The sequence below is a fragment of the Dreissena polymorpha genome, chromosome 12 (genome assembly GCF_020536995.1).
Source record: "Dreissena polymorpha isolate Duluth1 chromosome 12, UMN_Dpol_1.0, whole genome shotgun sequence".
Classification (NCBI taxonomy): Eukaryota; Metazoa; Mollusca; class Bivalvia; order Myida; family Dreissenidae; genus Dreissena; species Dreissena polymorpha.
Genome location: NC_068366.1, coordinates 25,652,070 through 25,724,158, shown reverse-complemented (window position 1 = coordinate 25,724,158; position 72,089 = coordinate 25,652,070). Strand labels below are relative to the sequence as shown.

Genomic DNA, 72,089 nt, shown 5'->3' with positions numbered 1-72,089 from the left:
AGATTCACCAATCTAGCAATTGGAATAACGAATAATCAGAACTGAATACATTTCGTTTACATTTTGTCAGCTGAAAAGTTTTGTACCACACTCAGACAGATGTTTTGTTCGTTTCGAAATCAATCAAAGAATAGAACGGATATAGATGTGAGTTCAAGTACATAGACAACTACAATTTTCACATAATAATATAGTGCATTTCATCTTAAGATACATTTGTATGTAGATTATGTGAGGAATGGTGTCTGTTAGTGAGCTATCTACGCCAAGTCAGGACAGTTTTCACACCACAGTTGAATGTATTGAAATACAACAAAAGCAGTTCCGGTAATAGCAGCGATAAAATCTACAGATGCCCATGCAAACAATTTTCAACAAACTGCCCGAGAGGGATTTGTTAAAGTTCGAATAATTCACAGAAAGGAGGATTCACTCCACACTTAGATAATATGTTTGAGACAGAAATTTATATGTTTATAAGACTTTTTTTTCTAATATACCTGGATTTTTTTTACAAATCCGATGACAATTGTACTAGTGTTCAACATGAAATCTTTTCAAACTGCATACTTATATATAGTTTGTTAAAGCACAAGTAACCTGTTCGTTGTTCTTTTGAGATTTACCTAATATCTTGACAATGTGGATATTGATTTGAATGATAATATGTGTCGGATGTTTCGTTTTGAAAGAGACGCATTTTTGGTTTCCTCTAATTAAATTCTAACGTGTTGACTGTTGAAAGGATGCGTGTTGTACTGTTCCCATTTAAGTTCAATATGTGGTTTAAATTGAAACAAGTTAAATGTTTGCTTGGTATACTTTTATGCTGGAGTTCACTGTGGACAGTACCATACTTAACGGAAATGTTAAGGGGCGTGTTAATAAGAAGGGACGAAAGCGCTTGACTAGTATGCGAACTTTTCACTATTTCTTAATGAGGTTTGGATCTTTATTGAAAACATTTACTATGTTTTACTACCGCATGCCGTTGTTCTTATATTTCGATTTGCAAAGCATACAACAGAAATATTAAACAAGACATCGAACCAGAATGCAATTGACAAGAAAAGGCTAGAGCAGAGAAAATTAACAATCATATTGATAGCTACATCTATCACGTTTGTTGTACTTCATATAGCTTATTGTTGGCTCTAATATGGTATTCGCTTTACACAGACACAGCAGTTATACTAGCCAACAGTCATCTTGACTTCATTAACTTTTACATCTACACCCAACTAGCATTTGAATTTACGGATATTCAGAACTATATCATTTTTTTCGTTTTCATGTTGTCTGCTAAAACGTTTCGTACCACACCCAGACACATGTTTCATTCATGTCGAAATCACTTGAAAACTAGTGCGGATATCGATGTTAGATCAAGAACACAGACAACTTCAATCATCACAAAAGTTTACTCTTACGTAAGCAGGCTGATATAGAATGTGTTGTATGTTACGATACATTATCTGTGTAGTTGATGTGAATGATACACAGACATTACATTCGTGTTAAAGGAGGTAAACGGTGGCATTCTGTGAATGGATGTATTATGTTGTGCATGAAATTTGTGTTTGTTTACATATGAATAACAGTTTCCCAGTGTACTTTTTTTCATGTCGGATTAGAACCATCTGGGACCGGAGAAGCCGTTGGTTTCCCCTCTTCAATCTTAGGATTAAAAGGCGAGTTTCAAGGTCAGGGATGATCCAGGCGACCGAACCTCTTGTAGAGTCGGGGTGTGGAGATCCCCGGGCACACTGGAAGTCTTTGGCAACATTGAAGACCGGGAAGGTGCTGTTGTTTGACTCCTTCGGCCTTGGCAGGTCTGGACGCGGCTTCTCTGGGTCTGACTCCTCCCGGATGCTGGCATAAACTTTTACTATAGCTTTTATGTACCATTTGAAACAACTCAACATGCTTGTGTTTTTGTGAGGTAGCTGCCGATCAGTTTCTTTCAAATCTGATTTGCGGGGATAATTGCTTTCTTAAGACATTTTTCTTTGTGTCCATATTCATTGTCAGACTTGTACCTTATTTTTCTTATTGCAGCTCTTAAACTCAGGTCAAGATCAGCAACTGCAGCGCAATTTTTATTCTTATTAAGTTATCTTTAATTTATCTTTAATATATTGCTATGATCTTAACTGTCTTAAATATTATTTGTACCACATGCCATAGTTCTTTCGTTTTAACATGTTAAAATAATCATGATTATTGTATTGCAAGTTAATTTAATTTAATAATTTATTTATTTTAATTGATCTTAACTCAAGGATGAAAATGTTTGTTTATATTATGTTAATTACATGTAAAGTTCAATTGTCTATTCGTAATATGTATGTTGTTATATTTTGTCGGTCAATAGCGATACGTCGCTAATGTAATACTTGTTTTGTACAAACCGACTTTAAATACAATTTGTATTGTATTAATTGTATTGTATTCATTTATATGCACACTAAGAACTAATGATTAGGTTTGGTTGAATCATTGTCATCCTGGAACGAAAGCACATTCAGTCTTGTTCAATGCACCATTGATCCCCACAAAAAAACTTTAAGACACAAATGCCTATAAAATACATTAATATGTGTTAATAAATAATCAATTTAAAGCTATACAATTATAATGTATCAAAACGTAAATGATTACTTATTTGCTTTGCGTTTGTTTTCGTTTAAATGCGTGTAAATTCGTGAAACATATTCATTTGCTTTAATGGGCATAATGCACTATCTGTGAAGATGGCTTGAAGATAAAGGCAACACCTTTTTAAAACGGCCGACCCCGTACACCATCCTTTTTCCCTTAAATACGTACGATGTGGTATTTTGTGTCCCCTACCGGTGAAACCGGAGTGGACTTTTCGTTTGCGCTCCATCTGTAAGTAGGTCAGTCTGTCTGTCTGTCCGTCACACCTTTCTGGATTCTGCGATAACTTTAAAAGTTCTTCATATTTTTTCATAAAACTTAAAACATGGAAAGATTGCAATATGGATATTATGCACGTTATTTCATTTTGTTCCTACGTCAAGAATTCTGATTGCTGTGGCAACAATTTTTTTTTACTGACAATGGTTGAGTTTAACTGGTAGGGGACAATATTGCTTGGCAATTTCTTGTTACTTCCAAAAATATGTAAAATATGTAAAAAGAAGTGTTTAAATAGCAATACAAGAAATGATCAAATTACCAAAAGGCCATCGGGCCGTTATTCCTGAGTATATATATTTATACAATATATATGCAATTCACATTTGAAGTCATTTATGTAAACTTGTAAACTTCATCCTAGCTTGAGTTATTTCCCTTTTCATTTATCAATTTAGGCATTTCTCGGCCATACGTAATTGTGTTTTCTTATTGATATTTTTACACTTATCTTTTGAGGTAATATATGAAAAGCTGGATGACCTTCTGCTTAATATATATTCACATGTAAAATATGTTATCTAACGATTGTCTTTAAATGTAAGCATTTAAGTTTTCATGATTGTAAACAAAATTTTCATCATGGCGATCAGTGACATAGTCCACTACAAAGACATACCGTTCTTTAATTACAGAATTGTGTATGACCACACAAGAAGTATTATATGTAACTGCAGTGGACAAGCCAATTTTATAATGGAAAATTGCGAATTTTTCGTTCGATGATTCTGCTCAACAAGCGTTTAAAACACATTGTATCCCTTTTGACTTTGCAATGCATATCTTACGAAAGGAGTCATCATTATATGGTGAGCAAAGAAACCCAGAGTCGCTAAAAATGAAGCCATTATGCGATCATTTTTATTAATTTAAAATGGTATTCATAATTACGGTCAATGTATAGACCTAGCGATTTTGAAGACAATGGTCAAGGTCACAGGGGGTTTTTACTATCAAAAGCGTTTGTGTAAGATATCTTAAGAAACAATAAATCTAAACAAATTTGTTAAGTGGTAACTTAAAAAAAATGTGACTACGCCTAATAATTCTACTGTCAACAGTTCAAAGATCGATTCCATAAAGTTCTTATTTTTGGCAAAACGACATAGCATGCGATAATATTTATTGTTATAGATACATTTAAAGACAAAAGAACGATTTGTGATTTTCAGATTAACGAATCAAAGGTAAAGCTAAAATGAGCTTGAAAGAAGAAGTTGAATTTTCTGCGATTTCTGTGAATCGGGCGGGGTGCTTTGGGGTGGGGGCATACATGTTTAACAAACAGCAATTGCTATACCGCACAATGTAGGACGTATTTGACTTATATAAAACACATATTAAACAAAGTACGTAATAGTCTTCTCATTTATATAGCTTTGAAATAAAATGATCCAAATTAAATGTGGTTTACAGAATGAAGATCTAAAAAATACAGTACATGCGAATAAATGAAGACGTCAAATAAACAGTATCAAACTTGAACTAAAAGTGTGTGACATAAGCTACATCTTTAAGGCAACCTTCCTTCGGCTAAATGCTGTAGTATCATACAATAAATAAAATAAATACGGTGTTGCAAACTAATGTATTAAAACAAGTGCGTTCATCATTTGTTTCTACGACTTGACATGAAATTATTGATGATCATGACTACAGATATTGTTTATGAAACAAATACGACCAGTCCTACCCCTCTCAAAAAGTATGCAACCGTTTTATTTCATTTGATAGTTTTCTGAAGGTCATTTAGGAAAAACACGAACAACTCACCGGCAATAGACTGAAATCGGGCTTTAAGAGTTTTACAAATTATCTCAATGTGGATAATTTATATATCGGCGAGTTGGTTGACCAATTGCTCTTTCAACTCATCGGCATCTTCGTAAAACCGACGATTGACTGACCGGAATAGTGTAACTAAGACGAACTGAAATGAGTAAGTGACTATAGCACGAAAGCAAACACCCAGCTCATGCATCGGAAAAAGAGGATGACTGCTCAGCATTCCAAAGATTCGGTAACCATATTAAATATGGCCATTTAAGTTGCAAACAAAATCGGTGATGTCAATATAATTCCATCTCTGACAAACCGTCAGACAGGGGAGTTTGCGATCTTTTACGAGGTACATTTTCTACATTTTTGAATGTGTAAAATATCATAGTGCGATTGTTTATATCACGCTCGGATCTGAAGAAAATTCTTTATTCGTAAAAGAGGTTTATAAATGTGTGTAGGAACTTAAAAATATTGCTTATTCCAAAGTCTCAAAAAAGCCTTCAAAGAGTTGATGATTACAGGCTCCGATATGAGGTTTTCATTGATTTTAAATGTGAATATGTATTAAAATTCCGCGATAAGTAAAATGAGTCAAGATAATGTACGTAATAAAGAATAATGCGACTTTTGTGAGCATCGTTTTAAAACATGGTACATTGTTTGAGGTGTTGGCGACAATACAATTGCTGGGTTTTATAACAATTGCTGCACAATATCATGAGCTATTCACCAGCGTTATGTTTACATACATAAATCATGAAAGGTACGTTAAACGTAGCATTTTACCAAATCATGTTGGTATTATTAATACAGTAAAAACACGTGTCATCAAGTCTCATTTGTAGACTAGTAAAGTGACATACCATACCTAACATTTGCAGCCATAACTAACGCTGTCAATGCAGTTTGATATCTAAACAACATAGGTAACTTACCGTTACTACACGTGTGCAGCTAACGAGCTTATGCACAGATTTACATTATGTGATATAATCTTAGTAGTTCACGGTAAGGCAGTAAGTTTCAAGTGCTCTTAATCAAGAAATCCGTTAATTTATAATAGCTACTAGAGACACCATTAAGCTTTTTTAGTTAATGGAAACACAATTTATGTGCAGAGTTGTGCACTCTGGTCAGTATCTTTCATTTCAAGTGTATTATCTTAATTTCGCCATCGAGTCTAAATCCGTTAATGATGTGCAAACATTCTCTATCTTAACATTTAAAACAAACGGCTGCAGCTTCAGCTTAGTCTTCTAGGTGACTTCAGATAAGGGTTTTAAATTATCACACACAATATTTTTGCATTATTTGAACTGCCTTTGGGTAATTTCTGTGATGAATAATGTCTACTGCATGACTTTGCAGATGATTTTTTTCTTGTAATGATCTTAAAGAAAATATCTTATTATTTCAAACATATAAACATAACATGTTTTATCACATGGTATACCTTGTTTCCGTCTGGGCGCTTACATCGCTCATCAATTGTCAACAAAACATTCTTAGATTCAAATCCTAAGTCAGTAACCTTCTGTTTAATGATATCAAGAGTGTAGCCGCTTTTCCATTATTCGAAGCCTCTCCTAGAAGAGAGAAACACGCGGCAGGTGATTCGAAAACTGTAAGTATGCAAAAATGCTAATACATTTAAGGTTCTTATTATGGAATAGTTGTTATTCTTATCTCTGTGAAAATTAATTTGTCCGCTAGTTTACTTGATGTGGATTCACACAAAAGACCTAATACTGCGCAATCGATTAACTTAACGTGATCTTCATATCGAATGTGATTTAAATTAGCGAATAGTCATGCGACATAATTTCATATAACCTTAAAAAGTTAAGTGTACCTTGATATTATTTCTGACAAGGTCCCTTGAAAATTACTTTATTGTTATATCTTGACTTTAAAGTTACGACAAACGTTATTTTAATTATTTAATATTGTCATAGGCAATGATCCCCGTTTAAATAATTGTCTGTTTATTATTTTTCTTTTACAAAAGTAGAAGATAGTAACCGATATAGCACTCCTTGTAGATCTTCTGGTATCAAATTGTTTTCTTGGTGAAATACGAAAACATTTGTATTTGTGTTATGTGTATAAAATCGGATGTATCCCTTAAATATCTTCAATATAGTCACATGTTAGTCTTCATAGGCTGGAAGCAGAACAAAAACTTGTTGCAATGTTGATGAAACACGTTAAAAATCTTTGTTACATCTAGTTTGTTAGAAAATGTTCTAAAATATATATCGTAGCTTATAGTTAAATATCTTTTATATATGAGCTTTATGTTATGTGTATACTATTCACTTTAAAACAAGTCTCCTAACTGTGTTCATACATTTTCGATACTTACGACAGGAAAAGTGTGTGTGATGTATTTGATTCATGCGGCAGAGTTTGGTATGTAATCTTTATTTTGAGAACATTTACCAAGATCACTGGTCTGGAACCGATGATTGATTTCGCAAGTCCGATTCAAGATTGTTGTGTTTCAAACAGCTCTGTGACAACCCGTTTTGCAATAAACCCGTTTTGCAATAAATTAATTGCAAAATGGGTTGGAGTGTCTTATTGCAATTGGATTTTTTTACAACAACCCATTTTGCAATAAACCCGTTTTGCAATAAATTTATTGCAAAACGGGTTGAAGTGTCTTATTAATTAAAATGGATTGGAAGAGTTAAAACGGAGTTTCAAGTGTTGTATTTAAATAAAACAGTTATACAAATAGATAAAACTGTGAGCTAAGACTTAAATGCATGGAAGATGATGCATTTCGATGTTTAATACTTATTTCATATTGTGTCATATTGATGTTAAACGGTATAACGGACGTTATTAAGTCGTCTCTAACGTAAATTTGATAAAACAAGGCTGAATGTTTATAAAAAGTGATGTTCACCAATTTGAGAATTAAGTGAAGAATACACAGAAGTGCATAATTTTATTGCAAAACGGGTTGCAGTGTTTTATTGCAATGTGCATTTTTTTATAACAACCCGTTGTGCACTAAACTCTTTTTGCAATACAATCAATACACATGCACTAATTGATTCAAATAGATTTGAAACGCTTAAAAGAAAGATTCAAATGTCGTATATATGGAGTTTGTATACATATAATAAGACAGAGGTGTCAGATTCGACAAAAAATTAACAGACATTGAAAGTGACCAATTCCATGAGTAAATGTGATAAACAAACACAGAATGTAAATAAACAACGATCTTAACACTTTCATGATTAAGCGAATTTAACCCAGAAATCCAATAATGTTATTGCAAAACGGGTTGCAGTGTCTTATTGCGATGTAAATGGAGAAATAAAAGCCCGTTTTGCTATAAACTCGTTTTTCACTAATACATCACACATGTACTAATTGACTCCAATTGATTGGGCACTTTTCGAAGAAAGTCTCAAATGTTGTTTACAAGGATTTTTTTCAAAATAAGATAGAGGTGTAAGATTCGACCAACAAATAAAAGGCAGGTAAAGTGAACAATTTCATGAGTAAATGTGGTCCAACAACACCAAATTGTTGTAGAAAGTGATTCTAACCAATGCAATACTAATTTGAAGAAAACTGAGAAATGCAATAATTTTATTGCAAAACGGGTTAGAGTGTCTTATTGCAATTTGAAATTTTTATCACAACCCGTTTTGAAATAAACCCGTTTTGAAATAAATTTATTGCAAAACTGGTTGGAGTGTCTTATAGCAATTTGATTTTTTTTACAACAACCCGTTTTGCAATAAACCCGTTTTGCAATAAAGTCATCATTCTTGTATTAATTAATTCAAATGGATTGGAAGAGTTAAAAGGGAGTATCTTACGTGCTTTTTATATAATTCTATGTTCATTGTGGTTTTCATTATTTCCATCTAATATAATGGGAAACGGGATCTTCATTTACATACGATAAATTATTTAGTTCTTAATAATTAACAGTTCTGTTCATTCTTCGATTTACGGTCTTAACGAATGTTGTTTCTATAGTATTTCAATTTCAATAAGCATTAAATGCTACCAATATTTGACATATGCGAATTAGCGTTAAGCGCTAATATTCTTTGATCCATAATAGATGTAAATAATTAAAGAAGTCGATAGTATAAACAGCCCATTTCATTCTCTGAAAGAATATCCAGAAAATACAGTGTTAATTTATTAAAACAAGATAAATATTTGCATGCACAAATACATGTATGATATATACGTACATATGTAACGATATTGATTCTTATTATATATTAATAAATCACACAGAATATTATTCAATTTCACTTACAGTTTTCAGGCATTAACATTGATTTATCAAATCATAAAACAAAGAAATTATTTATTTATGAGAAAACAGTACAATTAGTTTTACTAATATGATACTTATAAAATAGCAATTATCATAAATACACAATATATATTTATTCTGATATTGTGCAGCCAAACAACCTTATCAAATAATCTACATTGCATGTAACTGAAACAAATTAAAGTAGCAAACAATAATTTCAGTATGAATATATTTATTTGCAGCAAATAATAATTTAGGTTTGAAAATAAATAAGTAATAACATCTCACCTGAAAGAATATCCAGAAAATACAGTGCTTGAATCGTGCACAGCATTCTCTTTAATATTCTTCCACTGGCAGCTTTTTGAAATTTTATCGGACTTTCCCAAATACGTATCTCACGTGATCCCACGTGGTCTCACGTGATACGCTGATTCACCTACTTTTTTATATTTGTTCGTGTCAAAACTTTTAACCCTTAGTCATAGAACTTTCTCGAAGCTTCGGCTGTGCACTTTAATGTTCCAAATTGGAAAACAATTTAGATTGGAATGTGCCACTCACTCTCTTAGCTTACTAAGCTGTTTTTTCTATGGTTCATCGAGGTAGTTTTCAACATGTAAAAATTTGTAGCTCACCTAGCACAAAAGTATACCTATGTAGTTTTGTGACACTGAGGCTTAATGCGTGATATTGGACTGCACAATTCCTTAAGCATTTCTAACAATATGCAATAGTTATTTTAAACAATATACAATAGTTATTTTAAACAATATGCAATAGTTATTTTAAACAATATGCAATAGTTATTTTAAAATTTTGTTAATTGAAATTAATTAAAACTTTATAAATAAGAATTAATAAAAATAATTAAATAAGTTAAAATGAAAATTTAGATATTACAAATATTTCATAAGATTATGATTTTAATTGGATTTCAGGAGTTTAAAGTGTTGAATTTATATAAAATTGTTATAAAAAATAGACAAGATTGTGAGTGTAGACTTAAAATGCATGGAATGTGATGCATTTCGAGATTTAATACGATAAAACAACACAGAATGTGTATCGAAAGAGATTTCAAACAATTTAATACTGAAGATAAGATAACGCAAAATGCAATAATTTATGGAAAAACGTGTTGAACTGTCTTGTTGCAATGTGAATTTTGTGTAACAACCCGTTTCGCAATAAAATCATCACATATATACTCATTGTTTCATATTGATTCGTCTCTAACGTAAATATGATAAAACAAGGCTGAATGATATTATGAAGTGATGTTCACCAATTTGGGAAGTAAGTGAAGAATACAAAGACGTGCATAATTGTATTGCCAAACGGGTTGCAGTGTTTTATTACAATGTGCTTTTTTATAACAACCCGTTGTGCACTAAACTATTTTTGCATAGACTCAAACACACATGAACTTATTGATTCAAATTGATTTGAAACGCTGAAAAGAAAGATTCACATGTCGTATATATGGAGTTTGTATACATATAATAAGGGAGAGGTGTAAGATTCGACCAAAAATTAACAGACATTGAAGGTGACCAATTTCATGAGAAAATGTGATAAACAAACACAGAATGTATATAAACAGTGATCTTAACACTTTCATGATTAAGCGAGTTAAACCCACAATTCCAATAATGTTATTGCAAAACGGGTTGCAGTGTGTTATTGCGATGTAAAACAATATAATAAAATCCCGTTTACAATAAACTCATTTTGCGCTAATGCATCACACATGTACTAATTGATTCCAATTGATTGGACACTTTTCGAAGAAAGTCTCAATGCTGTTTATAAGGATTTTTTTCAAAATAAGACAGAGGTGTAATATTCGACTAACAAATAAAAGGCAGTTAATGTGATCAATTTCATGAGTACATGTGATACTACAACACCGAATTGTTGTAGAAAGTGATTTTAATCAATGCCAGACTTATTTGAAGAAAACCGAGAAATGCAATAATTTTATTGCAAAACGGGTTAGAGTGTCTTATTGCAATTTGAAATTTTCATCACAACCCGTTTTGCAATAAACCCGTTTTGCAATAAATTTATTGCAAAACGGATTGGAGAGTCTTATTGCAATTTGATTTTTTTACAACAAACCGTTTTGCAATAAACCCGTTTTGCAATAAAGTGATCACTCTTGTACAAATTAATTCAACTGGATTGGAAGAGTGAATAGGGAGTTTCACGTGTTGTATTTAAATAAAATTGTTATACAAAATAGACAAAAATGTGAGTTAAGACTTAAAATGCATGGAATGTGATGCATTTCGAGATTTAATACGATAAAACAACACAAAATGTATATCGGAAGTGATTTCAAACAATTTAGTTCTAAAGTTTAGATAACGCAAAACACAATAATTTATGGAAAAACGTGTTGAACTGTCTTATTGCAATGTAAAAAAAAGTATAAAATCCCGTTTCACAATAAACTCATTTTGCACTAATACATCACACATGTACTAATTGATTACAGTTGATTGGACACTTTTCGAAAAAGGTCTCAATGTTGTTTATAAGGATTTCTTTCAAAATAAGACAGAAGTGTAAGATTCGACCGACAAAAAAAAGGCAGTTAAAGTGATCAATTTCATGAGTTTATGTGATACAACAACACTTAATTGGTGTAGAAAGTGATTTCAACCAATGCAATACTTATTTAAAGAAAACCGAGAAATGCAATAACTTTATTGCAAAACGTGTTAGAGTGTTTTATTGCAACTTGAAATGTGCATAATAACCCCTTTTGCAATAGACCCGTTTTGCAATAATTTTATTGCAAAACGGGGTAGAGTGTCTTATTGCAATTTGATATTTTGAAACAACCCGTTTTGCTATAAACCCGATTTACAATTATTTTATTGCAAAACGGATTGGAGTGTCTTATTGCAATTTAAAATTTTCATAACAATCCGCTTTGGAATAAACCCGTATTGCAATCAAATCATCGCAAATTTATTTGCAATAATTTTATTGCAAAATGGGTAAGAGTGTTGTATTGCAATTTGATATGTGTATAACAACCCGTTTTGCAATAAACCCGATTTGCAATAATTTTATTACAAAACGGGTTAGAGTGCCTTATTACAATTTGAAATTTTCATAACAACCCGCTTTGCAATAAATCCGTTTTGCAATAAAATAATTACACAAGTATTAATTTATTCAAATGAATTGGACACATTAACAAGGAAATTTGAAATCTGGTATTGAAATAATAGTATATCCAAATATAGACAAAACTGTTAATTTCTACTAAAAATTAATAACATTGATGGCGATGAATTTCGAGATTTAGTACGATAAAACAACACATAATGTATATAGAAAGTGATATCAACCAATTTGGAGCTTAAGTCAAGATGGTTTGTAACAAACCGTTTTGCAATAAAATCATCACATATATACTAATTGTTTCATATTGATTTGAAACGGTAACAAGGAAGTTTCAAATGTCGTCTCTAACGTTAATATGATAAAACAATGCTGAATGTATATATGAAGTGATGTTCAGCAATTTGGGAAATAAGTGGAGAATACACAGGAGTGCATATTTTTCTTGCAAAATGGGTTGGAGTAACTTATTGCAATTTTTTTTTCAACATCCCGCTTTGCAATAAACCCGTTTTGCAATAAGATCATCGCACTTTTATTTGCAATAATTTTATTGCAAAACGGGTAAGAGTGTCTTATTGCAATTTGATATTTTTTATAACAACCCGTTTTGAAATAAACCCGATTTGCAATAATTTTATTGCAAAACGGGTTGGACTGTCTTATTGCAATTTGAAATTTTCCAAACAATCCGCTTTGCAATAAACCCGTTTTGCAATAAAATTATTACACATGTATTAATTTATTCAAATGGATTGGACACAATAACGAAGAAATTTGAAATCACGTATTGAAATAATATTTTTTCCAAATATAGACAAAACTGTTAATTTCTACTTAAAATTAATAACATTGATGGCGATGCATTTCGAGATTTTGTACGATAAAACAACACATATTGTATATAGAAAGTGATATCAACCACTTTGAAGCTTAAGTCAAGATGGTTTGTAACAAACCGTTTTGCAATAAAATCATCACATGTATACTAATTGTTTCATATTGATTTGAAACGGTAACAAGGAAGTTTCAAATGTCATCTTTTACGTTCATATGATAAAACAAGGCTGAATGTATAAAGGAAGTGATGTTCAGCAATTTGGGAATTAAGTGGAGAATACACAGGAGTGCATATTTTCTTGCAAAACGGGTTGGAGTGTCTTATTGCAATTTGTTTTTTACAACAACCCGCTTTGCAATAAACCCGTTTTGCAATAAAATCATCACACTTTTATTTGCAATAATTTTATTGTAACACGTTAGAGTGTCTTATTGCAATTTGATATTTTTATAACAACCCGTTTTGCAATAAACCCGATTTGCAATAATTTTATTGCAAAACGGGTTGGACTGTCTCATTGCAATTTGAAATTTTCCAAACAATCCGCTTTGCAATAAACCCGTTTTGCAATAAAATAATTAAACATGTTTTAATTTATTCGAATGGATTGGAAACATTAAAAAGGAAATTTGAAATCTCGTATTGAAATAATAGTATTTCCGAATATAGACAAAACTGTTAATTTCTACTTAAAATTAAAAGCATTGAAGGCGATGCATTTCGAGATCTAGTACGATAAAACAACACATAATGTATATAGAACGTGATATTAACCAATTTGGAGCTGAAGTCAAGATTGTGTGTAACAAACCGTTTCGCGATAAAACTATGCACTTCTGGGTATTCTTCACTTAATTCCCAAATTGGTGAACATCACTTTATATAAACATTCAACCTTGTTTTATCATATTTTACGTTAGAGACGACTTTAAAACTTCCGTTATACCGTTTCAGATCAATATGAAACAATTAGTATTAAATCTCGAAATGCATCATCTTCCATACATTTTAAGTCTTAGCTCACAGTTTTGTCTATTTTTATAACAATTTTATTTAAATGGAACACTTTAAACTCCCTTTTAACTCGTCCAATCAATTTTAAATAATAAGACACTCCAACCCGTTTTGCAATAAATTTATTGCAAAACGGGTTATTGTAAAAAAAATCAAATTGCAATAAGACACTCCAACCCGTTTTGCAATAAATTTATTGCAAAACGGGTTTATTGCAAAACGGGTTGTTACACAGCTCGAATGCTGTCATTTTAAATTCATAACATCGTAGACGAAAAGTTCAACATTTGAAATATTTGACTAGTAAGTGACTCCGGTTTTGACCTCAACTCAATATTTGAACTTTGCAAAGAAGAAAACATATTTGTTTTAAGATTCGAACCGAGAACGCATTGTTCGACATCATTTGAACCAGAATCGAGCTTTGTTTAGATTTTTTAACGATAAGGTTTCGAACAATCTTTCATCATGTTTGAGTCATACAAGAGTAATGCCATGATTTTTTTTGTCAGGCTTTGCTCTGGTTACCTTATGTTTAACTGCAATCGATCAAGGTTTGACATTTCTCCACATATTGTCAATTTAAACGTGCTGACCAAGTTTCATGAGAAAATTTTGTCCGCTATAGCTATAAGAAGTAAACACATTTTGAAGGTTATTATAATATTTGACCTTTCACCTCGCCATTGACCCGATATTACCAATATGATTCGTACCAGGATGCTCTTACAACCAGCCAAATATCCACCTGCAGATTACAAAGCTTAGAGCGTTCGATCAGCACCCAAGGGAATTTGATACACAATTCAATGTGTACAATATGACAAACAATGACACTTAAAAAAGCATGTCATTTTATGGAACAGAACACCTTAGGTAAGGTTTTTTTCTATTCTTTATCGAAACTTCAAGAACAAGACTACAATCGGATATTTTCTAAGTACGAGTCAAAACTGTGCAACAATCCCCTGTGTAAGTGTTCAATTTCATGCCTTGTTCGTTATTTAGTTGAGCATAACCTTAGCCCGAAGTCGTCTTCTAACCCTCACATGAAATGTCTAGTTCTAAGTTTATAGTGTGTGCTCATTGAAATACAATTATAAAATACTCACAAAAACAACATTTGATTTTCATAGACACGCGCACTCACGCACGCACATGAACGAAACTCGCAAACAAAACAAACACATATGTGTATATGCATCTAAATCTATATTAATTAATAATGCATTCCGTACAATTCATAAATGAGTTAAGGAACGTAAGCATATTTGTATAATCAAAAGCTGCATACGTCATCATTTATGTGTCGATATACATCAATCGATTTCTCTCATTGCGATATAAAAGAGAATGCATGCCAATGTCTTAACAATTCTCTACGGAATAAGGTGAGGGATACATTATTCGGTGAGTCTTTTATTATATATTAAAAAATAAATTAAGAAAAAATGATCTGTTTAATAGTTCTTAAAAAAACTTAATATTAATGTTAATATTGGGAGTTCTTTGATTTTGAAGTTGAACTTACTCTTATTCGACGTAAATTGTAATTTATTGTGTCAAACGCATAGTCGGAATATTTTTATTAATCTAATGCTTTAAACAGATTAAAAAAACACGCTGAATAAGCACATTACCTTTCACCAGTAACCGAAAGAATGACTGCAATTGTGTTTAATGTTTATATTAAAATACAGTTAATAGCTGGCAAAATTATTTATAGATTATTTAAATTAGATCAACCAATTATTATATATTTTAACATAAAATTAGCAACAATAACAACACCATATCTAGTCATTTATTTATTTATTATACACAACATTTTACATTTTGTCGAAGGCATACTGTGTAAATGATTCTTATTTGTAAATTATTACATAAGGGTTTCACAAATGCTGACAAATACTGACTGGCAGGCGAGTAGAAGTGGCCCCCTGCGATCGTTTTTGTCGAAACCTTTAAAATAATTGTCCTCTTGCACTCGAAAGCACAGCCCTTTAAGAGTTTTTAAAACCCTGTATTGTATGTGTCTGTAGTTTGGTAGACACACATAACGTGTTTTGTTTACAATATACAATTAAATTAAGTAAAAAAAACAGTATTAATTGATATAAATAGATGATTATCATAATGGGTGATTGAATCTGAGTACTTAAGTAAAAAAGCACTGCAATCTTCGAAGTGGATTGTGTAATCCTTTACCATTTGCTTCAAAAAAGCCTCTCTTACTGCTAGCTGTAATCCTACCGATATTATTTCTAACAATCGTGGTATTTAAAGGTCTAATAATTTGCTTGCGTTTGTTGTTTATATTGCGTGCACTTGTATTTAATCTTTGATTATACATCTATCGAATTGATGAATTGAAGAACATTTAGCCACGTTTAAGTATTTAACGATATATATATATATACATCTTTTTTATCATTGCAGAAAAGGGGATCCAGATGTATTTGAAGTGTGTTATAATTATTTCCCTTATTCGTACACACTTATCTGGAGGAAGTTCGCATGACGGTGAGCACTCATCGCATAGTCAGGACAGCTTTCAGACGAAATTTGCATACACTACAATATACACAAATAATTCGACTAATACCAACGATACATTCCACAGATGTCCATGTGAACAATATTCAACAAACTGCTCGGATGCGGTTTGTACCAACAGTTCGAAGCAAGACGGACTCGCTTCTCAATTCGAAAATATGTTTGAGTTTAAAGTGTATACGTTTATTAGACGCTATCACATTTATTTTTCTAATATACCAGGATTTTTTACCAATCCGTTGACAATCTACCTAGTGTATAAAATGAAATATTTTCAAACTACAGAACTATGTATAGTTTGTTTAAGCATGAATGACTTGTTTGTTTGTCTTTTACGATTCACCTTCTATTACCTTGACGTAATAATGTTTTATGATTGGAATAATTATACTTGTCGGATTTTTCATTACCTGGGAAGTTCATTATTGGTGTGCTCAAATTATGTTTTAGCATGTTGGACTATTGAAAGGATGTGTGCTGTACGGTTCCCACTTAAGTTTAATGCGTGGTTTATTTTAAAACGGGTAAAGTTTTATCTTGGTGTTCTGATATGCTGGAGATTTCTGTGGACAATACCATACTTAACAGAAGTGTCCATTGAGATGACCTATTGAAATCCGCCTCAAAAAATATGCTATTATTCATTGTTTTTGAATGAAATTTGGCTCTTACTTGAAACCATTTACTATGCATTACTACCGTTTTGCATTATTCTTACATGCAACATCGCTATCATATTTCAAATTGCAAAGAAGACAAAAAGAAGAGTGAACATGACATCGAACAAGAGTTTAATGAACAAGAATAGGCTAGAGCAGGCAAAATTAACGATGACATTAATAGCTACATCTATTACGTTTGTCGTACTTCATATCCCATATTGCTTAGCTCTAATTTGGTATGCACTTTATCCAGACACAGACGTTATATTTGTGAACAGTCTACGAGACTATTTAAGCTACTACATCTACACCAGTATAGCACACACGATAACGGATATTCAGAACTGGATTAATTTGTGTGTGTACATTTTGTCTGCTAAAATGTTTCGTACTGCACTTAAACAAGTGTTTTGTTCGTTTTTAAACCAAATCAAGACTAGAAGGGATATCGATCTGAGTTCAAGATTACACACAACTACAACAGCCACAGGATAACACGTAAACGAAAACATACTGATATATCAAGTATTGTATCTTCTGGTACAGAATTAACCCATTTATTCCTAGCGTCTAGAAAAAATGCCTTGGCAAACAGCGTAAACCCAGATGAGCGCCGCATGATGCGGCGTCTCACCAGGGTCTGCGCTGATTGCTTAAATAAATTTCTGTAAGAAATATTCAACATATAGAAATAAATATACTAAACATCCCTTATTTTGGAAATAAATTGATCCAATTTAGAAGGATGTGAGAGTCCAATGGGCATAAATGGGTTAATTTAGACTATGTACATGCAGCACACACACACACACACACACAACATTTCGTGTAAAAAGTGTTTACCGTGGTATTCTGTGTATATGTGTATCTGGTAAATATATGTATTATGAACTATGTTCATTTAATGAATTTCTGTCGTGGTTTTTATTTCATTATTGTAATTAAATTACGCCTCGCAGAGAACTATTTATCTATTTTACATATGTGCCCTTATTTATCGCACAATCAATACATTCAATGTAATGTAACTTACATTCCGAGTGAAATGCTGTTTTGTTAAAATAAGCGATACATCTAATAATTCAAAAATATAATTGCCTTTGACAACTAAACCTTTCTTAAAAAATATTAATAAACACAATATATAATATTTTCATTTCGCTATAAGGTATTTACAATTTCATTTAATTCACTACGCATTTTAATTACATTACTTAAACATAATAATAGAATGTAATATAAATATAATTGTCAGTTTATAGTTATGTTGTTATGAACAACAATAATCAAATTTTAATCAGGAAACAAAATAAACGAATATTTTTGCTACACCAAGCGCTAATTAATATTAATATACTGTATGCACTCTCTGAAGAGCCTACTCAGTTTTTGCTAAACGCGTAGAAATGTGTGATTTAATAACTAAATACTATATTCATGATCGATATTGAATAAGATTTTTATCATATTGATTTCCAATAAAACGGACTTATCTTTATGTCAAATAGGGTTTATCTTGATTAAATTTATGGATGATTTGCCCGCTTCCCAAAATTGCAATAAAAAGACGTGCCATGTTGCTTTTAAGTAAATTCATCCCGAATGAATGTTGACAACAGCAAAAAAGGTTTCAGCCATGCAATTTCAAAAACAGTCCAATAACACATTAAACGCATAACACATTTCATTTTTTCACGAGGTATAAGACGCACAAAGTATATATAAGATAACCACACCCGGTACATCTGTGAATGCTGTATTGATTTCAATTGGTACAACTAAAGAAATGACCACGAATTCACATTTATTTATAATGGGCAACAAATTCACAATAATTTGGTAAAATGTAACTTTCAGCTCAGAATGTATTGCTTGTTAATGAACCAATCACAAACAGTACAATTCTGTCTTTGTTTCTGCATCACATTATACACGGGTCTGATTAGCACGTGGCACTTTTATCTAAGCGGTCTTTGAAAATAAGGCGAAGCAACTGCTGTGCTACAGTGCAAGTTAAGAATAGTTATGTGTGGTAGGATAAAAAATACAATTATATTTCAAAAGTTCTATCTTATAAACCTTCCGAGTACAAGCCACTGTTTTTCATTATGCATTAGTCGTATTAGTATCGTATTTGTAGTATTGGTAGTGTTAACCACGATTGTTATTGTTCATGCTAATACCGTTTATGCGGACGAGCTTGTGATTGTAAATCTTTTGCGCCACTTTTCCAACACGATAGCGGCTGTTAGATAGCTAGACGCTATTTTTTTGCTCAGCATTTAGCAGCTGTATTTACATAGATCTATAGGTATTTTATGTTACTATTATTTTTAGTATATTTATAATTATTATTATTATTTTATTTTTTATTATTATTATTTTTATTATTATTATATTGAAATATTATTGTGTTGTTAAACATGTCGACGCGGTTGCATTGTTATATGTTTGTTATTGAAATGATTAATCTTCTATTTCTTTACATTAATCCATTTATCTCCATTATATAATTCAAAGCTATTGTTGCACATTAATGTCATATTTATTGTCTGCACGGGGAATTACACACAGAAACATCAACCGTTGTTGGTATTTATTCTCCACCCACTGCGGCTGGCGAGGCCGGCAACATTTGGAATAATAAAACAAACAGTTATTGTCATCATCATAGACGATTAGGGTTTATAACAATTGACACCTGGTTGCCATCAAACTACAATATGTATTATGTCCAGCAATGATAATAGAGGAATTCGTTATGGAAATGTTCGAAGAAAACCATTTCTAAATGCATTTACTACTTCTCTATGATTTTTTTTGCAATAAGCACATGATTATTTTACGCACCTAATACAGACGTGTTATAAATAAACGATGTTAAATTCCTGAATATGTTGATATCGTTAACATATTCAAGTTATTAGAGTTTCTATAATAACTACCTTTATTAAACGCTTTTATAAAGTATTATTATATTTTAAAAAATGCACTCCAGTAGTTTAAGGTCATCTTAATAGTTATAAAGTAACCTTACTAACGCAAGAAAATTTTAACCAGGCATATAACGAGAAATCACAGGTCAATGAAATAAAGAGATTGATTTCAGTTAGTGCATCGTAAGAACAACACGATGTTATACATTGAGAGCACGTTGCTTGTTTGCTAATCAGAATGTTAAAATCGAAATATTTATACAAGTCACCAATCAATGTCTTCCAGGAAGGAATGAAAAACTTAAGTTTTGAGTAAAATCAGGAATTGCTTTGAAATATAGCGTGTAAATCTCGAAATAGTAGATTATCACCAAATGAATGATAATTTGAATGCTTTTACGTGATCACTTAAAAGGCCATAAATGTAAACAGAAAATATTCAGCATTACCTGTATGCACTTTATCAATAATACCACTGTAATATTTTTTTTATTTATTCAATATCATACATACAATATCAACATGTATATGATCATACAACATAGTGATTGTACAAAGCAATAAAGTTCAGACATGTTATAAAAGATATGCTAATATATATATTTTTTTTAGAGAGAAAAGAATTTAATAATATTGATATTTACTACACTTTGATAACAGAACATGATATTAAAATAATTATTAATGTGGTGTTTTAAATATGCGTAATCATTTTTTTATACGACATGACATCCTTGATAATATTATTTCCCTTTGCTAGTTTCCTTAAAGTTCATTTAGAAAAAACACGAATCACTCGCCAGCTAAGTAAAGATAATATTCATAATTAAGAATAATAGGATTTTCGTGAGAATATTTTTGAAACAGTTTTTAGCTTTTTGTTTGTTCGTTAAAATGGTACTTTGTTGAAGATGTAAGCGGCAATAAAACTACTGGGTTTTATAACAATTGCATCGAAATCATGAGCTATTGAGCAGCGTTATTTTTACCTACATGAATCATTCAAATACGTAGCATTTTACCAAATCATGTTGGTATTATTAAAACAATAAACCCATGTCTCATCACGTCTCATTTGTAGACTAGTAAAATGACATACCATACTTAACAATTGCCTCCATAATTCACACTGCCAATCCTATTTGACATCTGTAAAACAGGAAACTTCCCGTTACTTCACGTGGTAAGCTTACAAGCTTACCACTTATAAGCTTGGTATTTAAATAGTTTTTGAACATATTGACATACTCTGATATAAAACTTAGTTGTCAAACGCATCAATAAAGCATTCTGTAGATTAAGAATAGCTTCTAGAGACACAGTTTAGCTTTTTGTTAGTTCATGGAAACACAATTTAAACAGAGTTGTGCACGCTGCTTGATGGAAAGAGAGTATTCTATAATAAAGAATGCAATATCAAATATAAATACGGAAGTTAAATACATTCTTGGCCAGACCCGTGTCCAGTGTGGGCGAGGAATAAATAATTGAAAAAGGTGTTTTTTCGCGTTGTTCGTGTGTCTCAATACTTGGTTAACAAATAAAGCTGCACTAAGAGGGGAAACAAATTTGACAGCAATATAAGCGGCCAAAAAAATTTGAATTAATAATGTGGAAACTGAAAGATGGCAGTGACTGAATTGGAAATATTGCACCAATACAAAAGGTATCAACACACTTTATTGCGTTGTTGAATCTGTTTAATAAAACATACATAATATAAACATCGACGTCGGTAACAAATAATTTATTACAAATATTTTAACAACTTGTTGCTTCGAAATTGTTATTGCGTGTACTTGACTGCAAATAGCAAGCTTTAAATGCAAAATTAAAACTTACAACATGTTGACCATATTTACGCCGATTTCGAGTGACATCAACGTGTTGCACGTGCAGTAGAAGATGGTTTCTGATCGCTTTGTGTACAACTATTGCATATCATTTTCTATAATCAAGTCCGAATACATATCATTAACATTTATGTTTTTATATTATTGTAAAAAAGAAGACGACTATGTCAACAAAAAACGAAATGTTCAAGTGCATTACACTGGCACTTCACCTTGCCTGTGGAGCGGAAGTATTAGAGGTCTGGAAAACATTATGTTAAAGCACTTGTATAGATAATTTGTTACATGTGAACTTTCAAGCTGAACATTGAGCCATTTTTGAGAAATCGGAACTATTTAAGTGTCAGATAAGAAGTAAAATAAAGTGTTCACGTGAAAGCATCGATGATTTTATTTAAAATATTTTACTTATTTTGTCTTGATGACAAAAAGGTAAATGGAAAAAAGACTAGTATTATTCTAAATAATGAGTAACGTTTTCGTTTTTAAAAAGTCTACTGTGCCAAATAAATATCTTCAATTATCGGGGTAGCTACATCGACTGTTTGTCGCGTGTTTAATTACAGAAACGTTTTTATATTCGTAGGAGTGATGTCTTATTTTTATTTTGAATTGCAGGACAAAATATATTGACTATTTAATATCATTCTTGTTCTTGTTCTTATTTATTAATTCAAATTGTCAGTTAGCAGATTATACGAACAACCATCCAATTATTTAATGTGACCGATGCTTCAATGAAAAAGGAATTTGCATGAAACAACACTGTCGCGTACGTCTTCAAAGATTGACGACACAGTGCATCTCATACCAGCTGTATTAAATATATACTAGGGACTCAACTCATATCAAAATAATCAAAACTGACAGAAGATACAAAAGTTATGTTACTTTTCATAACAAAGGGGCCATCCCCAATGTGGGAGCGTTCTTATGATCTATGTCCGCAAGACAGCCCAACATTACAGATAAAATCGAAGCGGAAATGTCACTAAAAAGCAAGGAAGTAAATGATTTTTTCTTTTATAAATTGATCTATACTTAAGGTTCAATTCTATAAGTCATTGTTTACACTTTGCACAAGTAATATAACTTCAAGCTTTTTGTACACACGAATGTGTATTCAATTAGTTTGTTGTTTTTGTGATTTATTCTTTAACTGTTTACATAGTATCCCTTTCCGATTGAATATAATAATTGTATTGACATATCTTTATACAGCGAAAAATTTGTTAATATAAGACACATAATATATTATATTTTACAAATAAGCATTACATTCCTTTCTTTCGTATGTTGTTCAGCAGGAATAAAAAAATGATCAAAAATGGACATTAGGAGTATGGCGTGCATGTACGCAATCAATATTACTCATTTTTGTTCGACATAAACAGCTGAACTAATGGGTTAATTGTTAATCGGTATTGATACATTCATTCAAATAGAGTCTTTAACGAGTAGCTGGTTTAGTCTTTTGCGAGTTCAATAAAAGCTAAATTATAAACATATTTTAAATGGGTCAAAACTAATTAAAAAATGCTCATTATATATATATATATATATATATATATATATATATATATATATATATATATATATATATATATATATACATACATACTTTATTTGTTATTTATAAGACTGAGCGTATGTAACATTTATGCTGATCATATGAAGACTGCACGAGCAAAATTTATTCAAACTCATTTACATACGCTAATATGATCGCATCATCTTTGGTGACTACATATGATAATGTGAAAAATATATGGCTTAATTCATCCAATGTTTCCCTGGATACTGCTTACTTAATCAATAACATCACTGAACGTATTCCGTAAATAAGATTGGGAAATATATATGAAGCCAAAATAAATACATTCTTACTAGATTACTATTTATATGTTACGAATAACCACAGCTCTGTAACGAACACATTGGTTATAAGTTTATAGAAAACCGTATAATACCACTTCTTTGTACATTCTTGTTATGATCATCAATGATTTATTTCTAAATATATTTCGTTTCATACATCAGTATCTCAACTCGATATTCATTTATTTGACGACTGATCTATGTGTGTTTTTTTCAATATGTAATGGGCTTAGCATCTGTGTTTTTAAACTGTATTTTTGTTTTTTGTATTTGAATAATTCTGTGCAGTATGGTTTCTATTAAAATTAGCTGCTTGGTTTGTACCTTCACGTATGAAGGGCATACTGTTAGTATTGTTTTAATTTTCATGTGCGTTAACATCACCGGGGAAACCGATTCGGTATTTTCATGAAACGAAATTTATATAAACAGTTACAAATAAGCACAGTAGGACGATGGAAAATGACAAGCAAGTAATTGAAAAAAGAAGAAAGATCAAGTATTAAATATATTTTTCATCACCGTTTCTGTTTTCTTAGAGTTTCTTCATGTCCCCTATGTGCTGGCTATATTATGGTATACATTCTACCCGGCCTCAAGCGCTATATTGATGAACAATCCATTTGATTATATTCGTTTCCATTTATATTTAGCCATAGGTTAATAGCAATTTAAATTAAAAACTTTAACTTCTGTATGTGTATTTTGTCAGTTAAAAGGTTTTGCCATGCATTTGAGAAAATGTTCTGAAAAAATGAGACAGCCGTCATTGACATATTATAAAAGGACGAATTGGGAATCCATGTAACAACGACGCAATATGAGTTCCTCTGGTGTGTAAATTGTTGCAAATAAAATGAACACATTGCTGACGTAATGTTTTATATTTCTCCTGCCTCTGCTAGTTAACTTTATTCTGCTAAAAGCAAAGATAGAAACAGGGATACTTTTAATAGGTGAAGGTCTAATACAAAAATAAGATCTATTCATGTTATATAAATGTTGTGTGCATTATTTTCTATTTGACGTTATATATGCCGTATTGGGTTTTGTGTCTATGTGATATTATTGTTTTTATTATTTTAATGCACGAAATGTACGGACCAGATTGCGAAATTTAAAAACTATAAAACATGTGTGTTTCAAATGCCATTAGAATACTTAATGTGACAATCTTTATAAGTCTATAACTGCTTTAACAATCATTGATATTTGTGTTTGAACTATCAAATAGTATTATTAAATTGTGATCGTAGTTAGAATTGTGTTTTGTTTGTATGCCATTTTCACAAACGTGCACTTAACGTTACTTAAAGACATTTACGAATAATTAGAGTCAGTCACAGACGTAGCTGACATCACTCACTAAACGCTTTATGTATACGGGACTATTTGGACATACAGATGTTTATTAGTTAAATACACACGGTCATAGGTCATGTAACCTCATCGTTTATTATATTATTATTAAATAATGCGCATAAATACACAAGGCACATTATATGTTTTTTAATTGATTAGAAAATCAAAGTGTGATTGAACGCAATATCATTTTTTCAAAGGTGCTTCTCACATAGGAACGCAAGGGCAAGAAGCTTATCTTTCTTACTAGTTTAGGTCTGTACTCTGACAACAAGCTTTACTGTCCGCTTCTAGAAACAAATGCACGATCATGCGTGAATCAATAAGTTGTAGAATGCTCAATTGAAAATACTTAAACTCAAATTTCAACATTACCTTTTTTTTTCAACGTTTGCTGAATGTTACAATAATCACAACATAATGTATGGATGATCCAGGGTGCAGTTTTTCTAATACGTATTTCATGTACACCTAAAAACCTGATTTTCATAAAAAAAGCCAAAGTTCCGTAGATACGTAGGCCAATGGAATTGTAGAAATACATGTATATTTCTTATATTTTTTTCACCAGGTGTTTGCTTTTGATTTCTAGACATATATGCATAAAAACATGGATACATGTACTACATTTTACAAAGTTTTCATACTTAAAGTTGATCACAATTGCTAAAAGGTTACAACATAGTTTAAAAAAATTAAGCGGATATGGTGACTGGCAAATAATATTGTGTTCCTCGTCAAGAAATGTAGTTATGAAAGTAATAGAGCCGTATAAACATGACTTTAATATGTTCAATTTTTACTTTTATGTTTGTGTTTGTGCTGGCGATGGTCCGCTTGCGAAATTATATGACGGGTAATTCATGATCACATTGGATTCAAAAGGCTTCCCTTCATTGACGATGAAACAGCTCTTTCTGATATTGTTTTCACACTTTTCTGTTTGCGTGCGTGAAATGTGTTATGTGTAATATTTTCTCAACGACATTCTCAGTTGTATTAAGTTGTAAAAGTAAGATTACTTTTTGTTTACGATCATAAAAGTAAATAGATAAAAAGATAATAGATTTCCTTGGGCGCCTGCTTGTTGTAGTTTTAATAAGCCACTTTTGTGCCAAACTCTATCAAACGCTTTACTTATATCCAACAGTATCTTACTTCTGAGCCCTTGTCAAGGGCTCTGCAGAATGTTTAATAAATATATGTAAGCTGATAAACAGTAAAGTCACCAGGCAAAAAGCCAGAGTTATTGGGCGCAAAGAATGAATTTGCATGAAGAAAATTTAAACTGTGTTTGTGTTTTTTTCTTGCAAGGACATTCCCCATAGTTTAAGCAGTGAAAAAGGTTAATTATTAGATACTGAAGCTGGATCACCTTTTTGAAATTTGGAATTTTCCAACAGAATGTCATTTCGTGAAATGAAGACAAGAATTAAACAAATCACACAATTGGTAGTTTAAGTGATGCAATGCCTCTTTGAGGACTCGATTATCTATTCCATCAGGGCCGGATGCTATTTCTACCATAACGCGTTTAATTGAGTCAAGAACTTCCTCCTGTGTTATATGAATAGAATATATGAATCGAAGACGGTTATGGTTTGAATTGTGCATGGATGCTTTTGTAAAATTGAACTCAGGCTTGCAAAATAACTGTTTAGCATATCAGCCTTATATCTGTCATTTGATTCAGAGATACATCCTCGTAAATAGATGGAATGTTGCACTGTAGTCAAATAGGTCCGTTGTACTCTCCCATTATTACGTCCGCATATTTTTACATGCGATAAAGATTTAACAATCTTCTATGATTAGTTAATGCTAGTTTAAAGTCCAACAGTATGGCTTCAGAATTTGGCAGCTTATCTTTGCGACAAATTAGAACAGAATTAAGAAAGAGAAATGCAAAGTTATCTGGACGAAACAATAATTAATCGAGATGTAAATGGCAAACATTTTTTATTCATTCGTGCGCGGTCATTTGAAAAAAAAATTATTTCAAAGGCTTTAAGAACAATCATAAACCATTCATTCTTTTATTATTAACATCACTGTTTGAAAGTTGCATTGTTTAATATTTTAATTACAAGTTCATATCAACACTGATGAAAGGTTGTGTAGGGTGATATACATGTATACTTCTGTTTTTTGGAAGACTGAAATTTTGACAACAGCCTCCCACCCTGTTTCTTGTTTAAATTGTGGGGACCATTACGAATTTTAAGGGGCCTGGGGCTAATTAACTTGTTTTTTTTTACTCGTCAGTTTTTATTTATACAGGGTATTTAAAAAGTTTATTTGATCTCTCAGGCTTGGCGCCAATGATCGGAATCAGAATTTCAATTACTGCAAGGAACTAATGCCAGAGTTTAGAATGCGAATTACAGACACCAGTTGCTACAAAGATGTCAAGGCCGACATGAAACTAGTCCCAGTTGACATGATAAGACGAATGAATATATATTTCATATTTTTTAAATATATTATCAATAGTAGACCCGGGATATTGTTTTCATATTTGTAATATAGTACATCATAAATGAGCCTTGTGTTCCTTCCTATGAACTTACCATTGATGAATCCATTTTGGTCAGTGATTATTAATATATATATATATTCAACTTGTTTGCAATACAGATAGAACCAATTTCATATACAGTATTTAGTAAACTTATTGGTTTCCAGTTATTAAAAAAAATGTCTAGGTTATTCACCTTCTGGAATGCAGTCCATAATGCCCTGTGTTGAGTTACGGATAAATTTCCTCTTATAAACGCGTTGTAATGAGCTATGCAAACAAAGGTGTCAATATTTGACCAAAGTGCCTTTAAAAAGTCAACTGTAAAACCGAAGGAACTTGTATTTTTATTATGTAAATGTTGTTTTTTTTTAATGATAGAAGCCACTTTTACTGTTATTGGCCGTTCTAAACTATTTGACTGTGCACTTTAAAGTTTGGGTATTTCTATGGCATGAACATAACTATTTCTATCTTCATTGCAATCGTTTTCATTGCGAGATTGGTATATTTTTAAATAGAATAAGGCAGTTTTATACAAATATTAGATTGGTTATCTAATTTCATTTCCATAATCCGTTCTCATTAATTGTCTTTGTCATAATTTATTTCGTATAACAGTATTTTTTAAAGTTAAAACAAGGGTCGAGGGCATTTAACCATTTTGAAGCCATTTAGCTCACGACCTAATGGCGGATCCTTTTAATTTGTCATTTTACATGTTTTTGTTAGTTCCGCTTTTCATATGTTAATATATTGAACATAATCATCTGTAAAATATTTAGGGTTTTTATCACGATTTTCAATTTCTTCTCCTAGGAAATATAACACATAGCTTTGCCCCTTATTTTCATGAGTAAAGTATCGTGAAAACGTTGACCATCGATGGTGAATTGTATGTCTTGATCTTGTACATACATGTTAAAACGTTAGATATGTTTCGTTATATACAAATACAAACACCTCTAAAAGTGAATTATCATACCATACATATAGTACTTATATGATGGAAAATACATAAGAAGAGTAGAATAACAATATTTACATGCATTGAAGAAAGTGTCAATATAAATTGTAGTTACTAAAATGCATGTATGTATGATTGCTTAATTTATGTGCATACTTACGTACACATACATACGCAAACATAAAATAAATGATTTTTTATACACACAACAGACACAAAAACTTACATGGTGTTTATGTATGAGCATAGTTATGTACAGAAACATACACAGACACAAACATTGACAGACAGTTGCTATGAATGATTATTCTTATTAGATATTTTTATATACATTGTTTACAGTAATTTCATATCACAATTTTTTTTACTGCTAAAATGGCTGATAAGATAGTTAAGTTTACGTGCATATTTAAGTATACGAGCATAAAGCAGAAAGTTAGCGCTATTATCTCGTATGCATAAAGTTTAGTAAAATGTGTTCACGAACATGCAGGAAATGTTCACAAGCACAAATATTATTTTGACAGTCTTGAAGTTTTGTTTTTTTTAACAACAATATTCCGAATAGTGAATAGGCAACAGATTTAGGGTACTATTAAAACACCGTAACATATTCTACTCATCACACTTATAACATAGGTATAGCAGAAGTTAATTGAGAAGTTTATTTATTTTCGTTGAGCATATCATGCAAAAAATTCTGTCATAGATAATATCCTTTTTAATGCAAAGTTATTTGGTGTTTTGACTGTTTTGACACAATGCAATCAGGAGATAACAAGGTATTGGTTATACCTCAAATGCGCCCTTATAGATGTCAGAGTCAACATAACGATGGTGAAAACGGAAAGCAAAGCTCTGGACGATTAAGACTCACACAACAAAAAAGCTGTCTCAATTTCACATGATAAATGAAGCCGTGATTGCATTTTTAACCATTGACTTTTTTCGTTAACAGGGGACTTGACGTAAATAGAACATAGCTAATGCATGTGCGTAGTCTGACCATTTACTATATTTGACACAAAGAGAAAAAAGTTATTTATCCATAGCACGTGCTATTACTTGCACTTTTTCTAATTATATATATATATAATTTTATCTGTATTGATTTTGTATGCGACGTTCCATAGTACACGCGAACGTATATTTATCATCACGCATGCGCCGACTTTTCCGTTTGTACTCGTTTGTCTTTGTCAAAGGTGGTTTGTCATTGTGTCGTCTGCAATCTCCACGCGAAATGCTCAGCATGCCATTTTACCTATCAAATAGGTAATACCGAACAAACGCATTCAATGTATATTTGAGTTGATATTTAAGGTCGCATGCATTAAAATAAGAAAAATGACTTTTAAATTTACGATAAATCGTGCAAAAACTTGCGAGTTTTAATGCAACTCTTTGGAACTATTTTATTGCCCATTTACGCAAATGGAATCATTCCACGCACTTCACAAATGTAAACAATTGAACATAATTTCTATTGAGTGACGTTAGGAATTGCTTCGACGTGTGTATGTATGTTGGTTTCTTAACATCAAATAACCATATCAATTTTATAATAATGAATTAAGACTGATATAAGATATCATGGCATGAGACGGTTATTCTTAATGCAGTGAATGCAATGTAACCGTCGTGCAAGATATTGTTTAGTATACTGTAACCTCAATGATGAACGCTTGGAATGATCATGACATGAATGAGACGCTTTCATAACAATAGTCCGTTCTGAGCCCAACACAGAGGTGAATGTAATGTATTCGTAGTGCAAGAGATTGGTGTCGTCTGCTGTTGATGGGTGAATCGGAATACTTCGGATTTATACATTTAACAATGTATATCTACGAAGTCGGCCGAGGCAATCCAACTGCCGCACATGTTTTCGTGCGAGCACTGTTTACCGTTTCCGTCCAATTGTTCTTCATGTTTTATGTTTGAATGAAAGAAAGATTGAGAGAAAGGTTTCTATAGGGTTGTTCGTTCACCCTTTTCTTCCTTCCCCCCAAATTTCTTCGTCCCTCACAACCCGCGATAACTTTCACAAGTTAAGACGGTTTAAAATATCTCTTTATAATTACTTTAAATGATATTTATATTTATTAATTCATCGGACACTGTGGTAAGCAATTTTATATTATCCTTTATATTATTCATGTACATGTATTGTTTTTCCGCAGCGCGTCCCATTTTTCCCAGGTTTATTGTGATATTGATATGTGTAATCTTTTTATTGTGTGTTTATGTTAGATTGTTTTTATATATTTCTAAATAGATGATATATCTTTCTAAATAGATGATATATCTTTATAGGCCCGTTTTATACGGAAAAATTAAATTAAGAACCTACTCCAGGACTTTGCTCATATAAAGCACCCCTGTGACAGATGTGTTGAAAAGAATGTCGTAGATACTTACCTCGGCTGTCACATGTCACTTGCACATTGATGATATGGAAGTTTTTTCGGTTAACAGTCTCTCTCAGCAGGGGAGCCTGGAGACAGTATGTGGACATGTGTGCCATCAATGCACCCTATAATGCAGGGAAAACCATGCATATTGTAAAAGGCATGTTGTTCCATCCGTACGACTTCAGCTGTCATTAGAAATGTGATGAACCGATTTTTGAGGGAGCACAGCTGGCTGACCACGGAGTTTACCACTCTGGAAACAGTACCTTTATCTACACAGAAAGTGTCTCCCACGGTCTGCATGAAGTTTCCTGATGCCAGGTTCCTTAATGGTATCAATACCTGTTGCTTGAGAGAAAGTGTCGATTTGTCGATCTTTCGATATTTCCGCCAATTAAATCACAAATTATATCAACATTTTCATTTGAAAACCGATATCGACTCCGCATTTCATCGTCATTTAAGACAACATTCAGAAAATGTTGGCGATTCTTACGTGGATTACGATACAAATAAAATTTGCCCATTTTGTTTGTTTACATGGATAAATTTTAACCAACCTTTAGACCAGGGTTAAATTTATCCAGACAAAACGCTGAATAAATTTAACCAACATGATGCAACAACACTTAACCAAAAAATTATCCCTTGGTTACATTTATCCGACATTTATCCCAGGGTAGAAATTTACCCAGGTTTCGAACAACTGGGTCTTGTGATGTTTATTGTGGATTAACTGATTTGCTACAATAAATATGTTTCACATATAGAAAAAAATTTGTCGTCGCTTTCATCATCATCATCATCATCATCATCATCATCATCATCATCATCATCATCATCATCATAACCACCACCACCATCATCATCATCATCATCATCATTATCATCATCATCATTATCATTATTATAATCATCATTATCATCATCATTATCATCATCATTATCACCATCATTATCATCATCTTCATCACCATCATCATCATCATCACCACCACCACCATCATCGTCATCATCATCATCTTCTTCACCATCATTATCGTCGTCATCGTCATCATCATTATCATCAGCGTCATCATAATCACCACAACCACCATCATCATTATCATCGAAGTCGTTAATGGTTACCATGAACATGCCTAGCCAATTGTGCGATATTCTCTATTTACAGAAGGGATGTCATCAATGGCGGAGAAACAGGCTCTGGCAAACCTGGGCCCAGAAAGCCTCACTTGTCCAGAATGTAAAAGCATCTTCAAGGAACCGATGCTTCTACCGTGCCTGCAATCCGTCTGCCGTCATTGCCTGTCGCATATTTATCCCCAACACAGCTCTGTGGGCGTCATCAAGTGCCCACAGTGCGAGGAAACCATCGATAAACCTGAAAACGGCATCGACGGTTTCCCGCCAAATTATTTCCGAAATAGCCTCGTTTCGGTCTACTTGGCGAAAACAGCCAATCATATCCGATGTCGAATCTGCGAGCTTCAGGGCCGGGACACTTTTGCGACATTGAAATGTATGAATTGCGGCGACTTTCTGTGCGAGGATTGTGGGAAAGCTCATACGTTAACGCGCATGACGATAAAACACGAGATTCAGCCTCTTTCTGAACTCTCTGGTGGAAAACGAGATCAGGAGATTCGTAACAAGCAGCTTATTATGTGCGCTATTCATGATGGCGAATCTGTTAAAAATTATTGTGAAAACTGCAACGTCCCCATATGCAGAGAGTGTCAGTTGGAACTACACGTTGGCCACACATGTACAAATGCAAAGGATTTGCAACTTTCTAGGCGTAAAGAGGTTGCAAACATGTAAGTGAATGTCCAACAGAAGATTGAAGCCTTGAGAAAAATGCTGAACATGTTGACTCTACTGTTTTAGATATCGACAAACGAGAAAAAGATCTTATCGAGTGCGATGAAAAAACAGTGGAGAAGCTCGTGGATCAAATAGAAAGAGAGAAGGCCGATATATTAAAATCTTTAAAAAGGACGATGGACGAACAACGTGATGCCTGTGCGACTAGAAAGCAGCAGATTAACACCATATCCGCTATTATGGAAGGCAATATATCGTTATGTACCGATATTGTAAAGAACGGAAAAGATGTTGAGGTATTGTTTCTGGAAAAGTCTCTGAGACGTCGGCTAAAAGATCTTCAAACGAAGAACATTACCAGCCTTACCGTTAAGTAGCATCCGCCGGATATTAGGTTCAGGAACGTGTTTCTCACGGTGGACCTGATCGGACTGTTTGATTTGACACTGGCTCGAGAATTCAACCGGCGACCGGAACCACCACTGAAATTCGGCACCCGTCACGTGGCCGGATTTCAGCTGGTTCGGCGTATCAACGCCACCATTCCGCGAGAGGACCACTTTGAGTGCTGCGCAACTGGTCTCGCTTCGCTCGTCGGCGATCATTTCGTTGTCGGCGACCAGGAAAACCGGAAAGTCAAAATATTCACGCAACTTTGCCATTATGTTGAGACTATCGCAAACGTCAAACCATGTGGGGTCGCTTTCTGTAATTACGTCATAGGAGTTACGGACCATGTCTCTTAACTTGTTTACCAACGATAAATCAAGAAAAAGCTATATCTAGAAAGCACGGGGTCAGCATATCCCGTAACCGTGATAACCGACAGGTATTTCGTCGTCGTTAACAACAAGACCACCACATTTCAGGTTTACGACCTACACGGAGAGCTTTGCAACGATATAGTTCCTTCGCGTGGGTCAAAGATACGCAACCCGGTATTTGTGACGTCAAACAGCAAAGGGCATATAATCGTCTCCGATTGGCTAACTAATAGCGTCATAATCCAAGACGACGTTGGTCAGTTTGTAAAACAGGACAAGTTAAAAAATAAGATGGGGAAGTCCGAATGGCTACCCGGGAGATTGTGCTGTGACCATTTTTATAACATTTTCGTGTCGGATTACAGTCGCAGTAGAATTATAGTTCTGGACCCACAGGGAGAGTTCATGTTCGAGCACGCGACGCGCATGGACGGTCTGGACCGACCGCGGTGCATGACGACGGACGGAAATGGTTTCTTTCTGGTTTCCGGAAAGGGAGGCTACCCCAACATGTACACGTGCGAGTACATATGATATTGGTTACCAAGGACACATTGTATGCGACGTAATGTAGTTTCACTAACTTTTCATTCGTTTTGGAAAGTTCAAGGAACGTATTCCCTAACACTGTGTAAGATTTAAGTCGTTCATCATATGTTTTACTTGGCTTATAATGATATAATGAATGGTATAACTTTAACTGATGCTAGCATTAGTGTTCACTAAGACATTTAGTTAGACGTTGATTTTTTTTGCTCGCGTCTTTTCTTTATTCGTATGCCAATTATTTATCTTTACTAATATACCGATTATTTATCTAATGAAAACGATTCTTTCATATGTGCATCACGTAGTATACATGTTTATATTAATGTTCTTCATCTTTGTTGAATATATCTCTTTAAAGTGTTAGTGATTTTATTAAAGTAAGGCAGCAAACGATTTGAGCTCATGTTTATTGTATGCCTTTTTGAAATGTGCTTTCACCAACTCATTTTTATAATTAATAAAACGAGTCGCGTTCTGAGAAAACTGTGCATAATGTATGTGCGTAAAGTGTCGTCCCAGATTAGCCTGTGCAGTCTTAAAATCGGTTGTCCTACGAATCAACATGTATTTAAAGAAAACACAACCTAAACACCTCAAATGATATAAAGCTTTTACGACGAAGTACATTAAGTAACGTAAAGTGGAAGCGAGCGTGCATTCTTAAGCAACGTCCATCTAAAATGTCAACAAAACTCTTCGTTCAAAAGTTACAAGGATCAATCTAAACAATGTTTCATTTTCGAACGTTCTTAACATTTCTTCATAAAACAAACATGAAAGATGTTACCAGAACCTATTTAAATGTTTGAAATTACTGGATACTTGTAACCATTAGTAAGACCTTTTATTCAGTAGACACGTGACGAAATGCGTGTTTTCAAATGTAAATGTAGTCTACAAATGACAAATATACTTTTCAGATTATATATCGAATACATGCACTTGAAAATGGGAAGGAACTCGAAGTATTTTTAATGTATTTCATTGAATGGATTAACGCCCATTATATCGTGTGTGTTTTTTGTAAATATTGCTCCTCTTGAAATAACGATTATATTGTTGCAATGACCTATGTGAACGTAATACCAATAGTTGAACACTTCATATAAACACGTAATGCGTTTTCCAGCTGAACATTAAGTATAATTAAATGTACACTCATACATTATATAAATATAACATGTCTGACAGGGTGACAGTAAATTTGTCAACTTGAGGAAATACTGTCAACCGAGTCGAAGCCGAGGATGACAGTATTTTTCAGAATGTTGACAAATTTATTTTATAATACCGAAAAAACTATTCAAACATGGACAATTTATGTGATCACGAGTGAAATAGAATCGATATTCCAACGAATCCAACACATTTTTTTAACCGTTTATTTATTGTGCAAATGAGCTTAACTGGAGAATTTCGCTGGAATAATGACGTCATTTCGTCAACAAAATGACGTCATTTCATAGTAATTCCGCACGTGATTGCTAAGGTAGCGGGCGACGGTATTTTTGGGACAGAAAATTATTTTCCCGCTGGGTCTGACAGTATTTCTATGTCACGATGGTCTATGGGAGTTTAGCATTGTGACTAAAAAAGATATAATAAAATCAGATATAGAGACTTCGGTTAAAATGCTTGATATATATTTAAGAAATAATATTTTTCTATCATGGTTTGTTGTCGAATAACCCACAGTAAGGAGTATAGATGCGTAGGAATTAAATCACGAGTGCGGAGCACGAGTGATTTGATAACACGCATCTATACAACTTACTGTGGGTTATTCGACAACAAACCATCATAGAAAAATATTATTTCAATTCTAACACGATTCTGATTGATTTGGTTCAAGCTTTAGGATGTGAACTATATTTTTCAATACTCCGCCCTTCTTAGTACTAAGTTCACTATTTACTGACGTCATTGAATTATACAAACATATGAAGTCATTTTCATTCATAAATATTTTACAAATGACGTCACTTTCATTGAAAACAACAATCGTAGAAACTTAATGACGTCACGTTTATTGATGCTACTGAAAAGCTGACATGCTATAAATGTTTTCTGAATTACGTATCCGCACAAATAACATTCTTTGTAGACGTGGTTATGCCACTTATCACCAAATATACAATTTATTGTTTCATTACATTTATATACATGCTACATTTATTACATTTCTTTTAGAGCGGGGTTTAGCACGTGCATTTTACTGCAATATTTTCTTTATTTATTCGGAACTATTTTCGAAACATTAAGCTCCGCCCATAAGTTATTGCAGAATAACCCACATTTGATTTCCTTCTTTGTCTATAGAAAACAAGTCGCGTGCCGTGTTAGAATTTATTTTATTATTAGTTTATTAAAGTCTCATCAGCATATACAACCACAACATAAAATAAAACATAAGCATAATAATAAAATGCTGCCACTCGAAAGTATCGAGTTATACGAGACAAGAGTAATATACCAACACAAGAATCATCATATAATTATAGTGAAATGAAAGGGAGCTAATCCCCGAATTCAAATTACATTATCTGTAACATGAACTACAGAGTTACCTCTCTTCCAAATACCATACCATTATATAATCTCTACTAAAATCTGGACATCAGTTAAAACAGCTTTGTACAATCTTAGATATGCACTAATATATTTATTTGGAAACTTTTTATTATAATTGAACAGGGAACGTGTTTGTATGGAGAGTTTAAATATTGCGTTAACTTTTCGTATTGTAAAAGTATAATTGTTATTCATGATATAATTAGATATTTTTTCCTATAATTAGGATCGCTTCTGTCGCCTTCTGTAAACATTGGTTTATAAACTTTATATGACTACTTCTTTACCTAGAATGTGGTATAAAATAAATCGTTTTTAACAACAACGACCCAATACCTTTTGTTATTGCAATTTGTATTAAACTCCACGCAAATAAACGCTCATTACGTAATTTGCCTTAATCCCCCCCCCCCCCCCTCCAAAAATACAACAACAACATACGAGCGCTTTGAGATGAATCTTGTGTTCAATAGAAAATCTTGAAATATAACGCTACATTCTCCACGCAGAGTTGTCCTTCCTTGCACTCGCATACAATTCAGCTATGCTGGTTCCCGTCAAATCTCTGCGCGGAGGATGATACCGCTAGTCTGCATTGACCGATTTTATAAATCACTACCATTATGCATGCTTGATATCATGTTATGCAATACTGCTGACTTCGCGATAGACTTGTATCAACCATCGGTTTCCCACTTTTAGTTTCGGTCGCATTTACAAGAAAAAAGATAGCGACTTCGCGATAGACATGTATCAACCATCGGTTTCCCACTTTTAGTTTCGGTCGCATTTACAAGAAAAAAGATAGCAGACACATTGTTTTAAGTTTTGCGGTCTAATAGTGTTTACTTTCCGAAAACAGGTTGAGGGAGTGCGGTTTTAATTGAAATCTCAGGGTTGCCATTAATGATAAGCTTAAAGTGCGCTACTGTTCTGTTCTAGATATGTTCTGCAGTTTTTAGTTTGGTTATTTATAATATTCCATATATGAGTTTACTGGTTTACTGTCTTTTGTGTATTTAAATCTTATTATTTCTGCTGAGTCGGCATGTGTTAACTACGTATAATTGATAGATTAATCGAGACTTACCTTAGGAAGTCGATGGTTGATCGTAATTTCATCTACTGTAAATCCCCATTAAGAGCTCAACACGAGAGATGATGCAGCTTTCGCAACAGAGATAATCAGGCTTCAGAGTAAGCAAGGTTTTAAGTGAAAACCTTGCAAACAAATTTTTAGAAAATAAACATTAATAATATGGGCGGGTGTCCATTAGACTGGGCGGGCGTGTTGAGCTCTTAAGGGGATTTACAGTAGATGAAATTACGATCAACCATCGACTTCCTAAGGTAAGTCGCGATTAATCTATCAATTTCATCTACTGTATACCCCTTAATGAGCCCCACACGAGATTTTAGAGAATTTTCTATAAATTTGTAGGAAATATTGGAGGCAAAGAAATAATACAAACATTGTTGCATATAGATATGTATGTCCGTTTATTTACATGTCTACCTCATTTGTTCAGCACAGCAGATTGAAAATTAGTGGTGTTATGTACATGTACTATTTCCCGTGAATACAATCTGGCAAATGTCTTTGCATTTGTCCACCCGGCTGCTGCCATAATTTGATCTAGTGCAACCCCTCCTTTGCTAGCTTTGGAAGTTGCTGCTGATCTAGTGCTATGGGGTTTGTACTGTTTGTCAATACCGGCTGAGGTTAAGACTTTCTTTATCCAGTTGCTAATTGTGGATTTGGAAACATGTTTGAAAGGACTAACTGTACTTATGACTAAATAATCATATTGTCTTAACGATTCGGTTATATCGAGGTATTTACACATTGTTTCCACAATACAAATGTCCCTTCCCCCCTCATATCTATGAAGAACAATGGGCCTCAAATGTGTCCCTGTTCTGGATTGTTTTAACAAATGTTTAGGTGATATGACGAAAAAAATTGGGTACGAAAGATTTGGGGTACGACACAAATTTGGGGGTACGGGGAAGTAGTACCCTTGGACCTCTCGATAAATTTGAAAGAGGACGGGAACCAAGCTGCCTTTGCCTTTATCAATGGCCCTGGGTTATGTTATGTGGACATGGATGGTCGAGATAGACCTTGTTGTCATAAGAGATGTTCAGTATTCATTTTCAGTCAGTTGGTCAATAAATGAAGAAGTTATGCTAAAACAAAATTTTGGGCCCCACCCCAACCTTCATCGGCCACTATCCATTCCTACACTATTAGTACTGAAACATTGAAACATATACACATGGTAGCTATGAGCACATGTGCGACGGTGCACTATTTGGAATTTTGATCTGACCCGTGGGTCAAATGTTATTATCATGTGCGTCGCATGTTTTAAGTAAAATGAGGTTGTTTTTTCCCCTTTTTACCCATTTATTAACCCATAACTTTTGACCAAGGGGTCAGATCAAAATTCCAAATAGTGCGTCGTCGCACATATGCTCATAGCTGTCATGTGTTAAAGTTTAAAAGTTCCAGTGCTAATAGTGTAGGAGGAGATAGTGGCCATGACGGACGGACGGACAAACGGTGGAGATAACCACAATATCCCCACGCTTTTAAAAGCGTGTGGATAACAAACGATCTTTGTTTTAGGTAATGGGCGAAAAAGGCACAGTTTAATTCAATGTTTGAGTCAAGTTTTATTCGCAATAAATATACAATTAAAATACATATAAAAAGCTCAGTAAAATGTATGCGACGAATCATAATATGATTTATAAGAGCCCATATAATTATATACATTTAGAATTATTGACTGTGAAATTAATGCCACATGGTTAAAACTTACTTCTATTAAAATAAGTTATTGTATCTAGGACTATGTTTTATTTTTTAAACTTATCAACATTGTTTACACATTGAAATACCATTTGCTTCTTAAAACCTAGACTTGTCTATAAACTATTTTACAAATGTAAAACGAAGTTTTAATAACATTTTCCATTATACTTTTCCTGATATTCACACATAAAGGACAATGGAAAAGTACATGTATCTCATCCTCCACTATGTTTTACAATGGAAACATGTTAAATTACCCAATTCATATTTTCATAGTTAAGTTTCTAATCTAAGCGGTGCCACACCTCATCGAAACTTAGCTAATGCACTTCTTAACAAAAATGGTAAGCTGTCTTTAACATAAGTTTCTGTTCCAAAGTCTGTTTTTCATGTGAAATCTCAGTGTCATAAGGATTTGTATGGTCACAAAGGGAAAATGACGTAATAACAGGGATGAGTAACTGCATTTCAACGATCCATGCTTTTCTGCTACAATATTTTACCTAGCGAAAACAATTAGAATTATATTCAGATATCATCGCACTTAAAAAATACTAACCGTAGCACCAATCTGAATGGAAGCAATAAGACTCCCACATCTATGTGTATAATTATAACATTAACGATAAACATATGGGTCGTTGGGTCGTGCTCTGTGAACAGTGGGTTTAATGCATGTGTGTAAAATGTCATCCCAGATTAACCTGTGCAGTCCGCACAGGCTAATCAGGAACGACTCTTTCCGCTTTTATGATATTTTCTGTTTAGAGAAAGTCTTTTCTTCGGAAAAATCTAATTCAGTCGGAAAGTGTCGTCCCTGATTAGCCTTTACGCATATGCATTTAACCCCTTTTTCACAAAGCACGGCTCTCATAATAGGAAACTCGATCTTTGCTTCGGGAAACGGGTTTAATGCATGTGCTTACAGGCTAATCAGGGACGAAACTTTTCACCGAAACAGGATTTTCACCCAGAAGTGACTTCCTTTAAACGTAAAATACAATACAACGGAGAGTGTCGTCCCAAAAAGGCCTGTGCGGACTCCACAATCTGGTTTAACACTGTACGCAAATTAATAAAACCAGTTTTCAGAGCGACGCTGATATGTAACAATAACTCAGACAACGAAGGTACCGGTATACGAAAATACTATTCATGCAATTATTTTATAGTAATTATAAAACACGGGGAGATAGGTAAAAAATGATACAAATACACGCACTTATATGAAAAAGAAGCTTGAAGTAAAACAAGGCCTAATTTATTGATTGTCTTCAGACATGTGTAAGGAAAATGTTATTACACAGTTTTATTGTTTTCACAAGGCTTAGTGGTGGTTAGCATAACATGAAAAGCTTTAATATGAATTAACAAATAATGAAGGGTGGAAAACCCTGTATTTCGTCTCTCGCAAACCGGAAGAGGCATCGAGCAGTCTCCGCACATATAAGCATCCGTCCTGGCAACCCGAGCTTTATCTTGGGCTCAATGAAATTTCAACGAATATTTGCAAATGTTACAGCAAATCATGTTTCCACACTGCTACGCAATAAATGCCATTATTCGATCAATGCCATAAATCAAGTTTGAACACAACCACAAACAATACGTCATCGGAATTCATCTTTTTGTTTACTATATTCATTGTTACTGGCAACGTAAGTTGACTAAAAGTATTTTACATCATCAACGGCAGAACATAACTGACCATGTATACTAAATTTACGCACGTACACTGAACATAAACATGGTAAATTGTAAATTGTCAATTTGAGCTGGTCATGCAACTGAAGATTGCACACAATATTTAATCCGTCTACAACAACAATGATATGGCACAAGGTGTTTTGTCATGTACGCCAGTTACTTGTCGTGGATTCTACGCGCATGCGAACTCTGTTACCAGCTCCCCCAGAGACAGGACGCGGACACTATAGTATGGACCACTTGACCGTCTTATTTGCTGCCCGCAGCATACAAGTTGGCCACAATTGAAATGTGATGTGTAAAAATGCTGCGGAAATAAACACGCCGAGCACAGCACGATGTTTCTACATATCGTTTCGCAATAAACACGCCGAGCACAGCACGATGTTTCTACATATCGTTTCGCAATAAACACGCCGAGCACAGCACGATGTTTCTACATATCGTTTCGCAATAAACACGCCGAGCACAGCACGATGTTTCTACATATCGTTTCGCAATAAACACGCCGAGCACAGCACGATGTTTCTACATATCGTTTCGCAATAAACACGCCGAGCACAGCACGATGTTTCTACATATCGTTTCGCAATAAACACGCCGAGCACAGCACGATGTTTCTACATATCGTTTCGCAATAAACACGCCGAGCACAGCACGATGTTTCTACATATCGTTTCGCAATAAACACGCCGAGCACAGCACGATGTTTCTACATATCGTTTCGCAATAAACACGCCGAGCACAGCACGATGTTTCTACATATCGTTTCGCAATATCACAAGTAGAGCGTGTTCACTTGTCTTACATGCTTTCAATTCACGCGGTGAGCGACATCATTTTGTCAAGTCGTTTTTACAATCCTACGGTGTTGGTGTTCGCTGTGTTGCGACTTCTACACCGAGTGATCAAAAATGTCAATTTTTGAGTGTTCAAGTTCTTCAAATTCAAATTCAAAAAAGTTCTATCCCCACACCGTTCCAGCCCTCTGTGGTAACATGCCGTTTTCAGATATAATGGTTGGCTTGAAACAGTATACTGTATATTAGTATTAATGGAAAGGTTAATGTGATGGCTGCACTCCTCGAGACCATTGCAGCTCCTGGAAAAATGGCAACATATTTACTAAATTGTGAAGTGGTCTGATTAAGGGCTTAATGCATGTGCGGACTTGACAAGCTAATCTGGAAAGACACTTCACGCACATAACGCCCCATTTTCTCAGAGTGCAATTAAAAAGTGGTTTAATATAGTAGATTGCGATTAACTAAACAACTTTAAGGGAGATCTGTTCACTTTAGTGCAAAATGTGAATGTATTGCACTTTCTTTACGTTATGAATACGTTAATAAGATATAATATTCCTTTAATACAACTAACGTAATGATTTGTATCACATTTAATGATTTTAAAATGCTGCATAGTGATAAACCTTTTGTGTAAGCAAAGGAAAAACAGTTCAGTTAAAGTCAATTCAATTTTAAATGATATTAAGCTATAAGAATTAACACTTTACCATTTGAAGACAAAGAAGGAGTGAAAGATGTAATTTTTGATTGGATTAAAGCCTCTTGGTTCTGGACAGAAATCTCCTCCTTGTCACATTCCTGTAAGGATGTCGTAGAGTGGTGTACTGAAAAGATATGAATACAACGTAGACTTTAAACCCTACATATAAAACATACAAATCTTTAGAAAATACAGACGGTCCTATGTTGAGCCCTCTACCTTGATACAATCTTACGTAAATTACTTATGTAGAAAGGTACAAACAAATGCTAGAATATTTTAGCAAAGCGGTTTCCAAACGAGAAATTACCTTCAGACTTTTCACAAACACATCGACTGAACGTCACCCTCTCAATGGTATGTCGGCACTCTGTCCAGTTTTCCGGCCTGTCGTCGTCGGTACAGTTGTACACATCATTTTCGCCACAGAAAGAGTTCCACGTGATTTCGGTCTTGAAGCATTTACAGGTCACCTAAAACAGCGGATTATATAATTAAGTTGTAACATTGAAGGTTTCGAAGAGTACAGACGCTTTGAACCACATATTTGTATACATATTGATAAAATTATTCTACAAAAGCTTCAAATCATCGCACTTGCAAATCGCATCCTGATCACGTAGCATTAATTGAATCGACCCGCGTCATGCAAAAATGGGTGTTATGTCTTATTCGGCCAGCGAAGATCCAGATCAGTCCGCGCAATTGCACAGTCTGTTCAGGGGCTATGTCCGCTATGACGTAACGCAAGGTTTTGGGGTCTCATAAGTGGACGGATAAGCAGGTTGATCAGGAGATACGCTGGCCGCTATGAAGTCACGCAAGGTTTTGTGGTATCATAAGTGGACGGATACGAAGGTTGATCTGGAGCTACGTTGTCCGCTATGAAGTCACGCAAGGTTTTGTGGTCTAATAAGTGGACGGATACGCAGGTTGATCTGGAGCTACGCTGTCCGTTATGAAGTCGCGCAATGTTTTGTGGTATCATAAGAGGACGGATAATCAGGTTGATCTGCTGTCCGCTATCAAGTCACGCGAGTTTTTGTGGTCTCATAAGTGGACGGATACCCAGGTTGATCTGGAGCTACCCTGTCGGCTATGAAGTCACGCACGGTTTTGTGGTCTCATAAGTGGTCTGATACGCAGGTTGGTCTGGAGCTACGCTGTCCGCTATGAAGTCACGCAAGGTTTTGTGGTCTCATAAGTGGACTGATACGCAGGTTGGTCTGGAGCTACGCTGTCCGCTATGAAGTCACGCAAGGTTTTGTGGTCTCATAAGTGGACTGATACGCAGGTTGGTCTGGAGCTACGCTGTCCGCTATGAAGTCACGCAAGGTTTTGTGGTCTCATAAGTGGACGGATACGCAGGCTGGTCTGGAGCTACGCTGTCCGCTATGATGTCACGCAAAGTTTTGTGGTCTCATAAGTGGACGGATACGCAGGCTGGTCTGGAGCTACCCTGTCCGCTATGAAGTCACGCAAGGTTTTGTGGTCTCATAAGTGGACGGATACGCAGGCTGGTCTGGAGCTACCCTGTCCGCTTTGAAGTCATGCAAGGTTTTGTGGTCTCATAAGTGGACTGATACGCAGGTTGATCTGGAGCTATGCTGCCCGCATAAAACAAAATAACCATTTTCGCATTCCGATGATAATTCATACATAAAGGATACTGAATGTTAGGGATGAAAAAGACAGACCATTGCAAAGTTTACGAGTGTCCTCATCATCGGATGGATATTACTCTTCTTAACAATGGATGGTTACTAGTTTTAACTATCTGCCTAAACAAAAAGATGTGTCTGTTCATGTATCCGTTTCTCATAGTCGCACTGAAACGCTTTAAAGGTATCATATATGTTACATTTGAAACAGATAAAACATAAACACTGATTTATATGCACGCATCACGCACATGTTGTTTGAAGAAAAGCTTTTAAAAATTACTTGATATATGCTTAAAAAGAAAGGAGCGAAAGCCGAGGTATGTGACTTATTAGAACCCGAACGACAATGGTTTACACATATTTTCGTTTCCATAGCAAAGTTGATCTTAAAGTTCAATGATACCAAACAAACGTGTGTGTTCTCAAAAAAGTTTGAAGAAACCCGCATTTTCGCGCAACGTAAACAACCGTTTCGATTTTTGTGTAGTAAATGTCAATTGGGATTTGACCTGTCTTCCTTTTAAAATGAGGTACAGTTGACGTTTAAATGTCAATTAAGCATTATATCTATAATAGACACGCAATTTTGGAAAATGTAGATCGACAAAATAACAGTCACCATAAAAATGTAAAACAATATAAAATGGTATTAAATAGTATGCACCACCGACGATTTACCCGATAATAACCTACATGCTATGACTAACATACACTAATATTAACGTATCAAAGGTTACTGTCTGGCATGAACCCATGCCAACAATTAGAAAATTAGTAGCAGAGAAGATCATGTTTGTATTTAAACAGGATCTATGAAACAATCCTAGTGACAATATTTACACTCGTTTTCCAAAGCTTTTAGACAATCGATTGCAATAGGCCTCGCTATGGAACAACATGGCTTAATGCATGTGCGTAAAGTTATGCCCGAGATTAGCCTGTGACGTCCGCACAGGATAGTCAGTGACGAAACTTTCCGCTTTTATGACATTTTTTTCATTTAAAGAAGGTTTCTTCTTAACGAAATTAAGTTAACGCGGAAAGTGTTGTCCCTTATCAGCCTGTGCGGACTGCGAAGGCCTATTTTAGACGATATTTTACGCACATTCATTGAGATCAGTCTGCCCAGAGGGATGCTCATAAATGGTATTGCCACAAGCATCACTAGATTCAGACTGGTTTCCTTAACTTACATTTTCAAACTTTCGAGTCTCACAAGTTTCTCCGGTCCATCCCACCGGACACGTGCATTTTGGTTCGTTCATATCACCTTCGCAAGATAAGTTCCCGCCGTTGCGACAGTAATTATCCGGACGCATATGCAGCAACGTGCAACCTGAAGGAAAGGAACAAACTGCATCCCAGTTGTAAAATGAGCGACGTTGTGGGAAAACTGTTCATAACGAATGTGCTTAACGTGTGCATGAAGAGTGCATGAACTGTGCGTGAAGTGTGCGTGAAGTGTGCGTGAAGTGTGCGTAAAATGTCGTCCCAGATTAGCATGTGTCCGATTTTACGGAATTTTTCGTTTACAAGTAGTTTCTCTAAGCTACAATCCAGTTTGGGTGGAAAGTAATGTCCCTTATTGAACAGGCTAATGTTTTGCGACACTTTAAGCACTTGCATTAAGTTCCGTTTTCTCAGAACGCGACTCAAACACATCGCCCCTTGAACGCCGGAAGAGGCTATAGGCTGTAGTTTAAGGTACTTTGGTACTAGTTTAAATGTCAACCGATCAACTTTAATACTGGCCGTTATAATCAAAATAATAATAGCTCAGCGGTAGTAGATATCTTTTTAAGCAGATCCGTTTTAAAGTAACAAAATCGACGAAACTCTTTACACTGCATAACAGCAATCAAACAGCGAGGCTTACACTTAATTGTTTCTATATCTTCTGTGCAAGGCGATTGTTTGCCCAGATATTGAACCACGCTGCTGTAGTTCCTACACGTGCCGTTGCAGTCCATACACTGGCCGATGCAACCTAAGCCAGAATTAGCGGCACAGTCACGATAACCTAATAACATAAATATAATAATGGTAATGACAGAATAACAACATTACCTACTAATTAATATTCAAACCAGAACAACATATTTTACAACTTATTATCACCGTTATTTTATGTATAATAATTAGAATAACTATTGATTATTATTATTTGTAATCGTTATATTATGCTGATAATAATGATGCTTTTTCTGTGAGTAAAATGTTGCCCTGGAAATAACAATGGCAAACACATATTGTGAAATTTATATAAATTCTTGTGCATGAGCTAACCTTACTTTTATATTGCATCATTTATTTTAATTTTGTGCAAAAATTTCAGCGCAAAGATTATTAAATCAAAACAACGTAAGAAACACATTAATGTTACATGGAGAAAGATAATCCCTCCAAACATACCTGTATGGGAATAATAGCGCTGGCAATCATTACCTGCAATAATAAAATATGAATGACTGTATTGTTCTCGTATACATCGCAAGGCGTGTTAGAAAGGACATTCGACCCTACCAGGATCAGTAAAATTTCCTTTTGTAGCAAGTTTTGGGGGGTTGAGAGGTATTTTTTCATATATTGACCCGACTAGATGCCTTTTCAACGATAATGAATTGAGTAAATATATCTATTATCGTTAAAATATATATAATACCTTAAATAAAATTGTAGATATAACAATATTGTATGTTTGCTGCTTATCATGTTTAATTGATTATTTAATGAGATCCACCAGTCATAAACGTTCTTGACAAATTTCATCAAGTGAACATTGCACAAGGAAGTTGTATGAGGCTCTACCAAAATGATATCCATTAGACACAACACTATGTAGTTAAACATGATCTTTTAATTGCATCCCCGCGGACATTGGCAAGATGTTAACTTTTTAACATGTTTATTATGTTCAATCTAAATAATATAGAGTCGATTTTGCAAATATTTATAACAAATGTTAAGGTTCGCCATGTTCTATAATAAGAGCCTTCCTCGGATAAAATTATTTATAACAGAAAATCGTTTGTCATACCTTCATGATGTTTTACTGGTTTAACAGACGCATTTATAGTCAATTTGCACTGCCTGCAGTATACTCCTTGACACGAACTTCTCTTAACGTTGATGCTGTATTCTAAAATAGAAGTATTGACCCTGTAATTGTATATGCATGAACATTTAAATGTTATACAACAATACTGATATGAATTGTTTTACAATAACAATAAAATATTACAGCATCTACAATCGTGTTTTTTAAGATTATATGAGCCGCGTCATGCAAAAATGGGTCTTATGCCATATGCGCAAAGTCTGGTCTAGAGCTAAAGTGTCGGCTAATGAGCTCACGATAGTTTGCGTAACTTGAAAACGGAGAGCGTAGCTCCTGGCCTAACTGCGACATAAGACATTGTTTCGCACGACGCTGGTAATATAATATCAGTACCTCGTTATTGAATTAATTGACTATTGATTTGCGATCTGAAACACTTATAAAATGGTTCGATACATAGAGAATGCATTGTTACTTTATTATGATGATTGACATATATCGGATAAGAATGATATCGGCATAGGAAAGAAGAGGCTTGCAAAATATTAACAAATATGGTTTGAAAAAGAACTTAAAATAAAAACCTGGAAGCATTCAGATATTTACAATACTGCGTAATTCGCAAATGAAAATGTTTTATGACGTCTTAACGTATCGTTTTGTATTGGACATAGCTCACATGAAAGAGTCTAGATAAAGTCACGCATAATAACATTTTAGAACGTATTTAATCGTTACATAAAAGAAGCAAGAATCATTATTTTGATATAAGGTACATTTTGTATTATTTCACATAAACTTACGTCATTGGGCCGCGAATAGCACGCCACTATTGAAATGCGACTGTTGTCAGAATGCATTAACGTGTTTCCAATAGTGTTCAAATCTCTCGTGGCATTAATTATAGCAAGACATATGGAAGATAATGAATTTCAGTCAAGCGGCTACGGTGAATAAATCAACCACTTCTTACCGATTTTTTCCTGCGTATCGGATCCAGTTAATGTACTGTTACCGGCGGCCAAAGCCGAAGTGTTGGACGGAGCAGCTGCGGGTTGACCAAGCTCTATCTTCGAACAATGTTGTTTATATACAACGACAGTCACGACTGCGCCCAAGACTGTGCCCAAGACTGTGCCCAACAATACGCCACAAATCACCCCCACTTTAAAAGAGGAACGTTGATACTGAAATGAATTATTGAAGCCTTTATTTCCGGGCTGAATGCATGCGCGTAAAGAGCCGTCCCATATTAGCATATGCAGTCCACAAAGGCTAATCAAAGACTACACTTTACGCCTTAACTGGATTTCGTGTTAAAGAAACTTTCTACAAACGGAAATTACCCAGATTGCGAAAATTCATGCTCCTCATTAGCCTGTGCGGACAGAACATGGTAATAAGGGACGACACTGTCCGCTTACACTGGATATTGGGTTAGAAGACACTTCATTTACACGAAACATTCCATAAAAGCGACAATGCCGTCCTTTATTAACCTATGCGGATTGCACTGGTTAATATGGGAAGACATTTGATGCTCATATTGTAAGCCCCGTTTTCCCAGAGCGAGGCTCATATAGTATACATCATGCGACCTGGCGGTCGAATCAAGACTATTTTCAAAACTCAAAATACTTGAGAATGTTACCAGAAAATAGAATTGAGTGTTTCTTATGTAAGCGCATAGACACCGATACAATAGAGTTAAGATCAGTTAAATAGTTTTAAAGCTCAATTGCATTGGATCATCACACGCGTTCAATGTCCCAATTATTAACATGATTCGATATACAAAGATATACCAAACAAAATAATATCTTAATTAGGTTATAAGAAATCCTTAAATTACTCACGAATTGCTTATTTTGCCTCCTTTGTTCTGGGCTTCCCTCCTGCAATAATACAAATTAAAAAATAAAGGTCAATTACAACCACCATTTAAGCAAGTATATATTCGAGGGTGCTTGCACGGGTATAATGATTTTATTTTTGTAAGCGTGTGCCCACGTCTACATCCAAGTATGACTCGATATTCGTTCGTATATGCGTGCGCAAATGATTGCGTACAAATATAAACAAAGCGCAACTTCAGCTCCACCAGCCGGAGAAAAGTCTTTGCTGCTGGGATATTGTGTCGTATGTGTGTGTATCTGCATGTGTACTATTAAGTGTCCGTAAGGCTCAAAGTTGAGCGGGATACATCTACACTAAAGTCTTTGCTTGTGCCCATGCGCGCCTGCACATACTCTTGCGGTGTGTGCATGTGACATTTTCCGTCGCTTGGCATGTGATTTTGGCGTGCGCTTGCGACGTAATCTTGTGGATTGTGCTTGTGACATGTTCATTCGGAGTGTGCTTGTGGCAAGTGCTTGCGGTGTGTGTTAAAGGGTTTTCCAAAGGCATGTGCTTGTGGCATATGCTTGCGTGCAGCATGTGCTTGCGACGCGTGCTCGTGACATGTTCATTCGGCGTGTGCTTGTGGAATGTGCTTGCGGCGTGTGCTTGCGACGTGTGCATGAGGTTTGTACTTGCGGTTTGTGATGCGGTATAAGCTTGCGACGTGTGCTTGCGGTTTGTGCTTTCGGTATGTGCTTTTGGTGTGTGTTTGCGACGAGTGCTTTTGGTGTGTGCTTGCGGTTTGTGCTGGCGGTGTGTGCTTGCTCGAGGTGTGTGTTTGCGACGAGTGCTTGCGGTGTGTGCTTGCGTCGTGTGATTGCGGTTTGTGCTTTCGGTGTGTGCTTGCGGTTTGTGCTTTCGGTGTGTGCTTGCGACGAGTGCTTGTGGTGTGTGCTTGCTGAGTGTGCTTGCGGTGTGTGTTGGCAGTGTGTGCTTGTGAGTGCTTTCGACGAGTGCTTGTGGTGTGTGCTTGCGGTGAGTGATTGTGGTGTGTGCTTGTGGTGTGTGTTGGCAGCGTGTGCTCGTAGTAGTGCTTGCAAAATGTGTTTCTCCTAAAAAATGTGAGAACATTCGGAATGTCACAAACTTCACTTTTGCTTCTTTACGTGACCATTGTAACAAAGACGTCAAGTTATAAAGTACAATTAAGTAAATGTATTTAGAGTTTTGCTCTTTCCCAAATATTTAGTGTAAGAAATTGTAACAACAATGTCATCGTTGCAAATAAGGCATGTATTTCATAAGCCATCACCATACATTAACAATAAACTACATTACACTATCTGGAATAATACACAGCGACGATTACTTGTGTCAATTTGAGATTAGCTTTTGCTGGATATTTGCGAAAGTTAAGAAAAAAAGACAGCAATCATTCTCTTTGTGATCTTACCTTTAATCCAAATAATTATCAATACTGAAAATTGCAGAGCTGTTAAGTGTTTATAAAATAAAAACCAATAAGAATGATCCATGCACAAAACCATAAGCATATTATATTTTATTGTGAATATTTCAATATAACATACAAATAGTGTAAGCAAACAATATCAATTTAATTAATATTATTCGAACCTCCGTTTAAAAAATGTCTGTAGCTAGTCTGTGTAGTAAAAAGTAAATTATTTGTGTTATATATACGTTTAATGAGTTTACATAGTAATTTTTTCAATCTGTCAAAATTTCTTATAAGTTGAGGAAATATAATTGATAAACACACATACTATTTTTAACACTTTCAAAATTTATGGCGATACAGTTGAGTTATGTATAAGTTAAAGGGTATTTGTCTTTTTATAGCTGTTGTGCTGAATCACCTATTATATCTTAATGATAAGGGAAATGTTCAAAAAACGTGTTTTTGTTACCAAACCATTGATGCGTACATGTAAATGAAAAATAGTGGCATTTTAAATATCCGTATATGTGATATACAAAAAGGCAAAACAATAATGCGTTTCCTTGTTTCTAGTAATATTAATACATTTAGAAAATTGCTTCATAATTTCAGACAATATAAAAATAATTTAAATTTATGAAATCCAGTGCTGCAGTTCGAAGTTTTGTCCGGAAAGCAACACACTGAACCGTGTCGAATAAAGGCCCAGTCTCAACTATGATGCCGGCGAAGCACCGGTGCGTGATCCGGCATCTACCGGGATGAACCGGGGCTCTACCGGGATTAACCGGGGCTTCATCTGGATGAAACGGGTACGACCTGGGACAACCGAGGCTCCACCGGGAAAGTACCGGCGTGGCACCGGGAACAAACGGGACGGCACCGTAGCGAAACCGGGTCACATACAGACCGTTGCACAGCTCCGGTAACGCCCCGACTGAGCCCCGGTGAATGCCGGCAGAGCTCCGGTGTAGCTACGGTACATAAGTTAACCGGCGCTCTGACGAGACGCCACCGGGAAAACCGGGGCGTTACCGTAGCTCTGTCGGGGTCTGATGCCTGTATAGCCCTGGTGAGTGCCGGCGGAGTTACAGTATACCGGGGCTCTGCCGGGACGCTGGCGGCTTTTACCGGTGCTCAACCGGGGCATAACCGGCGACAACTGGGGCTCTGCCGGGGCTTCACCGGGATAAACCGTAGCCAGTCCGGGTTGACCAGGACTCTGCCGGGCTGTTGAGCGGCTTCAACCGGGGCGGCAATGGCAGATAGCATTAAAACATTTCTACGAATCATCCCGGTTCTCGCGGGTCGACCGGCGTGAGCAAACCGGGATGAACCGGGCTCTACCGTCAAAATTCAGACTTGGGCTTAGCGTTTGTCATGCAAAAAACTAACTTCAACAAAAGCTTTAAATAAAACTTAACGAAAAATTAAACAAAATAACACGATAGTGAATGTCAAATTTGTAACAAAATAACGCGATAGTGAATGTAAAATTTGATGTGTTCAAGCTCCCATCCGTAATATCAATGGACGAGTTTCCGTGCCATGCGTAAATATGACGTCAACACCAAAATAGGTGGGGGAAATACCCGAGCGGTTTACGAAAAAAAGTTAACGAAAAGAAAAAAAACATTCGGTGGAGCATATAGTTGCCAGTTTGTAGTTCCGTGTTCCTTCCTTCCGTCACACTTTTGCTACCATTTCTCATAGCGCCTTCACTACTTTACCAATCGCTTTCATATTTGGCATGTAGGTACCTTGCATGGACCTCTACCTTTTGATGAGGTTTGAGGTCACTGGGTTCAAGGTCAAGGTCACCGAGGCTGATAATAGATTTTCCTTCTGTCACACTTTTGCTACCGTTTCTCATAGGGCCTTCAATACTTAACCAATTGCTTTCATATTTGGCATGTAGGTACCTTGCATGGACCTCTACCTATTGATGAGGTTTGAGGTCTCTGGGGTCAAGGTCAAGGTCACCGAGGCTAATAATAGACTTCCTTCTGTCACACTTTTGCTACCGTTTCTCATAGCGCCTTTAATACTTAACCAATCGCTTTCATATTTGGCATGTAGGTACCTTGCATGGACCTCTACCTTTTGATGAGGTTTGAGGTCACTGGGTCAAGGTCACCGAGGCTAATAGGTATTTTAGGTGTTTATTAACACATACATTGACAAAGCGCATCATCGGGGAGCATCCATCAGTTTCACTGATATTCTAGTTTTCTCTTGATTCCAATCGTTTAAGAATATAAATACACACATGTATTTATAAAAAAGCATTTGTCGCACTAAAACTGGCATTTGACCTTAAACATTGACCGTCAAAATTTCAACTAAATCCTTAAGTGACTAATAATTCAGACTATGTACATTTTGTATAAATAACTAGGTCGTTCCATGAACACCATATTAGACGATCAATTTATGGCACACGTTATATTATATAATAAATGGTTTTGATCGATAATATCAAAATTATACAAAACATTTAAAATAATTAAACAAGCAAAGAAATTGTGTTAGAAGTATGTGTGTCGCAGGGTTCAGCGGAGTTCTAGCAGAAGCTGTAATAAGGTGTTATAGTAACAGAAGCAAATATACTCGAGCGGTATTCTGTACCGAAATGTGACCATCGCATTTAATTAAAGCTAACTGAGTCGCGATTCGGATAAACGTTTTTTTTCCACATGTGCGTTAAGTGGCGTCCAAGATTCGCCTGTGCAGTCCGCACATACTAGTGAAGGACGAGTCCACGATTAGCCTGTGCAGTCCGCACATACTAGTGAAGGACGAGTCCACGATTAGCCTGTGCAGTCCGCACATACTAGTGAAGGACGAGTCCACGATTAGCCTGTGCAGTCCGCACATACTAGTGAAGGACGAGTCCACGATTAGCCTGTGCAGTCCGCACATACTAGTGAAGGACGAGTCCACGATTAGCCTGTGCAGTCCGCACATACTAGTGAAGGACGAGTCCACGATTAGCCTGTGCAGTCCGCACATACTAGTGAAGGACGAGTCCACGATTCGCCTGTGCAGTCCGCACATACTAGTGAAGGACGACACTTTCCGCCTAAACTGGAATTCCGTATAGAAGCGGAAATTGACGTCTCTGATTTTCCTGTGCGGACTGCACAGGCGATTCTGTGATGCCATTTTACGCACATGCATTAACCCCGTTTTCCCAGATCGAGGTAAAATTGCAATGCATTGTCTATTTCGATATAGCTCTGACAGCACCACAATTACCGCTGTTGGGTTGAGTTGGATGTGTAGGATTACGATGCTGCAGAATGGCAACAATGAATGCAGTGGAAACCGTCGTCCATTTCTGAAAGGTTGATGGTGGTATATTTATATTAAGGCGTTGGCCGATAAATGATATGCGAACACGGAAGCAAATCTTGAATATAACTACGATTGTGAATACGAAGATAAACAATTACTCAAGCGTTATCCACTCACAAACTCCATTTGCAGTTATAATAGTAATGCATGATTTTAACTGTATTGAATTGCAGATTTTATGATTGACGATGCCATTAAACAGTTCCATTTACAGCTTAAAATATAATGTGCGTATCCAGAACTTATAAAATACGCGAAAACAGAAATATACCCTTAATGCCAGCCCATCCGCACCTAGTGCGCCAAGGGTGCTCGGACAAAACTTTCCATCAAGGAAGAGGTTATAAGAATGTGACGCATGGAGTATATACAAGTTTTTTTAACACCACCGCGGCTTATCAGTTTAAAACGAAAAAATGATAACCCATTCGTTTTTAGCATTGTACATTCTTTAAAATCCACGGTCGTTTTTTTTTATTCGTTTTCTGCGCTTATGTGTTATCGATACAGCAATTTTCGTGGTATCGGGCAATAAATATTTTTTTCGTCCGAAATGGATCCAATGAACAAATAACTTGAGCACGATACAAAGTGTTTATTTTCACTAAAATCTCAAATTGTGTAGGTAGGCCTGATAAACTTTTATTTTTGATATTTTTACATGTTCTTCATCCGTTTACATTATAATAGCAAATATAATCAAATGAAACAAAATGATCGGAAATTCTAAAATAAATACCAAAACATAGTTAACATTCAGAATGGCACACGACATTTGGATCGGTTGAGGTAGAAAAAAACCAGACTGTTTAACGCCAAATTATACTTATAATTATAAATTATGCTGATTTAACATTTATTATGTTATTTCAAATGTTTGTTATTCGAGCTCAAGGGACAACACACTATTTGAAATGTCTAAGTTATTTGAGGACACTCTCAATTTGTTTAACAGAGCAAATTATACTGCTTTATATCGACTGTGGATGATAATAATAAAGCAAATGTCCCATGTTCAATTCAAGTGGGACATGCACAATTTATCAAACCCGCGGAAGTTCTGCTGCACCCACATGTCACATTTTTATCAAAACACACACATATTACATTCATTTATTCTGTCTGCATGTGCAAATATCGCAAACGCTATATGGACTGTCACTCTTATTGGTGACACAACTCTTCGAATTAGGAACGAATTGGGGTATTGAACATTTGAGTCTCGCTCTGGGAATAACGGGCTCAGTGCATGTGCGTAAAGTTGTCCATGATTAGCCTGTGAAGTCCGCACAGGCTAATCAGGGACGACACTTTCCACCTTTGTTTATTGAATAGTTCGTTTTAAGGAAGCCTCTTCATCACGAAAATCCTGTTTAATCTTAACGTGCCGTCCCTGATTATCATGTAAGGACTGCACATGCCAAGCTTAGGTGACACTTAATGCAGATGCATTAAGTCTCCTTATTTGAAAACTGTCGAACATCTTTTTACTTTATACATTATACTTGATCAGCTGGAACTGTCTAATCGAGGATAAAGGTGACGAGTTATGGTAATATATAGAGCATGATTGCACAAACCATTTGACTTAAAACCTTCGGACAAACAACTGCTGACGAACAGAAAGTCGCATCGATTAATGTTTTACAAGTGGCAAATTTCGAGTACGTTGACGTAAAAAAATGATATGAGCCTCGCTCTGTGAAAAGGGGGTTTAATGCAAGTGTGTAAAGTGTCGTCTCAGATTTGCCCGTGCAGTCCGCACATGCTAATCAGGGACGAAACTTTCCGCTTTTAATTATATTTATCGTTTAAAGAAAGTATCTTCTTAGCAAACTCTTGTTTAGGCGGAAATTGTCGTCCCTGATTAGCCTGTGCAGACTGCACAACCTAATCTGGGACGACACTTTACGCACATGCATTAAACCCCATTTTCACAGAGCACGGCTTATATTTACACAAAAATCTCTGTAAGAGCCTCGCTCTGGAAAAAACGGGCTTTATGCGTGGACGTAAAGTGCCGCCCTATATTAGGCTTTGCAGGCAACACAGGCTAATAAATGGCGACACTTTCCCCGTTTTATGGTACGTTTCGTTTTAAGCAATTCTTTTTTAACGAAAATCTGGTTTAAGCGGCAAGTTTCGTCCCTGATTAGCCTGTGAAACGACAATTTACACAAATGTATTTATGTTTTCAAGGTAAGCGGCGCAAATAGAGTATTAGATCTACATACCGTCCTATCATTTAACGGATGATTTTGTTCCTCTTGATCCATTATCACAAAGAAAATTTTCAGAACATTTGCGTAGTTTACGTTTCTACTTGTGCGCCTAACACTTTGTTCTCTCAGAGTTGCACAGATCAGTTTATTTATCAACTTGGCATAAAGCGTTTATTCAGTAGCTACTAACAATAACCCGAAACAGTTGACTGTTGTCAGACATGCAACAATACTTCAAGTCATCAAGTTATCACAAACACGTGTAAATAGACTGAACGCTCTGAGCAAATCACATCGACAGCAACTTGGGTTGATAATTTATACAGGTTACTTGTGCTATTAATAGATAGAAAAATATCCATGCACAGGTCATTGAACGTCATTTTTTGGGAACCCCAATCTAGCTTTAAATAACCACTTCATACAGTTACCGAATAATCATATATCCATTTGCACGCAAAGCTCTGTCTTATTCTTATGTACTACCGGTAGCTGAATATTTTCTCGAGGACAATTTTATGTCAAATTGTTAGTTAGACATGTAAGATATGCGTTTGGTATCACAGGTGGTTAGCGTGTGGCTATGCCATTAATTAGTGAAAACATCATTTTGAATGATAACTAATCATATTATAACGAAAATCAACTTTTCTGAAAAAAACAACAAATGTCAATATCAAATATATAAAAGGTATTCAACTCAAAATCACCCGAAAACAGGGTGCATCGCTTTGAACAGCCATAACTTCATCAATTGTGCAGCGATTTTCACAATCTCGGTCTTATTCAACACAGAAAGGAATTTCCTTTCTCGAAATGTACATGTCTTGCAATATTTTTACAAATATTGGGTCAACATTTTAAGAACTAACATGATGCACAACTCGCGTGACCTACTAAACATCGATCAGACAGGATTAACGAATGAAATCTTCACGGAGTAAAGTGCATTTCCCCTTTTAAGTTCCCGGACCTCGATACCATAATTCAATAAAACGTATGAAAAAGCATTCTTACCGTGCTTTCCGTTGCATTATGTATCAAAACTAACTGTCCAGCGCCATTTGAAACCTTTGCTTAATTACATTTCAACTAACCGACATTTTAAACACACGATTGATTTAATTGGTCAAATGCAAAGGTGTGTCTTCCCATCTGAAGATTGCATTAATTAATCCTGTCTGATCGATGTTAAGTAGGTCACCGAGTTGTGTGTCGTGTTCTTTCTTAAAATTTGACCCAACATTCGTAGAAATATAACAAGATATATACATTTTCAGAAAGGAAATTCATTTGCGTTGAATAAGACCGAGATCGTGATAATCGCTGCACAATTGATGAAGTTATGGCTGTTCAAAGCGATGCTCCCTGTTTTCGGGTGATTTTGAGTTGGATACCTTGTTATATATATAATATATTTGATAGTGAAATACTTTGTTTTGAGAAAAGTTGATTTTTCGTAATACTATGATTATTTATCATTCAAAATGATAATTTCATTAATTAATGTCATAGCCACACGCTAACCACCTGTGTTTGGTACATGAGCCAAGCTCTTGGAAAACGAGGATTAACGTACCCTGGATAGTATATGGGCCCAGGAACCCAATATATTCAAATAAATATATACAATCATGTTTAATGAGAGGAAAAATGACAAAGAGCCATGGAAAAAATCCCACCCTCTGATATTGGCCTGATATTGGGTGATTTCGAGTTGAAAACCTTTTTAAATATATATCTGATAGTGAATTCTTTTTCAAAAAAAGTAGATTTTTCGTAAAAATATCATTATGCATCATTTAAAATGCGGTTTTCACTAATTAATAGCATAGCCACACGCTAACCACCTGTGCTCAAGATGTTATGCCATTCTACTCTTAGCCATAAACCAGCATTTACATGTAGGTTATACATTGTAAAATAAATGTACTTTGTACTTCAACAAACTATTTAAAGTGTACTATTTTCTAAGTATTCACATCCGTTTTTCTAGGCACGGTTTCAATGTTGAATTACTGATTATCTAACTTACATGCATAACTTTATAAGATCATTTGCATATGTGCGTAAAGGTGTGCCCCGGATTTAAAGTTTCTCCAAGCTTTACATCCCAATGGCTATATCAATGTCACGATGCGTCCACGTATTAGTTCACTGTTATAAAAACAGCAATTACAACAGGAAATATTTAACCTTGCTCTAATTTATTAATGCCAGTCCTACGACAAGCCGTTAATAAAAATAATTTAAAACGAGAACATCAATACAAATGCGGTATGCACGTAAACAGTGGCATATCAATAACCAACACTGCGTTTGTGAAATCGATCAAACTGGGGCACGCAAACATGGGTACGAGTTAAATGACTCATCTTTGGTTTTCTACAGCCTGTGAAACTTAAAGGGATCTTTTCACGCTTTGGTAAATTGACAAAATTGAAAAAAGTTGTTTCAGATTCGCACATTTTCGTTTTAGTTCTGATATTTGTGAGGAAACAGTAATACTGAACATTTACCATGGTCTAATATAGCCATTATATGCATTTTTTGGCGATTTTAAAACCTAAAAATTATAAAGCGTTGCAACGCGAAACGATTGAATAATTTGGAGAGTTCTGTTTTTGTCGTTAAATTTTGTGAAACTACGAAGATTGCCTATATAAGGTATAAAATACGTCAAGTATGTGTACTCGGCGGAATAGCTCAGTAGGCTAAAGCGTTTTTACTTCAGGACTCTGGCAGGACTCCAGGGGTCACAGGTTCGAAACCTGCTCCGGGCAATGTTCTTTTCCTTTTTTTAATTTTATTCTTGATTTTTTACTGGAGCTTTTACGATCCAATGTTTACATTTATCAATATAAAGCATTTAATGAATTAGTTAAAAAATGCCAAAATCTGTGAAAAGGCCCCTTTAAGCCAACATTTTTAGAGAACCTTCAACCTTTTCAGATATCAGTTTAAATCTTTATACATTTACGTAGTTCACGTAAATTAGTCATCTTAACCTGACTGTACTTTACCGTATTTCAAAGGTTAAGACTTTGCACAAGCGGGACTTCACAAATGTTTCCACTCATTAGTTATAAATAGAAATGATCTGTCCTACACAGCAAAAACCGATGATTTGAACGCATTATTTAACCATGACAATACTTGTTTAAGTGTACAAGAATTTAATAGTTGCGCTCTATTCGTCACTTATTTAAATATGAAAGAAATATTGTCACACATCTTGCAGTTGAACATATTCGTACATATAAAATGCATGTTGATGTATTTACTGTTCCATTTCAAGTTTAAGAAAGATTCCAAGATATATTTGTGGTTTAAACTTTAAACGATGAATCAACTGTTGTTGTTTTTTTAAAATCCATATTAAAGGGCCGACATATATGTATCAAATTCTTGATGCTTTTTAAACCAAGTCATTATTTATAGTCTACAGAGGGATGCATACACTACCAATAAATAACCATGGAGATCAATTGTTATGAAATCTCTTTCAAATACTCAATTTCACGCAAAACAATGTATAAAGAAAATCGATCAACACATTATAAAAACAAGCAAATATAATTATTAATGTCAGCATATTGAGATATTAATGTAACGAAATGTTATTTAGTAGTTTACATCTTATATAAATTGTGCATCTGTTTAGAGCTATTCTTAATTGCATAAGCTTTAGAAAATTGTTTAATATAAAAAGTAAAGCAAGCTAAATAAATAACCCAGCTAAAGGCACGTGTGAATAACGATGATGCGGAATAATCGCGGATCTGTGCCTTGCGGGATAATCGTGAAAAGTTAACGGGGTTGGGGGTGGTTGGTAATACTGAATGATAGGTTAATTTCAATCTAACAGGACGCTCGTGGTAACGATCGAACGACCTTATTACGAAATGGTGTTCCTTGTTTATGTTCGTTTAAACAATTTGAACAACACCTTACTGCGTATCATTTTATGGATTTTCTTTCAAGTATCTATTTTATATTTGTACATTCGATAAATTTATTATCTTTATAGGTAATAACACGATATAATTGTCTGAAATTATCGAAGTTTCATTTTCTTTGTCAATGGTATGAAACCATATGTTTTTTATTCTCTTACCCATGTTTTGTGTTTGACAATCACGTACATTTTGTGGTATCTTTTAGTATGACTGGAAACATGTTGGATAAATCGTCTCGGAAATAATGTTAAAAAGCGATGACTTATATTAACAAAAATAGTATTATGATAATTTTATATGATTTCTATTATCATCTTTGTAAAACGAGTACGTCAAACGAGCACTCGTGTTTGCATTTAATTGCAACTTTCAAAACATAAGACTCCGATATTTCCAGTTGAAAAAAATTATCGACTTTACAGATCGCGCTGCAAATATAACATAGTTATATTAAGCTAGGAGGAGTTTTAACTTATTTGCAATTTTTATTATACCGTTTATAAATGTATATATGTTAATGTATATCTGTGTCTGCTTCGCATGTGATTTGAAAGAAGCAATATATTGTGTTTGCAACCTTTTCTAATGCAAAGTTTCCTTTGTAATTCACAGTGCCATCTTAAATCAATTTGTATCTTATATCACGTAATCGATTAGCAATAAGGATCCTGTACTGATAAAGACGTTCATCAGAGGTATACTGAGCGTGGAACATAACACACTTGATCAACATGGCAAAGTTTGGGCATCATTATAACTTAAGTTGTCTAATATCAAAACACTTCTGGTTGATTTTGTTCTGTAAACTGTTTTGTTTGTTGTATAATTTACACAAGACACTTCAGCAAGGAAGGCAGCTTGACAATATAGCGACAATAATCAGTTATACCATGATTCATATTTCGTATTGCAAATATGGCGAAAATTGTATCATATTACATGTACGATTCATATGTCTTAAATATAGGAATGGGTTATCTCAAAATCTTAAGCAAATTAATTACAAGTTAGGCTTGACTCTAAACAAAATCGTCAACCTTGTAAAACAAGCTATTTGATACGATGGTTTTTCAATAAAGATAAATAGATGAGATAAAAAAGCTCAAGGCGATAAAATAAACACTGAACTGGCTACGTGGGTGAGGAGGAGTGTCAAGAGTTGCGCTGGTCGATATAACAATAGACCCATTTTCAGATGAAGGAGCTTATAATAAAATCCGCTCAGATAAAAAAAGGTTCGATATTTCTTTACAACATAATATAAAATATTGCAGTTTCGATTACAACATGCTATATATAAGAAAGGCACCAACAATTGCGTTTACTCAAATGTTTTCCTATATACCAGAACTTCGAACAGTACATCATGCCTTATAAAAGTAAAGCACCAACAATTGCATTTACTCAAATGTATTCCTATTTACCAGAACAACAATAGTTGTAAGGCGAAATATTAAAAATGTGTTTAATCAGTCAACAAATCTGGAAGATGTGCTGTAAAATATGACTACCCATGCAAACCACAGATGAGAATTGTCATCATATAATTCATTTCTATGTTTTTATTATTATAATTATCATTACATGGTACATAAGAAACTCCAATATTTTTAAGCGCAAGCAATATAATTTCAATTTCAGTCTGGTTACCTACATAGCTTTTTTTGCAACAAAGCACCTATTTGCTTTATAATCCTATTTGCTGGTTTTTATTGGTTTCGTGCATTGCGTATGTTTTGTGGAGATGCTTCATAACAGATCATCCTTTGTACTTTGTGGCTTTGGATTCTGAGAATTTACGCCAAACGGTTTCTCAATTTTCTAATCAGAAAGTTCCTTCTTATAAAAAACCGAATAGCATCAAGTGGTTTCGGGAAAAGCCACGATTCAATTTAGTGAGTAAACACAAGTTGCTGCTGCGCAAATGAGGTGGTGGTATCCCAACAAAAAAGGCACTCGAGACAGTGTTTTTTTTGTAAGTGAGAACACTTTATTCTGCGAGAGACAAGAGCAGTCAAATGCACTGATTGTGCCATGTTCATCAAGAATGTTGTGACATCAAGTTTTGTAACAACTGAACATGGCAATAATATCTTATCTGGCCGCCTACTTTTTAACTGTAAACATACAATTCACGGGATGCGGCTGTAAGACGTTTGATAAACTCGAAGAGATAATCTTCAATAACAAGCATGTAAAAAAGACGCGTGTGTGTATGCTAGACATGTTTTCGTGGTTTATGCGGTTACAAATTAACAATCGTGCACTAAACAAACCCCACTGAAGTGTATAAATGCAAGCCGAGCAATATCAAAATCAATTGTGACAATTTGTTCACGGTTACAATGAATGATATTTAAGTCAGGTGCTAAACGATCATTTAATAAATTATTCACGAATAACTAGTTCTAGTGCATCCAAAAACATTTTAAAGTGAGCGTTACTTACATATCGAATAAAGTACATGGCGATTTTTTATTACAAAACAACATTATAGACGCTAAGGCATTGCAAAGTTTAAGGACGGTTTCTCACTCACTTACTATAGGTGCAGCAACCACCGCGCAGTGCTTTGACTTTCAAATCCCTGTTTTTATAACCAACCACGTGACGATAGCCGATTCAAGTGGAACACTAGTTTTCCCGTTTATATTTTTTTCATTAAAAATGTTATTCATTATTTTTTTATTATTAACCCAAACCTGAACACTATTTTTTAAATATAAAAGAAAATGATACTTTTCATGATACGATACTTACAAAACATTTTTTTGGAATGGCTGATATTGTATGTTAGAGCATGGAACGTCAACTCTGAGTGGAGATTGTAGGTGCAGAGTAATAAGCCAGGCCGCGGAGATAACCTCCTGTACTTTCAATGACGCAAAAACATTTATCATGGCAAATATATCCAGTTTTTATAACAGAAAGTAATTTTTCAATAGTTTAAAGTGCATTAATCAAATGACATGGCAGTGTTTCATTGCCTTGATACAATTCAATAGTATTGACGCGTCGTTTATTGAATTCATCTGAATTTTATCTCAGCAGATATGAACATTGCATTGTATAGTGTATAGTGCAAATACCATGTGCAGTATATAGTTATAAAGAATGAATACTGTTTGAACCAATAATTTATATTATCATATTGCATTCCTATGTAGTGCGTGTGTTTATCTCTGTAAATCAATCGTTAAACTCGTTGAAAATATGTTCATGATGTAATCCTAGAAAAGCAGGTTCGAAAAAGCTTAAGCCCTTTCGTTTACAACAACAGACATGCTCATTTCAATTCGTCTCCATGTTAAGTCCAATTTTTAAAATGCGACACATACAGTAGCATTGACATACATACTGTAATATTGCTTGATGTTCGATTGCTTATTCTAATTTGCTTGGTCTTTAATAGATGGGAAATGATAAACCGAATAAAGATTTAAATGTCATTTGGACACAAATTCATACCACATACGTGAATACAAGAATGGTTTTCAGAAGCCGATTGTATACATCTGGAAAGCTCTAGCGGATAAGTTTTGGTTATCTTCAATATCTTTGGATATCTTTGTTTTGGTTAGCGATTGTTTAAACAAGATAATTGAACAGACGCAAGTTTTGGTCTAGTTTTGGATAACACTTAGCCAAGGTATTTTACTTCGGTTATCTTTATCCGAAGAAAGTTATCTTTTGGTTTGGCTAATGTTATCCATAGTTATACGATAAACGACAAGTAATTTTTTGAACGTTTGAACTTGCTCTACAAATTCTGTAACCAGACTGGTGTTTTATCTCATTTGCAAATGTATGTAAAACAAGTTATTATAATACAAAAATCAGGCATCAACAGAGGCTTCACAAGTTTCGAGTGACTTTATTAAAAACAAGCGAGATACAAATTACAACGGTTGCACCGTTATTTATAACGATTTTTCCATTTATCATACCACTACATTGATATATGCCTGATATAATGTAGCATGATAAAAAATAATTATTCGCATACCATGTTAAACAGGAAGTTAATATATCAGTCAATGCGTCGTGGAATATCATATTACTAAGACTTAACAAATAAGTTATGTTGTATTGTACAAATGAATCAGATTCATCAAAGCAAACAATTTGAAACGAAGATATAGTACATTTTATCATCAGAAAGCAACAAAAAGGGTCAGAATACTGTTTTTGACATGCCTTCCTTTGCAAGTGACAAAAGACAAATCATTCAGCACCAAATGTAAAAAAAGACTATAACAAAGACAAATAAAGTAAAACAATAAAATAAGTATAAACAAAACCAACACACAATCGTTTATTTATGGGTATTGTTCATACTATATCGTCTTTTAACATTTTTTTTTACAAAAAATAATTCTTCCCTCCAATGTTTGTTTTCAGGCTATTTATAGTGTGAAAATCTTGATACTCGGACAGACAATCAGAATCCACGGCTCATGAATAACCACTAATATCAAGATGGCGGTTCGACTCAATCAACATAATCGATTATTTTGATGTTTACAGACAATAAACATTTGAAAAAGCCTGTCTTGAATATTTTGCCACGTATCTGGTCTATTAGAAAGACGTATAGTTATGAATACGAGCAAGTCACATTGCGTAGCATCATGGGAAGAATTGAGCGAAAGCGTCAAAAAGCTAAGATCCCATACTCGACCTTTCACAGCAGCAATGCATCACTTTCCCTCACACGAGACTGACTGAACGCAAAGCAGAAACACTAAAAAATCAAGAACAGGACAAATATTATCACTGTTTTCAAATAAATATGGTATGGAATTCTAAAATTTTCAACCCAATTGTAATACAATATTTCATAAAATTTATCGATGTTTATTATTTATTGCATTTTAAACGTTTTTTATTACTATTGTTGTTATAAACAACAAAAACAATTTCTGATAAAAAAAAGTTACAATCGGTATCGCACCCACAATGTTGGCCGAATAAGTTTTTCAATCGTAGCACCCAATAAGGCTGCATGAGCTCTACGTTTGTTTCCTAAAAACATTAACAAACAAGTATTGTTATTGCCAGCACATGCCACACTGAATTTACAGTTCTGATCTTCTGTTCTGGAGGCGAATAAAACTTGCAAATATGTCAAAAACTGCGGCAATCGGGGCCGGTTTTGTGACGGATTATTTTTCCTATAAAACATTTATTTAAAGAATTAAGAAATTTAAACATTGCATCCACTGAAATAATGAAATTCACACGACCCAAAAACGTTCAGATCATCGGTAATTATAGCGACATTTCAAAACAAACGACGAAAACATGTTCATACCTGTTGGCAACATATTCAACTGCAACTTGCGAGTCATCGCCATCTGTGTCATGCACAACTTGCTAGTCATCGCCATCTGTGTCATGCACAACTTAAATCATTCTGGAACAACATATTCTCTCCTCTCTGGTCAACACTGTCTTCCAAACTAGAAAGTATCTCCCCACATTCCATGCAGTTTCCCATTCAACATATCCTGGCAAAATATATCCAATAAATGTCATTTTCTTTGAAACTTTTTTTCAAAGAACAAATATTTACACACAACCACCTTTAGGCAAAAACGCAGTAAATCCGAATTTGCAATAAAAACTTTACTCCATTCTTTAGACTTTTCAAGTGAAAACACAGTGCGAAGGCGTCAGCTTCTGGCCTTGACATATTACAAACGCTGCTAAAGTTTGGCCTTTGAATATATAATACATGCATTTATTTTGTGAAATATTGTATTTTGTTTCAGAATTAAGCAAAGAGACTTTACAGCATTGTAAAGTTCCATCACATGGCGCTACTTTGCGCTTTGAGGAACAATTCATTGTTTATACATCGCAATCTCAGTAAGATTTTGGTTTTGCAATAAATCGTCTGCTGATTCAGAGTGACGCGTCAAAGGAATGCAGCAGCTACCGGTCGTAGCGATTATATTTTATTATATTCTTTATTATTATTTCTTGAAAAATGGGCGAGGGATGTGAGTGGTATGGTTAACAGAATTACAGGTAACTGCCTGATCTTTGTGTTATATAAATGGCTCGGCATGAAGCCTCGCCGTAATTCTATTTTAAGCCTTGTCTGATATATTACAAAACGATCAGGCAGTAATCTGTTATTCGCTTTTTATCATGACGAATTCGTAACATCTGTCGTTATGTCAGGCATAAACTTTTAAGAGTTCATTATATAATAGTAGTACTACTTATTAACAAGTTTCAATTCAAAGGATTTAGATAAGCTTGATTTACTGCTCATACATGTATTCAATTAGCCTAACATATTAATTAAATCAATTTTTTAAGCGGCTAATCATACCAATCAATCAAAAGAATTGTGAAATGTTTATATAAACTTGGCACCTAGATGTGTTGTCAAACACTGCCAAGGGAAAACTAGACACGCAAATCAAAATGTTGAAAGTGTTTAAACATCGTTACTTACAATATACTCACGGAAGAAAAGTAACGCATTTTAAGTAACCGTCGTTTTCGTGAAGTAGACGAGTTAATATTTAGTAGAGAGTTGATTGATTGGGGAAAATCAAATTGTGGCAGTTCTATATTTTGGTTAGTTTTTTCTTCGAGTCAAAACGAACACCTGATATGTTTAATTCATTCAAAATATTGACACTTAAATTGAAATTAATATTAACCAACATGCATGTAAAAATTCTAGAGAAGGTTAACGGTTACACCTCTTATTCTCTTCTATTGCATAATCTAAAGCAAGAATCCATGGAAACATTCTGCTAAAACTGTATACTGACTTAAAATGTAGACCAATCATGTTTTCATCTTACTTAGATTCACTACCTTGAAAAGGATTCCGATGTATACTGCAAGAGGAAAAGTACATATGTGACGTTGTTATTATTTTAATACATAAACTAGTTAAAGCAGAAAACAAGATTTCCCAATGTTTGACACCTTTATTTGGCGTGACACTCGGTAAAAAAATAACTTAAAAATAACACGTAAACCGATAAGACGCTTTCATTAAAAAAATTCAACTTAATAGAGGTCATGGAATTTCTTAAACATTTTATAATACTTTACCTTCGCCAGTAAGGTTGGTCTCATAACAAAACGCTTAGTATTTAAGAGATACGAGTAATTTACAATCAGAATCAACAATCCATCTCGAGATAGTTAAGACCAAAACAGAGGTTACGCAAAGATTATTTAGAAATTGTTTAATACATGCATACTTTTCACCGACCCTTTATGCCTAGTTTACTCTAATAAGATTTTTTTTGGTAATTACCTTTGTTTGAACATGGTGTTACATGTGACAACGAATGTAAGTTGTTTTTCTTACGTGATCAATGGTTATCATTACATTATATCCAAACATGTGTAATCATATTCAGAACAATAAAACATTTTTAAATAATTTTTAAACAGAATCGCCATATGAAGCTTCCAGTATAGATAATAAGACACTTCAGAAATGGTTTATGATGCACTTACGAGGTAATTAAATACTTGTCTTGTTTTAAAAATGCATAACTGTTTCTTTAAAGGTAAGTAGGAACACTGCATAGAACTGCTTGAGAATATGAATTTCCATAGTCGAAGCACCATAGCAACTAATTGTTCGTTTACCCAACTATGTTCGTAATGTCCGTTATATTAACGGATTATATAACAGCCGATATATGTTTCCTTGTGTTAAGCTAAAGGGTTTCTTTCGCATGTAAATCATTTAAATATTGTCATTAGCTTGCATGATATGTTTCCGATTCGATAAACAGTCTGGTTAATATAAATATTTATCACACATCAAATAAAATAATATAAACAAGTAAAACTAGACCGACTTGGGTTTTAAATAATATAAATGTATCTATAGAAATCGTTGTACCTGAACTGCATAACATACTGCTAAAAGTGTGGAGGAAATTTAAATGTGGACATTTTTTTCATGATCCCAAAGTGATTTATATTGCTAAAACCAATAAACTTATATAATAAATGGTTCAGACTTATCTGATAAAATACTGATTTTCTCTGCAGTTATTGTCTTGGGAAAAATCAAATGGCACGGTTTGTATAGATGTTTTCTAACCACCGCGCTTAAATTACTGGTTACGAGCCTAGCTCATTCATGTTCCTGTCGCTATTACACACCACATTATAAAAGTCCTTTCAATTTGCTATTAAGCATTTATGACCACACACATTAATAAAACATTCCCAAAGCAAATATTATGTGGCAATGGTTCAATCGAAGCATATCTCATTAAACCCCCTGTTCACAGAGCACGGTCCATATGGTAATGTTGAAAGATAAATATAACCTTTAATCAGATGCACTATACGAATGGTTCCAGTAAAGAAAAAGAAAAAATCAACGTTAAATTATGGTCAAACATGCACTAACGGGGTAGTATCGTTTTCAAATAACATAGTTAAAGTTAAGTAGGGAAATGGGATATTAAATGGACTCAACTGTTTCCAAATAAGAACTTTTATATTTTAAGACCCTACATATATTTTTTAATCCCACTATATTTTAAAGTCCGACATAATCAAGAAGCCTATGGAGTGTATAACGGTTAGTTTCATTTCTTTAAGGAAAGTAATCCATTTAAATATCTTTCACAGTGTACACGTTGTTAGCCAGACTTAATAAACAGTCTTGTTAATATTTGTAAAACAGAAAAACAAAAAAGTCATTATAACCAAATAAAACTAGACCAATGTAGTTTTTAATAACATGTCATTCAGGTTATCGTTATAGCTTTGCACTTGAAATCAATTAAAGTATAGATTGTCTTGCTTGGACTTGTAGTTATCTAGTATATACATTATATTATATTTATTTGACATTCTTTATACTTTAAATCAAACCTCCATTGTTTTATGGACAACGGAATTAAAGAAAAACAAAGCGTACCTCTATGTTGACTGTTTCTACTGAACTGTCGCATGAAATTGATCGGCGAAAAACAGGGCTTCGGTAAGCATATGAAGAATTCATTTTGTAGAACCAATAAATGCCTTGCTTATTCACAATAAAACAATGCGTTCATATAAACACACTTTAAATATCAATAGTAGTATGCACCTGTGCATATTATCCATGGGAAGAGCACGTATTGTTGTATCTGTAATGTAGCAGGTATCCTTTTTGTTTTTTCCATTGACATACAATTCAATTTATAAGCATTAACAGCCAACACTGAACATAATAATGCCTTGATATGTACACCCGGCACACGCAAAGTATTAAATGTGCACTTCATTTAGAGCGATAACATATAAATCTTAACCAGGGTGTACGTGACACGGATCACGTGACTTAGTGGGTTTTCCCAATTAAACGTGAATGAATTAAACACACCGATAAGTGGTGCTTTTTTTCTCCAATAACTTTTTAAAACAATTTTTTTAAGAGTTCCAGCTAGTGCATAATAGACAGATTTCTATGCTGCTTATGGCAATGTGAAATGTACCAGAATTACTCTATCTAATACGCATGTGTTCTTGTTCATTTTTTTTTACCGCATTCACGTAAACGGCTAGCATTAGGCAATGTGGCATTTTGTCCCCAATTTCAGACGTATTCAAGGATTTATTCTTAAGCCTTAAGATATCGGCACTATCTGCAAAAACTGTTTTTATATACTAAAGATTTTTGCAAATGTATTTCAATAACTAGAGATATTTGCAAAAATAATGTTCTTAACGGTGTGTTTTCATTCTGTCAAGCCCGTGTGAAAGTCCCTGAAAACCCCGTTGATTCTGCACCCTGTTAGTGTCTAAAATGAATAACATTGATTTTGGTTATCTTTTATTATATTTACAGATATCTGTATTTTCACGCGCGGACTAGGGACGAAACTTTTGCGATTTAGTTTTGTTGTTCATTTTTCAAAATCTGTATTGGACAACTGCAATCCTTAGCTTCTTCATTGTATGATGTTGCACATAGTAACCTTCATGCAAATCGCAATCGGGGAAAAGCCTTAATCGCAAATCAGCTGATAACAATTATCGGGTTTAAAGCTAGACTCATGGGTATCGTGCATATCGTCTGCAACAAAGAAGCGAAAATTGCATTTGTCCCAAACACCATGGTATTTTGGAGCATACTGCTTTATCATTGTCCGAAATGTGGGGGGTACATTCTTGTATCTTACCAATATATAAATGTAAATTTTAACAGCTATATATATAACTATAATGCAAACAATTGGTAGAGCGGTGCTGTTAATAAATGTAAAACAGGTGCGTGTTTATAACATTTTATTGCTGCTAAATCTACAGACAACCTTCGCATAAACCACCCGATCACTTAATTGTAAGTCATCTGGTAACATGATCATGTATTTATCACGATTATTCAAACAATCAAATGTTAAATAGCATTATAAAAACACACTTAAGTTCGGTATTTTACAGTTTCGCCTTCGGTTCCTATCAGTGAAGACGACATGCTATGCCGAATGTGTATACGTATATTTAACAATATTAAATGAAGTAAACAGATAGAAACGATCTCACAGATCACGATGTATGTAAACACTTGCCGTTCTTTAATACGACACCATGTAAATTTACATCTCAGTTGGAAGAGATATTTATTTGGTTTATAAAATATAAGCTTATCTTATTGCAATTCTTCATAATGCTATGGTCTAAGGTCGAACTATCCAGCCACATATCTCTTAGGAACACCTACAAGCTCTCTCGAGTAAATCACATGATAAAATCAATATACGAGCACGTTTAATACGATTAGAGTGAAGAATACAGTAAATAAGTCGAAGACGTAACACGTCAATTAACGACGAAGCAACTCGTTAATTAACGAAGAAGCAACTCGTCAATTAACGAGGCAGCAACTCGTCATGTACACTTTTTGTCAACGATGAACGATTCTAGAAAAAGAGAACGTAAACCAACACAATATAGCGAAAAAAATATTTGAAAAAACGTTTTAAAGATATACAGAACCATAACCGCGGTATAAGTAAGCTGTTTGAGTGTTGCCCGAGACATTCTTGCCATTTGATGTCACATTATGCCACTTAGATATCACGGACATGCCATCATGTATGCATCGAGTCCTAGGACGGAAACATCTCAAAGTGCTTGGACAGTGTCAAATAAATTTAGTGATGCAACGTTCACCGTCGTACGTAAACAAAACATCACATATTTCATTTTCAAGATTTGGAATATTTAAGTAAAGGAAAGACTCAAACCTTGCAATGCTATACGTATCTTTTTTATACACTCACATTCCAACTAGATACTGATTCTAAGCTTGCTACTATTTTCTCCGTAAATAAACTATACATTCAACATTTCTGGAAATTTTACTTTTTGTCACAAAACTAGAATTTTTATACAAACTATGGGTACTGTTATGGGTAGTCCTATGGCACCGTCTTATGCATCACGTTTTATGAGACAATTTGAGGAAGATTTTGTTACCAATACTTCTGTTAAACCATATATTTGGCTTAGATCGTTGGAGTACATTTTCATAATTTAGAATGTCTTTTTAGATGATATAAAAACTCCGATTGATTCTTTAATTAATGTTTATTCCTCAATACAATTTTCCCACAGTTTATCACA

At 34.4% G+C, this 72,089-nt stretch overlaps 2 protein-coding genes across 2 annotated transcripts; one reads left to right on the top strand and one right to left on the bottom strand.

The window, feature by feature from the left end:
• The first annotated feature begins 32,077 nt into the window (after positions 1-32,077).
• Positions 32,078-34,620, top strand: LOC127852461 (E3 ubiquitin-protein ligase TRIM56-like). Its single transcript, XM_052386416.1, has 4 exons — positions 32,078-32,973; positions 33,015-33,367; positions 33,510-33,570; positions 33,762-34,620. The coding sequence occupies exons 1-4, from the start codon at positions 32,344-32,346 to the stop codon at positions 34,287-34,289; spliced, it is 1,572 nt and encodes a 523-aa protein (XP_052242376.1). The 5' UTR covers positions 32,078-32,343; the 3' UTR covers positions 34,290-34,620.
• A 7,431-nt stretch (positions 34,621-42,051) lies between these two features.
• LOC127852974 (neurogenic locus notch homolog protein 1-like) lies at positions 42,052-69,761 on the bottom strand. Its single transcript, XM_052387081.1, has 9 exons — positions 69,397-69,761; positions 48,608-48,682; positions 47,614-47,715; positions 46,989-47,021; positions 46,453-46,596; positions 45,770-45,912; positions 43,223-43,385; positions 42,920-43,036; positions 42,052-42,505 (listed from the first exon to the last, which is right to left on the bottom strand). Exons 1-9 carry the CDS (start codon positions 69,428-69,430, stop codon positions 42,411-42,413), a joined length of 906 nt encoding a protein of 301 aa, XP_052243041.1. The 5' UTR covers positions 69,431-69,761; the 3' UTR covers positions 42,052-42,410.
• Positions 69,762-72,089: the final 2,328 nt, after the last annotated feature.

Coding starts and splice junctions, on each gene's coding strand:
- LOC127852461 (XM_052386416.1), top strand. CDS start 32,344: ATGTCATCAATGGCGGAGAAACAGGCTCTGGCAAACCTGGGCCCAGAA. Junction 32,974..33,014: donor AACTTTCTAGGCGTAAAGAG/GTTGCAAACATG, acceptor GAAGATTGAAGC/CTTGAGAAAAATGCTGAACA. Junction 33,571..33,761: donor CTTTGAGTGCTGCGCAACTG/GTCTCGCTTCGC, acceptor CGATAAATCAAG/AAAAAGCTATATCTAGAAAG.
- LOC127852974 (XM_052387081.1), bottom strand. CDS start 69,430: ATGCGACAGTTCAGTAGAAACAGTCAACATAGAG. Junction 47,716..48,607: donor CGATACGCAGGAAAAAATCG/GTAAGAAGTGGT, acceptor CTTCTATTTTAG/AATACAGCATCAACGTTAAG. Junction 46,597..46,988: donor GCGCTATTATTCCCATACAG/GTATGTTTGGAG, acceptor TTATGTTATTAG/GTTATCGTGACTGTGCCGCT.